A 72,089-nucleotide genomic window follows, 5' to 3' on the forward strand; every position below is an offset into this window, starting at 1 on the left:
GAGGATGGGCACCAGAAAGTTGCATGTCAGACACTCCAAGCCCATAAATCACATATGAAGAAACCAACTAGTAAAGATATTCAACAAGTAAATCCACGATAAGGAGATGACCCATTCACTCCGTTTAGTAAGAGATGGTTTTACTAGGTATAGTCGCTTGTCATGGCCAAAGTTTGTAAATCATGTGTTGTAAATAATTATAAAATTGATGATGTGTTTTCCATCGCTTATTAAAGCAACAACGATGTTTTTGTCCTTTTCATTAGTAGCTGGGGTATTGATTTCTACGATGTAAAACTTTACCAAAGAGTGTGTTTTATAAAATCTTGGAAAGTATGGGGTTATTTGAGTCATTTGTGGCTTTGTATGTGATTGCCTTGAAAATAGATCAAAAATTAAAGTCATCAGATGGAAGTGAAACTGGGACCAAATCACAGTTCTTGTTTCCTTGATTCCAACAGTGCAAATGACACTCAAATCGGAGTTCGTATGCTCAAGTTATAGCTCGTCAAATTTTGGGTTAAACTAGGCCAAATGGAAGTCTTAACGAGGCAACAAATTGGCAGTGACTCAGCACATAGAATTCAACCACCTGAATAGGTGAATTTGTCTCCTACCTAATTTGATAGTGACCCTTATTTTTTGGTTGAAAATTTTCAATTCCTGTGGCTCAAAAAATAAAAAATAGGGGCGGTGGGCTGCCATGCCCAACAACATTAATATTATATTAAAATTATGACAAACCAGGTTGGCGGGTGGTCAAAGCCCTCAAACTAATAAGGATAATCGCAAAAATTAAAAGGGGTGGACTAACCATAAAGTGCATACTAACCAAAATTGCTAATGGTCTGTAATATATATATATATATATATATATATATATATATATATATATATATATATATATATATATATATATGGGTGGTGGGGGCTACCCTAGTGGACCCACGGCAAACCCTAACCAAAACTTATCGCATATAGCCAAACAATGAACAATATGAGATTCAAAATGGGAACCATTTCATGTTAGGAAACTCTTCCACCAATGAGCCATGACTCATTCCTTAGTGTCTCCACTGCATGAATACATTTAAACTCAAACAATTCAATCAACCAGACCAGCCGAAGCAGACCTATGGAGGAGCAGTGGAACCCTGCTTGTCCCTGGGGTGCGAAACCCTGAGCGAGGGTATCATTCATATGATAAAAATATTCCGTTAGAGGGCCAGAGGTGACAATGTTATAATTGGGCATGTTTATAGTCGATTTTTCACGTTTTCATAGCAAGAATCAATTTGTGCAGTCTATTTCTCTTACTGAGCTCTCCATTTTCAGGTCGTCGTCTAGATTGGAGTTATAAGGGTAATTTTTGTAAAGTTGTTTCTAACTGGTTTCCTTGATTCTAGTTAATAAAAGAAGTGCTCCCCACTTTTGAGAAAGTCCTAGAGATGTATCCCAAATTGGGTGAAATCCGTAATCAAATCGTTGTGTCCTTGATCTCATGTTTTATTATATTTTTTGTTTCTTTTCATGTTGTTTAAGTTACTTGGTTATTATACTCCTTTATATGCAATTCTCAATGAATCCTTGAAGTTAAAAGAATTGGATCTCCACCGGAGGGTGGATGTATTTCCCCAATGAATTCTAACCCCACTGTTTGAAAAGTTCTTCAATAAAAACATGGATTAAAGGAAAATGTGCTAATTTCTTCTTTTCGGTAAACATTTGACACTTCTCATTGGCCCGAACATATGCATGTACCTCACCAAACAATTTGGGCCAATAGAAACCTACTTTGATAATTTTATGGGTTGTATCTCTCCAACTATAATGCCCCCCACACACAATTATGGAACTCATCCATCACTTTATGGATATCTTCTTCAACTAGGCATAAAAGAAAAATCCTCACTGGGTCTTTCCAATACAGTTGGCCATTTGAAATGACAAACTTCTGGGATTGTAGCCTCAAAGCCCTGTATTTAACTTTATCAAATTGACTAGAGTCAAAAAAAATTAAATAATGGATTATATGTTTATAGCAGTGAGACATGAGGTACTTCATTTTTATTTTCTGTGTTTTGGTATTGACCTTATTCTTCTCCTATTTCATTTTTCTTTCTCCTTCCTCTGTTAGAAAATTTATACTCAAATCTTGGTAGTTTTATTAGAAAAATATTTTAGCTAATCCCTGCCCTTGATCAGCTTCGTGGGTTTGACCTCTAGGTCATATTCTTGTATTTTAGAAATCCATTTACCTATTTTTCCCTCACTGTCCCCTTGTACCAGAATGTCTTTCAAAACATCTATAGGAACATAAGTTATTATGCTTGATTACAGGACATATTTTCTGAAGGTCTTCAGGGCCTTAACCAAGGCATAAACTTGCTTCTCCAGAAGGTTATACTTTAGCTCAACATCCAGTAGCACCTCGCTAAAAAATGTTACTGGTTTCTCATGTCCATCCTTTTTCTCTGCAATAAGACAATGACCACCGTATGAGGAGATGAAAAAGAGAAAATGAAAAATGGTTTTAGATAGTTGGGGATGACTAATACAAAGGATTATACAAAGGCCCTTTTCATCCTTGAGAATGAATCCCAAGCTTCTTCATTCCATTTTACCTCCCTATATTTCTTCAACATCTCTATAATTTCATTAATTATCTCAACATAATTTGGTATGAACCTCCTCAAAAATTTTATTATGCCCAAGAAAGTTTGTATTTAGTCCTTATTTCTTAGTAATGGGATATTGTTGAGGCCTTCCACCCTATTGGGATCTGTGTTCACCCTTTGTTTTTTTACAATGTGTCCTAGTAGCTTTCCCTCACTTAGAGAAAATTGAGACTTCTTAGGATTTAAAAACATGCCATCTTTTTGCATTTCTCAAAAGTGAGTGGTAAATTTTCAATATGATCCTAATATATATATATATATATATATATATATATATATATATATATCTATATCTATATCTATATCTATATCTATATATATATATATATATATATATATATATATATATATATATATATATATATATATTAAGATAGTGACTTCATCTAGGTAAATTACCACAAAATTATCTTTTTCTCCCACAAATTCTATATCCATTGCTCTATGAAAAGTGGCTCCTACATTAATGAGGCCAAAGGGAATTTTAGCATACATAAACATTCCCCAAGGCCTGGTGAAAAAAGTTTTATTTTGGTCCTCAGGATACACAACTACTTGATTGTATCTAGAAAAATCTTCCATCATAGAGATACGAGAAAATCCCACCACCTTCTGTAGAATGTAGTCCATTTTGGAGAGAGGGTAATTATCCTTTAGTGAGGCCTTGTTCAGATCCCTATATTCAATACACAACCTTATTTCCTTGTTCTTCTTCCTGAGAGGAACTAGATTTTCCACCAAATTTGAATACCTTAAAGGTACGATAATTTTTTCTTGGAGCAACTTTTTCACCTCTTTCTCAATTGATGGAAGTAACAAAGGGTTAATCTGCCTAAGATTTTTCTTGTATGGTTTCACCCCACTCTTCAAAGGAATTTTATGTTGGATGATATTAGTATCAAATGTTTTTAAATCATTATAAGGCAAAGGAAACACATCCATATACTACTTAAAAAGGTCCACGTACCTTTGTTTGTATTCCTTAGTAACTCCTTTGGCCAACATAATTATCTAGGGACCTTGATATGAACCAATATTGCAGTCTTCCATGTGTTCTTTAAATTATTTCTCAGTTGGCTTAGCAACCGTATCATTTTATTTGAACAATATTTCCAGGGGAACCAAACCTCTGGGGATAGTATTACCTTTCAATTGTAAAAGCTTGTACCCTATAATGGTTTCTTCCCACTTGTTCTATTTTTCATCTATCACTTTCTCTTCGTCCTAATTAATCTTCGAGCTAGAGAATTCTCCAACGACCTCCCTGAAGCATTTGATATGTTCCTCTTCTTCAAAAACCTACCAATACTTAACATTGTCTGGTATTGAAGGCCTATATCTAACTTCAATTTCGTATCATAGAATGTTGGAAATAATACTGAGAGGGGGGGGGGTGAATCAGTATTATCACATTAATAAAGCTTTTTCATTTCCATATTCAGATTCATATATGCTACTTCCACAACTTCTTATGATTCAGTTAGTTGATCCTTAATGAGTGCATTAGAACATTATCAACCATATTAACAGTAAACTGGTGCAGTAAAATAGAACAGATCATCACACATAAGTCACACACATGAACACCATGATATAAGGTGGAAACCCAATGTGGGAGAAAACCACCTGCTGCAAGTCATCTCAATCTTCTTCTTAATAAGAAAATCCTTTTACAATATTAGTACTGGTGCAGTCTTATACCAGTACGGGAGCTACAACCCCCTTTGCTCTTGTACTAGCTTAGATACTAGTACGTAGGCGCCAGCCTACAATCTTCTCTCCTCCAGGTACCACGTTTCATACATTTTCAGACTGGATACACCTGAAGCACAATACATAATCTGAAAGGCCACGTTTCATCCAATTTTCATACTGGACCCTTTAATATCATTGAAGCACATAATTCTTTTGAATCACCCAATCACCAGATCAATACACTTTACAAGGATAGTATGTATGATCGCAATCAGATCTAGTTACCCAAGCATCAGATCCATATACATGACAGTTATCATCCGATTTAGTCAAAAGAGGCTGATATTAAGACCCAAACAGAGGATTTACATATTGCTGCACACCCGGAGGCTAAACAAGAAAAAACTTAATATTGCGCACTTAGAACCCTTTAGTAAACAGCAGAAGCGGCTAGAGCATATATAAGAAATGATTGCAGCTTTGTTAAAAAGAACCTGTGGGTGACCGCTCCCACATCACCTCCTGAATAGCGATTCTCCACACCCGAAGAGACTTCTATCCTTGGCTACACAGTTTCCTTAAGATCTTCAATTCATAATCGATAATTTTCCACCGGATCCCCTTTTTCTTTATATAGTCATGCTTTTGATAATACCATGAATCGAAACCAGAGGATCCGAAACTTGAGGCACAACTGTTTTTACCAATTCTCTTAAGAGAAGGCTTAAGCGGGAAAACTATGACAGCGGTCCAAAACCACAAAAGGCGGGATTTTAACTTAATGCATCCAAACTAATAATATATCGGGTCCAATCCTTATTACTATCGGTGCCTGCCCATCTCATGGTTTATTCCTGATGTCTGATCCGATGGATCGGATGTGACATGCCCCATTAACCAGCCTTTATTTATATATCGGGTCCACTCCTCATCACTAACAATACATGCCCGGCGTCTGATCCGATGGATCGGATGCGATATGCCCCATTAACCAGCCTTTATTTATATATTGGGTCTGCTCCTTTCATCACTATCGGCAATTTGAAGTGTGAGGCTATTATAAGATGGGCGAACACCGCAGATGCGATTTAATATGAAATGCTTTTAATTCCTTCATCAGGTCCGACCCCTCTTATTGCAATCGGAGGATTAGGGTGGGCGACCCTTTATGTATTCCGATATACTGTGGATGCGATATTTTTATAAACCATGTTTTGATGCCTTCATCGGGTCCACTCCCAATCTGAGGTTTCAACGAAGTCACTTAGCCGGACCCCCGACGCGCATGGATGCGATATTAATATAAACCAATTTTTAATGACAGCATCGGGTCTGTTGCGATATGCCATCGGGTCCATCTGAGCCGAAACATATTTAACTTGTGTTGTTTCCGCCAAAAAGGAAAAAGGCCTTTGATTATTGTAAAAGCATATATATATGGGTTTTACGGACCCAACCAACTCCCGATAAATGCATGCATATATGGGTTTTAGGCGCCCAAATGCCTCCGATAACATTAATACATGCGTATATGACCTTTCTTCACTAATACATGAGTATATGGCCTTTCTTCTCTCCTCTTGGCTCTTCTTGTCCCCATCATGGTGTATATAAGAGAAATGACCGTCTAAGAGAGGGTTGCCATCAAGTTCAACATATGTTCATAATGCCATAATTCCAACAGAGAAAGCGATTTTGTCGAGGCTTGAATTGATCTAGATCTCTTTAGATATTGGAATTAACCAAGATCTTTTACTTCTGTGATGTTAACAGAATTACATGTCAAAGAGTATGAAAAGCCACATGTGCATGCTTTAAACAAAATGAATCATAATGACAACCATCAAATCAAAAATTAGAAACACATTGATAATGAATTTCACCCAATGTGGGTTATGTCTCTTGGACCGATATCAGGAGTGGCGAGGCCACTTCATTAAATGTTGTAATATGATGATGAGTACATGGTATATTATTTGTAATTACAAGGATAAATTCCCTCAACTAGAGTGGCATGTCTCTCCACGAGATATTCTCTTATAGGAACTCTCACTAGTATGGCTCCTCCTTCAACATGACAAGATAATAAATTCTCACATGATGGTGGCATACAAGTATCCTTCAACCTAATGCTAACAAGGATCTCACCATCATGTTCCATGTAAAATTCTAGTTTAAAGGTCTCCTTTGTATTTCCCCTTCCTCCATGGTTTTAGTTCTTTCCAAAGATATGTATTTTTATGGAGTTATGAAAATCAATGTTCTCATGCCATATGCTGTAAGGTCCCATAATGTTAAGAGCCCCCTAGTCGTGAGGAATTCTTTGTGACCTATTTATTGTCAGATGTTGATGGTGCTGGACCCACCAACATGTAAGGGGATCTCTTCGGTAATAAGTCCCACTAGACCTTAGACCATTGGGTTTAGGAGTACCAGCAGTGGGTCGTGCAATATCACCATGACCATTGTTGTGCACAAAGGCAAGTAAGATGTCCCTATTGGTGGAAAATGTGTGACATATGCAGCAAGTCAAGGAAGGTGCATGAACGGTTCTAACACACAAAGCATGAGGTGAGTGCACCCCTTGGAAACATGTGAAAACAAGAAGTTAAGAAGGGAACACATGAGCAAAGATGCATCACAAACTGGAAGGCAAGTAAGCTAGAAATCCAAAGTGATGGTTAAATCAACAACACATTTCAATAATATTCGTACATACATATATATAAAATACCCATACATGCATGTGTAAGCAAACATATACATATATAATTTAGATTAAACAAGATAGTAGAAATACAATATGACATATGCATGAAATGTGTTGACTCTATTGAGTTAAGAATTGAAATTTCCAATCATACAGTACAACAATGACCAACCACTAGTTCTGACAGTGGAACGTTACAATCATAGCCACCTGCTCCTCAAAAGAGATATATAGCTCTACACATTGGAGAAGCCAAGGCTCATTACAATGTTATCAAAGCTTTCTCTAAGATACTCCTATCAGAAGAATGGTTGACTAAAAGCCTCTACAATGAGTTCGAGGTACTGTATATAGAAAAGGGTGGGGTGACCCTTGACACTCCCCTTTGTGACTATTCCCCTACCCTCATGACTCTTCGACTACTCTATGATTGTTACATTCAACTATCGACACTTGAACTTCCACTTGACAAGATGTTACATACAATCTCCACATGTTCTCATATGAGACAAAATGGCTTGAGCAAGCCATGCAAGACACCACTAACATTGGGACCATTCTAGTGAGACTAACTCTTCGACATCCTCATGATGGTGGATGGTGGTGAACTGATTCCAAGCTTGGTCATCCGTGATGGTGTCCATGCGGTCAATGGTGACATCTTGCTAAAAGTGAACTCTTGCCTCCATTGCATCTGGGTACACTGATATGGCTCCTCTGTCCAACTCATCTGATAATGTGCGGATCACCATCTTGAGTATTGTTGGACCAGAAACATACTAATACATACTAAATGTACTCATCTCCAAGCATGTGCTAGTGGTCATGTACATCAACTTATCAGAATATATGTTCAGCTCCAATCAGACTTTCTCCTTGTCTTCACCTCGGTGAGTGTGCCAAAAGTATGGAATCACATGCATGCACACAATGACATGCATGCTTCTAAATTCCCTTGCGTGTGATCAATAATAATTCTCACCTTATCTACTCTGTTTCAGTTCCTGTGATGGTTCTATAACTTCTACTGGTGAAATTTTGTCCATCTGTGCATGTTACACCCCCTGGTGTAACTCATTCTCTCATCTGTGCAGCTCCTGTTCTTCCTTGAGTTGTTGCTTCATCACATGCAACTCCTTCTATGTTTCTCTCTCTACCTTCACGCGATCTCTATGTCACACTGTCACTTCATATCCTCAATCTCCAAAGTTTCTTTCGTCATGAGTGGATCTACTTTGAACTTGCAACTTTGCTTTGGCTCTATGTTGTCAACAACCTTCCTCTTGCATTCTTCGTGTGTAGGTGTGCTTTATTCTACTGCTACTGATGGTGCTGCTTGTTGTGATGTTGTTGCCATTCATCTTGATATCCTTCTCCATGAACAACTTGATGTCTCCGTGGAAAGGCAAGTTCATAGACACTTGATCGACTGCATCCCTACTTGTGCCCTTAACGTGCCCTTAACGTGTCTTTGACTCTTCTCTCCTAGAAGCCATTGTACTTGTGTTGCTGGGAGGCAGATGACACCTGTGATACCTAGAGACGTAGCAACACTCATGCCAAGAAATATGTCATTTGAAAACCAAAACAAACTAGAGGATCAACATGCCACATACCTGTGTGACTGTCCATGAAGATTGCACAATTTTCATCGGGAGGCTGGGAGACTGACTACCAAGACTGCGGACGACACAATTCAGGCTACTAGGAGGCTGAATGAATAGTGGAACTACACAATGGACAGTCCAGCCTGGCTTACTGAGGACTGAAACTGCGTAATGTGCAATTTCAATCAACAGTGACATGCAACAAGAAAACTTCATTACGTAGTTTCTAGGGCTAGTAGGACACTGCCTCCAAGAATTGCGCAATGTAAGCCTAGAGGTCAGTGTTGGGCCAAGCTTGCGTAATTTCTAGAGGGAAGATGGATCCTTCGCATCTGGAAATTTATAAGGCTAGCCGAGCAAGGCAAAGTCCAGGCCAAGGCAGCCCACACTGGTTGACGGGTGATTGAAAACATGAGAAGTCTGAATCCATGATGAGATGAGTGAAAACAAGAGTGAATGATTATGTATGGAAATAGTAAGTGTAGGATTCAGAAAATGGGGCGCATGCATGTGTGTGAAGTGGGTCACTGCGATGGCAATCATCGGTGCAAAAAATAGTGTCATGCATGAAACAATAATGAGATGCCAATGAAAACTGAAATGATGCTTGTACAAGCTAACATGCATGCAAAAAACAACAAGCCTTCACAAAAATCAAGAAAAAAACATTCACACAAGCCGAAACACAAAAAAGTGACAAAAACGTAGTGCAAGACATGCGAAGTAGGCTTACCCTGAAACAATTGAGTTGAATGTGATGATGACTCCTAGATGTGATGTGGGATGTTAGAGCTTCCAGATCGATGAAAGGAATGAGATTTGTAGCATCCGGTTCATAAGTTTTGATAAAATCGAGGTTATGACATGCATGCCACAAATCTAGGAAAGGAGACACTTGGCGAGAAGTTTTTTAATGATCCTTGCATGTAACCTCTAGCTACTAAAATGGATCCCTCAACCTAGGAATGCCTTTACATGTTGCCTTGGGAAAGTAGTCCATGCATGCAAATTAGTTTTTCTCAGTCCCGAAGGGAACCGGTTAACCTAAAGGCACATGCATCAGTCTGCGAGCCTGGAATGAAAATTTGCACTATTCCTTGGCTAAGAAGAGATGGATGTCCCAGGGGGATTGTGAAATTTATGGGAGGAATAGGTGATTTTCTCCTAGGATTGTGCAATTTCTAAGTTGAGCAATTGTCCTCAGTCAGATTGCACAATTTCCGCAAGGAAGCCTATCTGACTACATTGCACAATTTCTAAGCCCAATATGATGCGTCACTGGTTTGTGAAATTTTTTCTAGCTACCAAGCTAGTTGTCCAAAGGGATTGTGCAATTTCTAAGAGAAGCTTGTGATTGTAGCCCAGAATTGCGTAATTTCTAGGTTGAGCAGCTGTCTTGGGATGAATTGCACAATTTTTTAGAGGAAGAATGTAAGGAATAATTGCATGATTCTCAAGCCGAACTAGGTGTCCAGTTGGGTTTGCGCAATCTCTAGATGGAAGGTTGGTTCCCCTCCAGAATTACACATTTCCTAGAGTGAGCTACTCAACCAGCAACTGACACTATGTCTGGAAAGTAGCCTGTGAAGGGGGTGGAACAAACTTGCATGTACATGCTGACAAGACTCTAGGAAATAGCTAAAGGCTATGTGCTTGACGATGCAAGACATGATATTGAGGATGATTGGTAGGGAGGCTCGAAAATGAAGCTAAGGAAAAATTTTAGAGGGTTCTTGTAGTTGCTACAACACTTGGCGACACATTTGTAGAACTCCATCTTTCTGAATGGACCTTGTTCATGAAAAGCAAGTCTGACACATCTGGAAGTATTGTTCAGTTCTTTGTTTGTCTTGGTTTCCACACTTGCTTGATTGTAATATGTAACACTTGCCAAGCCCTTGGTCAGTTGAAACACATTCCAAGCTAATCCAACATAGTTGTTTCAATTGGGGATGAGGGGTATATTGATGCACAAGCCTAATGGTCATTAGAGTTTAATTTTTCATCTCTGATGTTGCTTCGTTGCCAACAAGACTAGACAGTACCCTTATGGAGTCACGTAGGAATACAAACATTGCTTTGCTTGTAGCGAGCCTGGTTAGTACCTCGGCGGAGTTACTTGTATCACCTCTATGCACAGGAAGCCTTTCTCTTCTTTTTCCTTATTCATTTTTCATTTTTTCAAACCTTTTCCACATTTTCATTTCTTTTTTTCTCATAACTATGCATAGCACTTATTCATTGCATAGGAAGAAGAGGGATCCCAACTTATTGGCCGCATAAGAGGTTGTTCCTTCAAAGAATTAGTTTATATATACCCCTGATGTGCTTATTAAGTTTTTCCCCCTCACCTTACTCTACTTGGTTGAGCTGACAAGGATTAACCCAAAAACAACCGATTAGAGTAGGTGATACTACTTCATGCACACACATTGTGTTTTCACCAAGGTTCACTTCGAACATTATGTATTTTCCATTGATTTATTTATCATGGAATGAAAGTAAAAACTTCTCCATGACAGAGTGGACAAAAGATAACCAAATGTTAATAGATGTACAAGTCCTCTTGTAATTTACCCAGCCTTGTTTCAAGAGTCACACATGGCCCATGCGAAACTAACCTATGAATAAAAACAATAAAACAAAACAAAATGCAAAGCAAGAAGCAAGAGAAAATGCATATGAAAAGCAGGTAAGAAAACAAACAATCAAGCAAGAAAACACATAAATAAAGAATCAAACATGCATGTAAGAAAACAACTCAAAGAAAAAGCTACTCCTACTCCTAAGCTAACAGTGCATGGGTCGTTTCACATGAAGTGATATTTCCAATGTAGCCACCAATTCATTGGTCGACCCATGTTAGTGAAGGCGTATTTTGCAAACACCGCAGTTGCACAAAGCAACAAGCATGAAAGGTATAATGATGAATGCATACACACTCTAAGATTACAAGCATCCACAGAATGAAAAGTATTGAAAGTGCTTGATATGCACTCTATGGACTTGCCATGGCGTTGTGCTACACTACGTGCACATGTTGAGTGTATGCATTCTATTGACCGTGACATGCAAGAAAACGTGAGAAAGGCAAACCACTTACATTGTCCAAATGTGCTTGCTGTGTAAAATTCCTCCAATGCAAGAGTGATGGGGTCATGTAGTTCGAATGGAGGAAGCAAAATATGGGTTTTAGATTGATATTGAATGCAAAACAAACAGTGATGATGAGCCTTTCATGTTTCAACAATTTCCTGATTCGAAGCAAAACTAACCTCAAGAAAGCGAGGGCCTAACTTAACCATCAACTTGGCAGAAGTTCCTCAACACTCTACAGATTTTCGACTTCATCAATAGATAGATCATCGTAGACTAGTGGCTTAGATGGGTTAACAACAATTGAATCAAAATTGTGATTGAATGAAGAGGTATAGATATCACGACAACCAAGATCAAAAGATTCAGGATGTTTATCGGCATCCTCATGATTTGATGAATCGTGTAGAGGGGTAGATGAGAAGAAATGATGTTCACCCTCTGTGTTTTTAGAAATGACAGATGACAGATTGGATGGATTTTTGGAGGAAGATGTGTCCTCTTAGCAATTTAATGACAAACTAACGTTTGATATGTCCTGTGAACGATCAGAAGTAGAAACATCTGGAAATGAGTTTTCACATGGGAAATTAGCAGTGGTAGAATCACAATGGATGTCAGAATAAAGCGGATGAGGTGCAACCAGATGGGAGTCATCCTTCACCACGATTTCTTCTTTAGATCCCTACACATACTCATCATGAACGATGGCACTCATTGGCTACAAAACACTAACTTTGTAACCAGCTTGATCCTCATTCACAACAGGTGAGGAGTCTGGAATGGAAGAACACAAGATAATACAATCCAGAAGATCAAAAGAACGTGGGGACAAAGGTTGAGGGAATGAATCCATGTGACAACCAACAAGCTTGAAAGCTAAATCTGTACAGATATCAAAAGCAGGTGGGGTGGGAGGATGTGACAGTTAAACAGATGTGTGTGCATAATCTCCCACATCACTCTGCAGTGGTGGAGCTGTGTGATGAGGTGAAGGCAGACAGTCACTTGTGATAGTAATTGTGCCTACCTGTGATTGTGTAGCTCCAATAATGAAGTGTGTTGAGCGTTATTTGAATGATTTCAAGAACTGAGGATTTTTGGATATGTGAAGAAGATACTCAAATCTTCCATCGAGAAATTCCCAATAAATTTCATGTTCAGGAAGTCTGTATGAAAGACTACAAAAGCACGTGCGAAACTGTTCAATGGATTCATCGGGTTCTTTTCATAATTCTAGAATTTCATTGTCGAGTGCTTTATGGTTAAATCAATTGAAAGCACAATCTTTCTCTATGACCAGATGGGAAAGAGAATGAATATATTTTTGAGGCAGTGTGGCACACTAGTGCATTGGGTGCCCTTGAAGCATGTAGATGAACAATGTGCAGGTCATGTATTCTTCAAAGATTCCATGTCATTAAGATGAGCCTACAACACCAACCGCATTCCTAAAAAAGGCTATGTAGCCTCCACCATCGTATGTTTTATGTGACAAGTTATCTGAGAGATTTTTTGGGAGAATGAAGTCATTTCCAAAAGACATACACTCTGAAAGAGAAACTCTGTAGTTATTCATGATAGATATGCAGAGATTTAAAACAGATGTGAGGACTCATCTTATCATCTAGCCCTCCTTCTAGCACCAAAATGGTGATGGTGCTAGACACGCCAACATGTCATGGGATCTCCATGGTAAGAATTCCCATCTAGACCTTACAAAATGTGTTGTAGGAGTCCCAGCAGTGGGTCATTCAGTATTGCATTGACCACGGTTTCACGTAGAGGAAAGTTATATGTCCTTGTTGGAGGCAAGGGTGTGACATATGCAGCAAGTGAAGGAAGGTACATGAAGGGTTCTAACACGCAGATGGTGAGGTGAGTGCACCCCTTGGAAACCTATGAAATCCCAGAGTTGAGAAGGGAACACACGAGTAAAGATGCATCACAAATTGGAAGGCAAGTAAGCTAGCAATCCAAAATGGTGATTAAACGAATAACATATTTTAGTAAGATTCATACATACATATCCAAAAAATAGTCGTACATGTATGCATAAGAAAATAGATACATATATCATTTATAGTAAACAATATAGCTGAGATACAATATGACATGTTCATGAAATGTGCTAACTCTATTAATTTAAGAAGTGAAAGTTCGAGTCATATAGTACAACCATGACCATCCACTAGTTCCAACAGCAGAACATTACATTCACTATCTCTTTCTCCTCCAAAGAGATATACTAGCTCTGCATAGTGGAGAAGCCAAGGCTCATTACAGTACTACCCAAGCTTTGTTTAAGATACTCCTATCAGAAGCTTGGATGACCAAAAGACTCTACAATGAGTTATGATGTACTATATATAGAAATGGGTGTGCTGACCCTTCACATTCCCCTTTGTGAGTATTAACCTACCCTCATGAATTTTCAACTACTCTATGACTGTTACATTCAACTATCGACACTTGAACTTCCACTTGACAAGACGTTACATATAGCTCGCACATGTGCCCATGTGAGACAAAATAGCTTGAGTAATCCATGCAAGACATGACTAACACTGGGACCATTTTGGTGAGACCAACTCTTCGACATCCTCATGATGGTCGATAGTGGCGAACTGATGCCAAGATTGGTAATCTATGATGGTTTCTGTGTGTTCAATGGTGACATCTTGGTGAAAGCAAACTCTTGCCTCTATTACATTCGGGTACACTGATATGGCTCCTCTGTCTAACCCATCTATTAATGTACACATCACCATCTTGAGTGAATTTGGACTAGCAACATACTAATGCATACTATTTGTGCTGATCTCCAAGCATGTTTTGATGTCCATGTGCATCAACTTGTTAGAACTCATGTTTAGCTCTACTTGGAATATCTCCTTATCCTCGCCTTGGTGAGTGTTCCAAAATGGTGGAATCACATGTGTGTGCATAATGACATGCATACCATTATTTCCCTTGCATGTGATCAACAACATTGCTCACCTTGTCTTCTCAGTGCCAACTGTTGGGATGGATCTATATCTTGTATGGGCATAGTAGCATCTGTTTGTTCATGTTGCGCCCCCTATTGTACCTGTTCTTGTTGTAACTCATTATCTCATTTGTGCAAGTCATGTTATCACTTAAGTTGTTGCTTCAACACATGTAACTCCTTCTATATTTCTCTCTCTACCTTCACACGATCTTTGTGTCACACTATCACCTCATATTCTCAATCTCCAAAGCTTATTTTGTCATGAGTGGATCTGCTTTGAGCTTACAACTTTTCTCTGCCTCTATGTTGTCAACAACCTTCCTCATACATTCATCATGTGCCGATGTGTTGCCTTTTGATGTTTCTAATGTTGTTACTTATTATGATACTGTTGCGATTCATCTTGATATCGTTTTCGATGAACAAATTAATGTCTTCCTAGAAAGGCAAGTTCAAAGACACTTGATCAACTACATCTTGAGTTACGCTCTTAACAGTGTTTTTAACTCTGCTCTCCCCAAAGCCATTGTACCTATTCTGCTACGAGGCATACAACATCTATGATACCTAGAGACATAGCAACACTCATGTCAAGAAATATGTCATTTGAAAACAAAAACAAATTGGAGGACCGACATGCAGCATACCTGTGTGATTATCCGTGAAGATTGCACAATTTTCACCAGGAGGCTAGGATAATAACTAACAAGACTGTGAATGACATAGTTAGGGTAGAGGCTGACTGACTACTATAATTGTGCAATGGGCTATCCAGCCTGTCATGCTGAGGATTGAAGTTGCACAGTGTGGAATTTTAGTTAGCAGTGACATGAAACCATCAAACTGCATTGCACAGTTTCTGGGGCCAGCAAGACACTACCTCCAAGAATTTCACAATGAAAACCTAGAGGTCAATGTTGGGTTAGACTTGCATAATTTCTGGAGGGAAGGCAGAGCCTTCGCTTCTGGAAATGTGTAGTGCTACTCGGGCAAGGCATTGTCTAGGTCAAGGTAGCCCAGACCAGCTGACGGGTGAGTGAAAACATGAGAAGTCTGAATGCATGATGAGATGAGTGCAAACAAAAGTGAATGATTATGCATTCAAACAATAAGTGCATGATTTATAAAATAATACACATGCATGTGTGTGAAGCGGGTCGTTGCAATGACGATCGTCAGTGCAAAAACATTGTCATCCATGTGACAATAGTGAGATGCGAATGAAAATTGAAACAACATTTGTATAAGCTAACATGCATGCAAACAAAAACAAGCATTCAAAAAAATAAAGCGGACAGCATTCACACAAGATGAAACACAAAAAGAGACAAAAATACAACCCAAGACATGCGAAGCGAGCTTACCCTGAAAAAACTGAGCTGAATGTGTTGATGACTCCTAGATCTGGTGTGGAATGTCAAAGTTGCAGGATCGATGCGAGGAATGAGATCTACAACATCTTGTTCATAATTTTTGATAAAATTGAAGTTATGACATGCATGCCACAAATCTAGGAAAAGTAACACTTGGTGGGAGGTTTCTGAAATGATCCTTGCATGTAACCTCCAGCTATTAAAAAAATATCCCTAGATCTAGGGATGGATTTTCATGTTTCCTTCGGAAAATATGTCCATACATGAAAATCAGTTTGGCTTGGTCCTGGAGGGAACCAGTGAACCTGAAGGTACATCCATTGGTCAATGAGCCTGGGACGAAAATCTTCATTGTTCCTAGGCTGAGCATAGCTGGATGTTCTAGGGGGATTATGAAATTTCTAGTCTGAGAAAATGTGCTTGGACGAATTGTGCATTTTTTTTAGAGGAATATTGTTAGGAAGAATTGTGTAATTCTCAATCCTAGTTGGGTGTCCAACTGGGTTTGTACAATTTTTGGAGGGAAGGATGCTTCCCCTCTAGAATTGCACAATTCCTAGAGGGATTTTCTCAACCAGCAATTGGCACTAAGTCTGGAAAGCAAGTTGTGTAGGGGGTGCATCAAACTTCAATGCACAGGCTGATAAGACTCTATGAAATAGTTGAAGCCTGTGTGCTTAATGATGCAAGACATGTTACTGAGGATGATTGCTAGTGAGGCTCCAAAATGAAGCTAAGGAAAATTTTTGGAGGGTGCTTGTAGTCGCTACAACACCAACCTAAATCAGAGCCCCTCTTCATCGTAAGTTTTTTAAAAAGTAATTAAAAAGAGTTACGATGCTTTCAATCATCTGAAAAACTGACCTCCCATATGCCTTCCTGCTAGCCTTCCCAATATCTAGCTCTGATGTGATTGGGTCCCAAATTTCGATAGTTGTTTTTATATTTCAATTTTCCCTTTGTCTTTGAGACTTAAGCTTTTGATTTTGGCCTCCTCCCTGCAATTTCTGCCTCCGATATTTGCTCTCCTCTTTGACCTTTTTGCACTTAGGCTCTCCCATTTTGGCTACCATTAGACATCATTTGACACAATTGCAAAAAGTTGTAATAGGTGACACCAAATAACATACAAACAGATTGGGTTCTAAACATAAGGATGCAATTTGTACCTTTTATGTGTGCTTCACATCATGGAGATCAAAGTATTGCTCCATCTATAGTTTTAGCACATGATAAATTTTGGCAAAGCTTATGCCCTAGACATGCTTAGTTAGGTATGCAAAGTTTCAAGCTCATTTATATGGGTCTGAAAAAATAAACAAAATTAGTTTTTATACCCAATTTTCAATTTCCCTCATCAAAGTTTTATTCAACTTTAAATTAATTTTATTTGAGATATAAAATCATTATATTTAAAGGTTATTTTGATTTTATATTTTAAATAAAATCAAATTTTATAAAATCAAATTTATCTAACATTATCCTATACTCCGCCTTATCTCTTTCCATTTCCACGTTGCCATTAAAATCACCATATCCATTAAATTCCCACTTCATAATCATTACATACGTAAAATCAAAATTCAAATCCATAAAGCCAAAGTAAATTGTGTCCCCACCCCGCACTTAACTATTAAACGACCCTAATTTTTCATGCCTCGAGATATGTGAAATATTAAGCCATGGTTATTGATATATTTTAGACCCCCATCCCCTCCAACATTTAACCAAGGGGGCCTCCGAAATGTTTTTTTCACTTAAGAATCATGTAAATGAAACGTTCCATACATTTATGAAATGAATTTACTTTTTACAAGTGAAAGTAAAATGAGATTTACATGTGTGAAATGAGGTTACATGTGAATGTAAAAGGGGAAAGTAAAAATTAATTTATCAACCATAGAAAAACAACACATGGTTTTGAAAATCTATGGGAAGGAAAAACTACACATAATTTTGAATAGTGGATGGATTTATGGATGCAATTATTTGAGGAGATATTTTCATAATTTCATTTAGTAAATTCATGAAAATAGAGAAATATAAAATTAATTTAAAAAATATTTTGAAAACATTTATAAAATATTTCCATCCAAAATATTTTATGACATTGGTGAAGAAATGTCAAAAAATGACATAAAATCATTATTCAATTCAAGCAATTAACGGATCTTGAGGGAAAAACTTCACAAACTCCGGATTTCAAGGGAATGAAGATATCAACATTCAAAGGAGACCTAGCAATAAAATATGAGTAGAATGATGATCATTTTGCAGATTTCCAGTAGTCAATAAGCCAATTCCAAATTTCAATGCATGATACTTGCCAACAGTCCAATATTTCCAACAGATAAATTGGAGATATTGTTTTACTTTTAGTTTATTTTTCATATTTTTTCAATAATTTTTTAGAGATTATTTTGTAATCAGATCCTTTTTGGAATGTTATATTCATTTAGCATAATGTCTATAAATATATTGTAATAAGGTTGTAGAAAGGGTTGGGACATGTATCAAGAAATCATACTTTAATGTAAAGTTGTTCACTGAGCTAAAAGTGATCATTTCATTAATACTGAAAATCATTCCAAGATTCATGTGTCAGGAAAATTGGTGATGTTTTTTCTCTTGTAGACTTGTTATATCTCTATTTTTCATATGTCTTTCTTATCTGTATTATTTAGAAGATAATTAGGGGATGAAATTCTTTAATTTCACTCTATCCTGGCATATATACAATATAAATGTTTTTCAAAATAAGATTAAATATAAAATTGATGTTAAAATTATCTATGTTTAATTGAATCTGAATCTTTTCCTCCCTTTCACTCCATAAAGCTTCAAAGATCCAATAGCCTAGCTACCTTGCCCTATTTCAAATTTGTTCTGATATTTCTATATTTAACCACCCTAAAACTTTAACTCCATTTCCGAATGGCCTTTCCTTGTAGTTTCAACCAAACATTTCAAAAAACCAAGCTCTGAACCTAATAACTAGCCTAAAATCCCACAACAACAAATCGAAATCCAATAGAGAGATCCCTCTTTGAGTTTAGAAGGGCTAGATTCTAAGCTTAAAAGTGGTTATGTGGTTACCTGTGGCATTCTTTCATAACCTTGAGAAATTACAGAGTGATAACATTTTGGTGACCATACTAGGGACAAGGTTTCATCATCCTCAAAAAAGAGTATCAAGTTTCATATGTAATTGTTGATGGTGGACAATGATTAGACACAGGAATACTGAATCATTCACCTAGCGACTCCAATCAAGTTTCAACTTGATCCAAATAATCCATTATCAAAGAATCCAGATTTCAGAACACCCATGACGACTCCACTTCACACTAATCAGGTTTCTTGATAAAAAATATGACAAGATGTGGAAAAACATATATCTATTGAAGGTTTCAAGGAATACTGGGATAATTTTGATGATGATCAAATTGATGAGGCTTTCTCATATTTTTTTCCTATTTACCTAGAGAAATGAAAATGTAGCTCTAAAGCCAAGACCATATTTTTAACAGAGTTTGCTGAAAAAATTGAGAAGGACCTTCAGGCCTTAGAAGTTAAAATTTATGTCCACAATTTACAATGTCAAAATCATTTCTTTGAGAACCTTTGTTAGCCAAAACAATAAGTGGTAGTGTTGCATTTTGGTATTGAGGTTGAGGATTTTTTTGAGAATAGATTTGGTGACTCAAAGCTTAAAATGTATGATGGTAAAGAAATCACGTATGAACTACCCAAACATGACTGTAAATTTGAAAAATACTTTGAAAATAAAAAAAGAATTCATGTATTTCACAATCCCATAGCTGTCTATAGGGAGGAATTGTTCACTACATAGTTCTGATTATGTTTCTATTGTGAAGATCAAGCTTATAATCAATTTCCAATACCCTTACAAGTTCTAGTTTTGATTTTTCTTACAAACAATCAAAGAGCTCAGGTAATAGATCAATTTTTTGATTGGTTATATTGGAGGTTTTACATTGCTTGAAATCAAGAATTTGGTTCTCAGCTATTAGAATAGGATTGTCTATACATAAATAATCTTACTAGGCAAGCATGTTTTCCACCATTTAGTTTAAAGTTTTTAGTATTCAGTATCATTTCAAGTTTGTACAAAGGTTTGAGTTTTAGAATAGGTCACAAGTTGCAAGTTGAGGGATGTGATGACTACTGAATGATTATGCATTGGAGCTATGGTTCTTTGATACCCCACATGGGGGCTAACATCCCCAGTTCGAGTCGATGTTAGCGCATGATAAATTCTGGAAAAATTTATGCCTTGGACATGCTTAGTAAGGTATGCAGAGTTTCAAGCTCATTTACAAGGGTCTGATAAAATAAACAAAATGGGATTTTATACCCAATTTTCAATTTCCCTCATCAAAGTTTTATTGAAGTTTAAATTAATTTTTTTGGGGATATGAAATCATTATATTTAAATATTATTTTGATTCTTTATTTTAAATAAAATGATATTTTATAAAATAAAACTTTATCTTACCCTATTCTATACTCCACCATATCTCTTTCCATTTCCACGTTGCCATTAAAATTGGCATATCCATTAAATTCCCACTTCATAATCCTATTACATATGTCAAGTCAAAAGTCAAATCCATAAAGCCAAAGTAAATTGTGTCCCCATCCCAAATTACCATATCCATTAAATTCCCACTTCATAATCCTATTACATATGTCAAGTCAAAAGTCAAATCCATAAAGCCAAAGTAAATTGTGTCCCCATCCAACACTTAAATATTAAACCACTCTAATTTTTCATGCCTAAACCACTTACTACCTACCCCCACCCGCTCCAAAAACCCATTATCCGTATTAATTCAAATTTTATTAAAATATGGCAGGAAAGGAGAATTTCATAGATTTATGAAATAAGTTATTGAATGGGAGGTTTAGAAGGCTAAGTTAAAACAAGACTTACAGGTGAAATGAATTTACAATTGCAGGTAGTAAAAGGATATTTATAGGTGTGAAATAAGGTTACATATGAAAGTAAAAGGGGAAAGTAAAAATTACTTTACCAACCATGGAAAAATGACACATGGTTTTAAAAATCCACGGGAAGAAAAAACGACACGTGGTTTTGAAAATCCATGGGAAGGAAAAAAAACACATGGTTTTGAAATTGCAAGGGAAGGAAAAAAAACAAATAATTTTGAATAGTGGATGGATTTATGGGATGAAATTATTTTCAAAATTTATTTTAGTAAATTCATGAAAATAGAGAAATATAAAATTCATTTATAGAATATTTGGAAAACATTTATAAAATATTTCCTGCCAAAATGTTTTATGACATTGCTGAAGCATTGTAAAAAGTGGCATAAAATTATTAATCAATTCAAGCAATTGAAAAATCTTCAGGGATAACGTCACAAAATTCATTGCTGAAGCATTGTAAAAAGTGGCATAAAATTATTAATCAATTCAAGCAATTGAAAAATCTTCAGGGATAACGTCACAAAATTCAAATTTCAAGGGCATGAAGATATCATCATTAAAAGGACACCTAGCAAAAAAACATAAGTAAATTGACTATCATTTTGCATATTTCCAGCAGTCAGTAAACCAATTCCAAATTTCAATGCACGATACTTGCCAATAATTCAATATTTCTAGTAGATAAATTGGAGATATTATTTGATTTTTAGTTTATTATTAGTATTATTTCCAGAAATTGTTAGATATTATTTTGTAATCAATTCCTTTTTGGAATGTGATATTAGTTTAGCAAAAAGTCTATAAATATATTGTAATAAAGCAGTACAAAGGGTTGAGACTTGTATGAAGAAAACATACTTTAATGTAAATTTGTTCACTGAGCTAAAAGTGATCATTTCATTAATACAAAAGATCGTTCTAGGATTCATGTGTCAGGAAAATTGATGACTTTTTTTCTCTTGTAAAGTTGTTATATCTTTGTTTTTCATATGTACTTCTTATCTCTATTGTTTAAAATAAGATGAAGGGATGAACTTGTTTAATTACACTTTGTCCTAGTTTATAAGCAATATATATGTTTTCAAACTGAGATTTAATATAGAATTCATGGTAAAATTCTCTATGTTTAATTGAATATGAATATTTTCTTCCCTTTCACTCCATAAAGCTTCAAAGATCCAATAGCATACCTACCTTCCCTTGTTTCAAATATGTTATGATACTTTTGTATCTGATTACCTTAAGACTTGACTCCATTTCCTAATGGCCTTTCCTTGCAGTTTAAAACAAACATTTCCAAAAACCAAACTATGAACCTAATAACTAGCCTAAAATCCCACAAAATCAAATCTAAATCCAATAGAGAGATCCCGCTCTAATTTTAAAAGGGATAGCTTCTAAGTTTAAAAGTGGTTCTATGATTATTCCTGGGTTTCTTCTACAACCTTAAGAAATTACGGAGTGATAACATGTAGTATCCATGTTACCGGATCCTTCCCATCAAACTTCCTCATATCAATATGTGGAATGTGGTGGGTCTTAAACCCAACATTGGAGCCCCTAAAATCATTATTAACATTTCTTTTATTTGATGAGTTTCATGGAATGCCCTTTCCCCATCAGGAAGCATTCCTTGTAGCGTTTTTTTCAAACCTTCCTTCAAACCTTCCATGTATACTTTTAAGCCCTTCATGTTGCCTTTTATACCATCCATGTCACCTTTTATTTCTTCTTTTAAAACAGCCATTTCCCCTTTTATTTCATCTTTGGTTTCTCTTTGTGAGAGCAAAATTTGTTGCACTTGATCCCGTAATTTTGATATATCATTTTACAATTCTTCCTCTTCATGCATCATAGTAGAGCTTTATGAGGGCTTAATGGGTGTGGATTTTTTTTTGGGGAGGAATTTTAGAGCCCAATACTAATATTTATGGTTCAATATTCCTTTAGAATCACTTCAAAGTGATTTTGCAAAGATATCTTATGCAATTTTAAAAAAATACACACCCTTTTTTTGCTTCTAGGATATTGATCTTGAAATGGTTGTAGCTCTATAATTTTAGATCTCCAAGGTATGAAATTGATTCCTGTGGTATCCCTCTAAGTCCTCTTTCAAATTCCACAAGTCAAACCAAACTCAGATTCTTCAAGATAATGTTATGCCCAATCTCCTGCAATGGCTTGATTATGGGTTGGTTCAGTAGAGCAAACTTGTAGGGAATGCCACATGTAACTGTTTTAACCTTTATCCCTAAAATTATGTAAAAAAAATAAATTCCATGCGATTTCAATAATTTTTTATGAAATTTCAATATGATGCTTGTAGCGAAAGTTATGACGATTTTTCGTAGGTCACCTGTTTGAGATTGAATTATGGAGCCTGCAAAAGCTCTAACTTCCTCATATAATATCTCTAAAAATAAAGAGAACCAAGACCTAAAATTCACACATTGGGTTCATTAATATTTTTTCTCCACATGGTTGCAATTTTAACATTTGAAGCCTTGTATAAGAAATGTTATAGTGAAAATGGAACGATGACCTGTTTGTTGAAATTGCAACAAGAAAATCCTAATTTAATTTTGTCATTGAATTCCACATCACATGAAAACTTCTATTAGTTAACTATGTTAATTTGAATTAGTTCGCTCAGTTAATTCGAGTTGAGGGTCTAACTTGAGTCATGTAGAGTGTCTCCTACATTATATGAGCCATGGTTGAGTTTATTTTGAGTTGTAATAAATTAATTCAAACTAACTGAGTTAAAGTCAACTAAAATAGTTCCAACTATTGGAGGAACTAGTGGGAGGTCTAGTAGTGTGGTGTGCCTGCAGTGATCAACTAGCTAAATGATGATTCGCTGATAAATAACTCATGCATGTCAAGTATGAGAGTTACCCAGTTGAGATTGGAGTTTAGGGACAATATACTATGAGTTATATAATCATCTAAATTATACAGGTGGTGCATGCAGTCAGAGGAAGGCCTATGAGGATTGTGCAATTCCAATTGAGGAATTTCCCTAAGTAATAAGGGCTAATTCACAAGGAAACAACGTAAGGAAATAAGGACTTGGGAAAGCAGAAAATTGGTCAAGTATTGGCCTCGTCTTGTCTAGGAAGCTACGAGATAGATAGAGATATTGTAGAGGTTGCTTGGGATTGAGGAAATCAATGTAATCTTCTCATATTTTCTGACTAATGCATTATATAGATAATATGGGTTTTTAGATGTGGCTTTCCCCATTAAATCATTGTGTAATGTGTTGATTGAATTCTTTATATTGTATGCTTTGTGATTTCGCACTCATTTAATTATTTCTGCTAATAAGTAGAGTATATTCAAGTCTATTGTTTTAGTAAATTACAGTTAGCAATTTGAATCTACAAGGAATTTCCACATGGTAGTAGAGTAGAAATCACTCTAGAAGAGGAGAATACGAGTTTTTCTTTTACAAGTGAAATCAAATTTGCAGTATCATTCTACAGAGAGAGCAGGATGTCATTCTACAAATTGAGACTCGAATATTCTGTGAGGGTATTTTGAACTATATTGCTTGGAAGGACAAGATGGAGGTAGGTTTGGAAGACAAAATGCTTAAGGAATTCATAGACAAAGATATTTCTAAGCCTTCAACAACTGATTCTCAATATCTGGTAGAATGGAGAAAATGTGTTGCAAAGGTGAGAAGGATTATCCTAGAAGGAGTTCAAGATAATATTGTTTCGAACCTCCATGGTAAGGAAAATCCATAGACCATAGGAACCTGGAATTGAAGGAAAAGCTTAGAAAAATCAAGATGGAGAAGGGTGACACAATACCAAAGTACTTGACCAAGTTCACCCAATGTCGAGATGAGCTTGGAAGTGGTGGTGTTATATTTTCTAAAGACGATTTGGTCAACCTAAAACTTCTAGGCCTTCCCAAGAGCTAGATCGACTACTAGGATTCGGTAAATGGGAGGGAGAATCTACAAGAGTGGGAGAATTTATGGTCCAATTTGGTCCGAGAGGAGATTCAATAGAATACCAGACATGGATCCTCATCAAAGCATGATGATGAGAATAATTTTTCCTTAGCTAGAAGGAAAAGAAAGGAAATGAAATTCATCCCATTCCAAATCCGATTCCAGTCAGGGTGGTAAGTAGAAGGACTTGCCGAAGATTAATTTTTTTCACTTTGATGAGTTGGGACACTATGCCACGAAGTGTCCACACAAGAAGGCTAGCAAGAAGCCCTTAAGAAGAGTAGCAGTTGAAGCTCTGCTTCAAAATTCGAGTTGGATTTCACCTTCATCACTTGCATGGTGACATCGGTGATGGGTAGTGTGTGATATCTGGATAGTGGAGCCCCATTCCATGTGATCGACAACAAATAATTCTTCAATGAATTTGAGGAAAAGGACCTCCATATGCACATCGAAATGGGATATGATGAGAGTTATAGTGCGCCCAACATCGGTACTGTTACTTTTCAGAGGAAGTCTAGTTCTCCTTTAATATTAAAAGATGTCATGTATGTTTTGGGTTTGAAGAAGAATTTAGTTTTAATTTATGTTGGAGGATCGTGGCTACAATGTAATATTTAGCAAATGAAAGGATTTCCTTCATCACATATCCTCAAGACAAGTAATGCAGAGCAGGGTTCAAGTGAAGAGCCTCTACAAATTAGATGTAGAAGGTTTCACTACTTAGAGCACAAAATCAAACAAGGTGTAGAGACGAGACATCGATGAGTTTTGGGATAGAAGATAGGGTCACTTGCACCATGGAGCATTGAAGATCATGCAACATATTTTTTATAGGACTTCCCAAGCGTGCACTAGAGTAGAGAGAAACATGCAAAGGGTGTACATTAGGGAAGTACACCAAAGGCACCTTCCATGATAAGCACAATCGAGCACAGGAAATCATTGAAAGAGTTAACTTAGATGTGTGTGGATGGTTCTCAACAGCCTCCTCAACCAAGAATATGTATTATGTAATATTTGTAGATGATTTCTCACGCTAGTTCTATATTTTTTTATCTAGAAGAAAGATCATACATTATATAAATTTAGTAAATTTAAGGCACTTGTTGAGAAAGACACTAGCATGAAATTGAAGGTTATTTGTTGTGGGGAAAAATGCCTATTTAGGACGATCCTATCCACCTAAGGTGTGACAGCGCCTTAGCAACAAACGAATACAGCTATCATGATTTCTTCCTTTATGAAATATGAAAGGGAGGAGATCGGCAGGCTTACCGTTGTCTTGCGGTTTTCCCTCGAACTAGATCCTCTCCTCTTTGCGTATCCACAGCTACTTGCCTCCTCGCTTGATCAAGAGAACATCTACTTGAATCCCACGAGATCACAAGAGAATAGCTACCTGTGACAAGAAAACAGCTACTTGCGACAAGAGAAGAACACAATACAAAGGCAAATATACATATTCATAAATGATTCAGGATTAGAAGTAAATCAAATATACTAATGCAATCATACGAAATACACTAGCATATAAGAAAGAATCAAGATAGCTTTATTGAAAGTAACAGGATTCAGGAAGAGATACAACCCATAGGGCTCCAACCCAGCATCTCCTTCCCAGCAGAATGGAATTCCTTCTTCAGCTCCTTTCAAAGCATAACACACCCAATGTTTCTAGCCACAAACCAACAGCAATTCTTTGCAAATACCAAATTCCAGCCTCCCTTGACCTCATGGAGAGAGATCTATATATAGGAGTTTTGAAGAGAGGATGAGTCAGCTTTAGGCTGGTATAAAACTGACTAGTGTCCTCTCCCACTTCAGTTCTTGAGTCCACTTGGAGGTTCTTGCTTCCACTTGGAGATTTGGAACCTCTTACTCATCACTAGTCGAATTCCCTGATCCAAGTGTCATTTTGGAAGCTTCCTAGGCATTGACACCTTGAGGAATGACTCTGCCACTTGTCCAAACTCGCTCAACGCAGGTAGCCTTCTTTGCAGTTGACATTCAACACAGGTAGACAGTGGAGCAGTTGACATTCAGCGCAGATGCTCAGTGGAGCAGTTGACATGATCTAGAATTGCCTTGTTTTGAGTGTTTTCAGGTGGAGAACGTTTGTGAATTGCTGTGGTTACTTGGCCTAGTTCCTCTAGGGGTAGGAACAACATGTTTAGCGACTTTGGATCCCTTGATTATTGACATTTCATGCTCAGTGATGTCAGGCACAAAAATGTCTATAACAGTTGCCCCCTAAAGTATGAGGTCGTTTATCGGGTGAAATGCTTTATCCAGGAGGGTCCGAAGTTCATCCATCTGCTGGGAGGAGACCTGTAATAAAATACAATACAATACATTATGATTCATACTGCTTTCATGATCTAGCTGAGGCAGGCATTCCCATGCTCAGCTTTATAAATTCATTTTTGTACATAGAACAGACGATCGTCTGATGGTAGACTGATAATTTTGGTGAAAATTATCATCCTTTAAGTAGGATGATCATCTGCTGCAATGATGTAAATGTCAAATGTCTTTATATTTTTCCTGAATATATATCGCAGCCCGGATGGATGAAACTAGATCCAGGGTCTTCAAACTCGTTCGATCTTCACTCTAAGTACAAGTCGATCCATGTGAGAATTGCGCTGAAGTCAAACATGGAAAGACATCGCTTGATTACCGGTCAATGATGTAAACCGTTAACAAGCGCGAGAGGAATCACCGATAATGATAATGACCCTCAAGGTACTTTAGTACAATTCATGTGGTGTGAATAAAGGACTTGGCGTCGAACACCACGCAAAATCTTCCGGTCGAAGGTCATTGATGTATACCTGTCGCCGGAAGTGAGAAACTTGCCATTGAGGCATGCAAGCTTCAAAGTACTGAAGGGGTTGTTCCTAGATCAACTCCTTGGATAATGAGCTGATGTCGACAAGGAGCGATCCGTCAAAGGAGGGCCTTAATGAATCCCACATCAATGACACGGAACGGAGCTAATGATTTTAATGGAGGTGAAAACAATCTGTGACATATGATTCAGGGTGGCGGTCATGAATGGATGAAGGATAATGTATGGCAGTGGATGGGACCCGGTTGACTCTTTCTGAATGACTTCTCTTGAACATATGGCGACACTGATGCGATGGATTGGTAGCATTACCCCAAATATGGATGGTATGGCAAGACCATGGTGATGTGACCGGTGAATGAAACAACCCAACCCGATTGTGGTACGGAGGAAAAGTGTCATGTTCAAGAGCGACCTGCTACCATCAAAGTTTTCTTGATTTTTCCCAATTTTTCCCCAGTCATTGCTGACCAGTACCTCTTTATTTTTGTCAAGCTTGAGGAGGATAACATATGCTTGTTCTATAACCTGCCCTTCGGGCAAGCCCATCGCTATGTTTTAACGAGCCTAGCGATAGGGAAACTCGTTCTCGTCTAAAGACAAGTTTGTCGCTATTTAATAATTTTAATGAGTCTAACGACAAGGATAACTCGGTCCTTTTCATTTTTAGAGAGTCTGAAAAGGTACATAAAGTTAACTCCAAAATTCCTTTTTCGTCATCTAATCCCTTAAGTCCGAAAAAGTATAAAACAATACAAAAGGGATGAGTTTTCGATATCTTTAACGAGCCAAACAAAACAAGCGCTCGATATTTTTGTGCAATAATCCCTTAGGTACAAAAAGATTAAAATCTAGAGGAGGGATAGCTCTTCCTGTCCTTTTGACGAGCTGGAAGGCCAAAACTCGGCAATATTTTCATATTTTACGAGTTAGTTGAAAAGAGCTTAAAGAAGACTCGTCTTTTGAGGAACGAGTGATAAACAGGGATAGCAACTGATTCCAGGTACAGGTTGGAATTTTCCAATCATGGCAGTGTCACAAGGATGGCTAGGTGAAATCACTCTTCGCAGCTGTTCCTCAAAATGGGTAAACAATCATATGGGGGTGAACGATCGGCCAAATGAAAGATGGAGGTGGTAGGTGCAAACACGACCAAGGTTTTTATGGTTGATAAATTTACGATCACAGTGGTTATTTACCAGGATAGGTTCATTTTTTAGTTAAAAATGAGCTTAAACATTGGAGGAAACTCTGCTCACTGCTTATATTTATTTCTTAACGAGCATGAAGACCGCGTTAAAACTGCTCGGATCTTACATTTATTTTTTAACGAGCATGAACTTTATGCTAAAACTGCTCGAATACCCAGTCATAAGATAAGAGTGTCTCATGAAAGATCCCATTTTTTATAGAGCTTGCGCCTTACCAAAGCTATGCTCACTCTCCTTTCTTTATGCAAGTTAGGAAACGACTAATCCCAAAAAACAGATAAATAACCGCTCTTTGCTTGCACTCCAAAAGGTTTGCATGCCCCCAGGTATAAAATAGAGTTTCAAGGTTACCTCTACTTACCCTCCGCCAAAACATTCATTTTAATCGAAAGAGGCTTACCTCTTTCAGGCTACCCAAATATTGTTCTGTTATTCTTTCAACAGAACACTTCCTCGACAATGTCTACCGAAATAAACAAGGGTGAATGACCTTTGCCAAACACGCAACTTTGACAAAAGAATCTTATTCTAGAACAACCCCTCTTCCACCCACGGACAGGGTACGGACTAGTCATATTCTCCCGCGGAAACCTACCCTATACCCAAAGTTTCCCTGCCGAAGCAGGCCAGGATGCATGCCCCCTGGGTTCCGATCATATCCTCTCGGATTACTCGCGCTCATCAGGAGGACGGACCGTGGGTTGAGACACTTCTTGCATGAATAGACCATTTAGGGATGGCACATGACTATTTGCGATGTGTGATCCGGGAAACGAAAGTTGGTCCACGAGCTTGACCATTCTTCCTTCATGCGGAAAACACATTACTCTAAACAGTGAGGAGACTACAGCTCCCATGCAATATATATAGTCTCGTCCAAGGAGTAGGTTATAATCCAAGGGTCCTTGAATGACCATCACGTTCATTTGAACAGTCTTCCCTTTCAATGTTATAGGCACATTGGGGAGGATCCCTAAAGGTCGACTGGTTCCTTTATCAAAACCTGATAGACTTCTCATCTCAGGTAAAAGCGCTGGCGAACCAAGCGCTTTCCAAGCAATAGAGGAAAGGATACTCAAAGATGCCCCCTCATCAATGATAGTGCCAGCCATTACCATTTTGTATATTTGACAAATAATTCTGAATGGTACACTGGCTGGCAACCGGGGTCTGCTTAGTTGGTTCCAATCAAAGGATGCAACCAGGTTGCTTGGTGGTGGGACCGAATATACGACCGGATAGCGCTCTAATGAACTTCCTTCCTGCGACAAAGGAATGGCGGCATTGCCCCCTTGATCATCAGAGTCAGTGCTGATGAAGAGAACCTGGACGGTGTCGTCTGTATTCTCCTCAGTGATGGTGTCATTCGAATATGGAGCCTCTGAAGGAAAAACCGGGTCAACTGCCGTATCAACCTTTTGACTTTCGTCAGGCATGGATCCAGACGGTTCTTCTTCAATGACAGGTGCTTCGGCTGACCATCTAAGTGGCTCAGCTGGATTCTCAACTAGTGAGGGACTTGGCAGGAGTCTTTGATATCCAGGAGGAAGATTCGCTCGTAAAATCGGGCGATCTTCCAGAACTCTTTTTGCCTCGTCTAAGAAGGGACAACGGTGGATGGCATGATTGCCTTCACACAGTCTGCAGGGAAATTTAACTCTCCCATTCTGTCCTGGAGCTTCACTCCCACTAGTTGACGGTGAGCAGTCGACATGGCTATCAGAGGTCGATGCTCCCGAATTGTGAAAACGGGGGGACCAGTCTCTTAGTATCCGTGGGATATAGGGAAAATATCTATGGAAATGGTCTCCCCTACATATGATGCATGGCGATTTAGGCCTTACGAGTGCGGTGTGTGGATTTTTGTTAGATGACACTTGTTTGCCCCCAGTCGCCTTAGGCTCCTTCTTCTTCCTTTCTTTCTTCTTCTTCTCCTTCTTCTCCTTAGGAACCTGATTTTTTGATCGACCAGTTCCGTCAAGCGAAGAGGAAGGAGGGGAGGAAGATGAAGTGGAAGGCTGGGAGGCAACTCTTGTTTGATCTAACTGTTGACTCGACTGTTCAGGAGTGGTGGTATTTTGAACGACATTGGTCGAAAAGAGCCAAACTGGTAGGCCAATTGTCAGTCCTGGAAGCGACAATGTGGCCATGTGGGGCGCACCAACATCTCCCCAAGAGGAGAAGGGACTAGGATTTCCACCCAAGGGAACTCCTTGGTTAGTGTGCTCCATCTTTTCAACCTAAAGATCAACGCAGGATTAAAGGGTGATTGTTCCGTTTAAAATAAATTGTTAACGACACTTTTTAGACACAACTTGATTTTTCAGTTTTAAAGAGTCGAGAAAAAGCTAAAGATGACTCTAGTCTCCTTCGATGTTTTAACGAGCCCGAAGTGACAAATGCTCGGATGGACTTTTTCTGTTATAGAGTCTGAAAAAGGCCAAAAGAAACTGCTCTGGAGATCTAGGAAGAGGGTGTGCCAAACTTTTCGCAAAACCACAGAATACGTTTTACGGTACGGGTGGTCGATCTTCGTGAATGTTGTGTTCACTGCATTGCGATCAGTAGGGCGGCCGACACGGTTTCCTAAGGATAATAGATATATGCCTATAGGGGTCTCCCCATATATACGCGACGGTACGTGGGAGCACAAATCCGTACTAGTGCTACCGTCTCTCAGGAGGAATCACCCACCTTCTTAGAGATCGACAGTCACTAGGCTTAACGACGCCGGAACACGTCTCTAGCCTAGACCTCTATGTTGTGTGTTATGTTACAAAGCGTTGTTAGGTTCATTCAGTTTATTTTAGGTTGATCTTTTTAAAGTTTGCCTTTCAAGGTTCACCACGAGATGTATGATACAAATTCCTAAATGCAGTCTAAGATGATAAGCAAGCTTTACAATCTTTCAACTTTGAAAATCCTAGCTACTAAGGGAAAAGAGAGCGACTATCTTTTCTCAAAGAGCAATCAGCACACTCTAATGCACTTTCCCTAAATCCAACATGCAAACTATCAAATGCAAAATGCACAATGCAGGTGTTTGTTTTCACTTTCTTAGTATAAATGCTTACAAAGAAAGCTTTTTGCACAACTTTGAATTTGCTTTTACAATGATCAAAATAAACAAGTTCACTTTCTTCGAAATCAACAAGGGTAGAAGAGATTACAATCACTTTGCGATTTTCGAAATAAAGACTTGTTTTGATACTTTGAAAGAGACAAATTCAAACCAATAAGAAAAAGTAAAACTATAATCAATCTGAACAAACAGCCAATGAACTCTCTTCTAAGATCACTCTCAATCAGATCTGAATCAAAGGCTACAGAAAGACTACTTTACTCATGCAAAGGAAGACTGTAAATGACACCACAAACACATAAAAACATTCACAATCTTTTTGTACAAAAATTGGGGCGGAATTCAGGCAAAGAAAAGGGTTATCGGGCTAGTACCTATGCTGGTTAAAGGCTGCAAAAAACAGAGATCAAAACAGGGCAACAAAGGACAAAGAACCCCAGCTGCTCAAGGCCACACTGGTTCAACGTAGGTCCAACACTGTCAGTTTGACATTCAGCGCAGGTAGCCCCTTCGGGACCTGCGTTGAAATGCAGACTGCCTTCACAGTGCCTGCGCTGAAGAGAGAAACTCTCGTTTCTCTTGGTTTCTGGGTCACAAAATGCTCAAAAATCAACTGTTTCAGGCCAAATCAGAAACACAAGCAAGGTATAAATAGAGGGATGCTTTGATAGGGTACTAAAGACTATCACAAGGATCAATCAAATCATTTGTGGATCTAGTTTAGATCATAGACATGTCCAACATACTGGATCAAAGCAACAACTTTTACTTTGCATCCGCGAAAGATGCAGTTCAAGAATTGCTGTCAAGTCTATGAAGTAAACAAATGACGGAAACACAAATGAAATGAATAAAAAATTTATTCCCCAGTGGAGTCACCAATTTGTTGTGGGGAAAAATGCCTATTTAGGACGATCCTATCCACCTAAGGTGTGACAGCGCCTTAACAACAAACGAATACAGCTATCATGATTTCTTCCTTTATGAAATATGAAAGAGAGGAGATCAGCAGACTTATCGTTGTCTTGTGGTTGTCCCTCGAACTAGATCCTCTCCTCTTTGTGTATCCATAGCTACTTGCCTCCTCGCTTGATCAAGAGAACAACTACTTGAATCCCACGAGATCACAAGAGAACAGCTACCTGTGACAAGAAAACAGCTACTTGCGACAAGAGAAGAACACAATACAAAGGCAAATATACATATTCATAAATGATTCAGGATTAGAAGTAAATCAAATATACTAATGCAATCATACAAAATACACCAGCATATAGGAAAGAATCAAGATAGCTTTATTGAAAGTAACAGGATTCAGGAAGAGATACAACCCATAGGGCTCCAACCCAGCATCTCCTTCCCAGCAGAATGGAATTCCTTCTTCAGCTCCTTTCAAAGCATAACACACCCAATGTTTCTAGCCACAAACCAACAGCAATTCTTTGCAAATACCAAATTCCAGCCTCCCTTGACCTCATGGAGAGAGATCTATATATAGGAGTTTTGGAGAGAGGATGAGTCAGCTTTAGGCTGGTATAAAACTGACTAGTGTCCTCTCCCACTTCAGTTCTTGAGTCCACTTGGAGGTTCTTGCTTCCACTTGGAGATTTGGAACCTCTTACTCATCACTAGTCGAATTCCCTGATCCAAGTGTCATTTTGGAAGCTTCTTGGGCATTGACACCTTGAGGAATGACTTTGCCACTTGTCCAAACTCGCTCAGCACAGGTAGCCTTCTTTGCAGTTGACATTCAACGCAGGTAGACAGTGGAGCAGTTGACATTCAGCGCAGATGCTCAGTGGAGCAGTTGACATGATCTAGAATTGCCTTGTTTTGAGTGTTTTCAGGTGGAGAACTTTTGTGAATTGCTGTGGTTACTTGGCCTTGTTCCTCTAGGGGTAGCAACAACATGTTTAGGGACTTTGGATCCCTTGATTATTGACATTTCATGCTCAGTGATGTCAAGCACAAAAATGTCTATAACATTATTAGGAGAAATAACGATGGAGAATATGTGTTGAATTAATTCAAGAAATTATGTACTTCATAAGGCATTCAACGAGAGTTAATAACACCCCATAACACATGAAAAAATGGGGTGGCATGATGAGGGCCTACCATTGCACTTGTGGGTTGAAGCATTCAACACAATTGGTTATGTGCAGAATAGGGGTCCTCATCAAATTCTTGGGATGAGTACATGAGAAGAAGTTTTTTCAGGTAAGAAATGAGATGTGGCACACTTCAGGATATTTAATTCATCAATTTACTGTCATGTTACCAAGGATGAAAGGAAAATGATTGAACCAATCATTGAGTCAGGCATATTTGTGGGCTACACTAATATGCCTCACAACTATCGGGTGTACCTGCCATGTCATAGGATGTCAATGGTTCATAGAGAGGTGAAGTATGATGAAGAGAAGGCCATGAGATGTTCCCTTGATAGGGATATTCAGTTGCATGTAGATGGAGAACATTTAGATCCAAAGGAAGGACCTCAGGACAATGTGGAGTAACCACATGCAAAGGAGCAGAGAGTTGAATCACCCACTCATGCATAGGCTCCCATAGATGGAAGGAAGAACACTAAAGAGTTTGATAGATTTATGCATGATTCTAGAGAGAATGTGGGGGCACCCATGTCATAGCGTAGGAAGAGGAGGTCATCCAATTGGCACACTCTCTACATGGATCTAATGAGCAAGAGTGTAGAGATTGAGCCATCCTCATTCAAGGAAGAAGTGCAACAACTAGTATGGGTTGATGCCATGGTTGACGAGTAGAACTCCATTATCAAAAATAGTGTTTGGGAAGCGATCCCAAGATGAGTGGAAAAGTCAGTGCTAAGTTCTAGATGGCTTTACAAGGTAAATCAAGCAACATATGAGAGTGTGGAGAAACATAAGGTCATATTTTTGTCTAGAGGGTTTTCTCAGGTGGAGGGAATTGAATACAAGGATACCTTTACTTTAGTATAAAGGTACTCTTCAATTACATCTATTATAGCACTTTCAGTGAAAATGTGATGGAAGATACACCAGATGCATGTGAAGACAACATTCCTCAACGAATTGATTGAGGAGGAGGTGTACATTGAGTACCCGGAAGGCTTTGAGACCTTCAAAAGAGAGTTGCATCAATGCAAACTCAAGTAAGCATTGTATGGATTGAAACAAGCACCCCACACTTGGTACACCAAGATTGACAACTATTTCACCAGGTTTGGCTTCACCAAAATTGAAGTAGATGAGAAACTTTACCATATTGTGGTTGAAGAAAGATTGTTGATTATAGTATTATATGTTGATGATTTAATTCTAATAGGTGATGTGAAGCTAGTAAGATATTGCAAAGAGGATATTTCAAGAGAACTCAAGGTGAAGGACGTGGGTCTCATGCATTATTTCCTTGGTATGAAAGTATGGCAAGGAGATGAGGAAATTTTTGTCTCTCAGGGCAAGTATGCCAGTGATATACTGAAGAAGTTCCACATGGAGAGCAAAAAACCCATGGATACTCCTCTATGAGGAAATTTAAGGAAGTAATATTCTAATTTAAGAGAAGTAGTGGAGGCTACTATTTACAAGAAGCTTGTGGGTTCACTTATGTATTTGGTGAACACATGACCGGACATATGTTTTGCACTTAACCAACTTAGCAAAGAAATGGTTAAGCCAACTGAACCATACCTTAGAGGCACCACTAAGTTTGTTCTTTGTTACAAACAGATAGAGGGAGTGAAGTTGCAAGGCTTCAAAGATGCAGATTCGGTAGGTAGTCCATCCCACCAAAAGAGCACATCAGGGGGAATCTTTAGTATTGGTTTGACAATAGTTTCTTAGTACAAAAAGAAGTAGAGATTAGTTGCACTTAGTTTAGCATAAGCAGAGTACATGACTGCTAGTCAAGAAACTTGTGAGGCCATCTAGATGAGGAATATCCTTGTTGGGTTATTTGTTTAGTAGATGGAACCTACAATGATTTGTGAAAATGATAGTTTTATCAAACTCTCAGAGAATATGGTTTCTCATTATCGGCCTAAGCATATTGACATCCAGTATCAGCATCTACGAGATTGTGTGTAGAGGAGAATCATGTTGCTGGAGTACATTCCTACAAAGGAATAAGATGCCTATATTTTGACAAAGGGATTGCCAAGATGCAAATTCTAGTTTCATAGAGGAAGTATCAAGGCAACATGTAATCCCTTTCTTGTTGAGAGGGTGTGTTGAAAATGTAACAATAAAATCATAATTTAATTTTGTCCTTGAAGTAAATTAGGAATAAAATTGTAATTCCACATCACATGACAACTTGTATTAGTTAACTAAGTTAATTTGACTTAGTTGGCTTAGTTAGTTCAAGTTGACGGTCTAACTTGAGTCATGTAGAGTGTCACCTACATTATAGGAGCCCTGGTTGAGTTGATTTTGATTTGTAATTAATTAATTTAGTTTAACTGAGTTAAAGTTAGTTAAACTAGTTCCAACTGTTGGAGGAACTAGTTGGAGGTCTAGTAGTGTGGTGTGCATGTAGTGATCAACCAATTAACTGATGATTCACTTATAAATAGCTCATGCATGTCAGATATGAGAGTTACCCAGTTGAGATTGGAGTTTAGGGACAATGTACTATCATTTGTATAAACATTTGAATTGTATAGGTGGTGCATGTAGTTGGAGGAAGGCCTATGAGGATTGCGCAATTAAAATTGAGGAATTTCCCTAATTAATAGGGGCTAATTCTAAAGGAAATAGTGCAAGGAAGTAGGGACTTGTGAAAGAAGAAAATTGGTTAAGTATTGGCCTCGACTTGTCTAGGAAGTTGTGATACAAATTAAGATAGTGCAAAGGTTTCTCAGGCTTGAGCAAAGCATTGTAATCTTCTCGTATTTTTTGACTAATGCAATATACATATAGTATGGTTTTTTTACCTGTGGCTTTCCCCATGAAATAATTGTGGAATGTGTGATTGAATTCTTTCTCTTGTATGCTTCACAATTTCACGATCGTTTAATTGTTTCAAGTAATGAGTAGAGTATATTAAAGTCTATTATTTTAGTAGATTACAATTATCAATTTTAATCTACAAGGAATTTCTAGATTGTTTGAAGAAGCAAAACCCTAGAATCAAAAGCTCTAATACAAAATGCTATGAAACTAGCTCAGAAAACAATAGAAATTATAGATCAACGACTTAAAAGTTATCCTCTTAGAGGGCGAAACCTCCTTTACATTATAAAAATGAAAAATTCTTGGATGATACAAATGAAAAGACCTCCTTTGTATATATAGGAACCTAAGGGGTCATAATATAATGAGAGCCTACATAAAAATAATAATGTAAGGGCATAACAATAACAATAGTGAGCTTCTATGGGGTATGAAAATAACAATATGAGGACTACATGGGCACAACAATAATAATAAGGGGAATACACTAACAATAAGGGGGCTACATGGGCATGACAATAACAATAAGGGAGCTATACTAACAATAATAATAAGGGGGTTACACTAGTATTATAGGGACCTAACAAATACTACTTGGTGTTGTAATATAAGGGGTTACATTGTAATTTAATTATTAATTGTGCAACATAAGTAAATAACAATTACAGTCTAGCGATCTACTTACATACATACACACATAGATGAAGAGAAAATGAGTGATCATGGGGAAATCAATATGTAATATTTATTATATTTGAGAACCTCTTAATATAAAATGAAAATTAATGCATATATATACTCGATTATAGATGAAAGGTAGTTATAATTATTGTAACTAGCTTGATTAGTTTATTGACCAACTTGAATGTCAATCAACTCCTGCATGAAATAAAATTAGTCGATCTCTACTTAGTCAATTTGTTAACTAAGGATCCTATAACATCTCCCCCAACCTCTAAATATTCTTCATCCCAAAGAAAGGAAGAGATGGAAGACAAATCTCAAAAAATTAATGCATCAAAATTTCCTCAACTTCATTAGTTTAAATGGATGTTTTCTTTGTTCTATTAGTTCTAAAAAAAAATTTGATTGGTTAAATAATGGATTTGGATGGAAGAATGGATTTCATGGGGATTCTTATTGTAGCCTTGGATGCTCTAGTTGTATTTCTTATGCCTTTCTTGCAACAACTACATAATTCTAGTCTCTAAAGTCTCCCTATTATTCCAAATCCTATTATGAAACTATGTTTCTACACTTCATATCAATGAAGTTGCTAATATTGTTTCCTCCATTTATAGAACCTGTTAATATGTCTCCTAGATTTGTGTGATTACCTTGTCTATTTTTTTGTGCAAGATTAACCTCTTAGAACCATTCTCTCTTTTCTACTTCTAGCCTTTATATTGTTTCTTTCTCTTCTTTTAGTTCTCTATTCATTACATATATGCTTTTGAGAAACTATGCTTATGACTTTTGTCTTTTATTTTTCTTATGAAAGATTTCTAATCTTCAATTTAGATATAAATTTTGTCATAATATTATTCCCATGTGTCTAACACAATGTCGATTGATTTAGCCATGGCCTTAGTATCCTTCAATTTTTATTGTAGTTAATCACAAATACCATATTCTATTTTCGAGTTGTAGTTGTTTGGTCCTTCTTTACAACAATATTTTCTTCTAGTACTTCATATCAAGTAATGAGGTGTATTATGATGTTTCGTTGGAAACCAAGATAATTCTTGGAGGAGGGGGTTGGGTGGGTTAATCGGAAATATATATATTGTTAAAAATTATTTGTCCAATCAAACAAATTTAATCATAAAACTAGTTCACCAAAAGCATAGAGCTTAAACATAGGATATTTACGTGGAAATCTATATGGGATAAAACCACAATGTTTCATTTGATTAAAATGTAAATGAAAGAACCAAGTTCTCTTTACATTTAATTTTATAGGCACAAACTTATAGGAGGCACCAATCACCTTTTCTTTACAAGCACCCACTTGCTAGAATAACCAAATCCCATTAATTTGTAGGCACCAACCCCCTGATCTTTATAGGCATAGAGCTGAAGGAGACTCTAGTCCCCTGATCCAATTTAGTTTTCAACCAATTTGATCTTCTCAATCTCTGCAAAACTCTAATTTCAAACTTGGAACTCATATCTATACCAAGCAACATACAACATCTCCACCAATCCTTTACTACGTTTCTCTCTATTTTTCTTGATTTTAACAGTTCTATCTACACATGCACACCAAGCTCCTACTATTTGATTTATATTTATAGTTTTACTATGTTTGTCACTAAGCGTTTTAATATATGGATATCACGCACCGTATCATGGGCTGAACTGAACATTGCCTTAGTAGTTCCATTGTTAATTTGAATGGGATAACTACTACTCTTACCTTACTTTTTGACATTTCATTTATAGCCACCAAGCCCACTTACTTTTTCTTATTCTTTCTCTTCTTTAAATTTTGGTGCTCGGGACCTCAAATTTTTGACCTTGTCCCTCGGAATTTGTTTCTCACATGAGGCTTCCAACATGAAGTCTTGAGTGGTTGTATGCTTCCCTTAGTTTCTATTAATAATACATTATGTATTTTCTTTCCATAAGTGTGTAAATCATTACTCATTTAGTGTGATACTGCTTGATTTGTCACATAATTTATGTTAGAATGAATTATGTTATGTATGCTTTTGTTATCTCTATTTTATCTTCCTTGCAGGTATTCATCCACAACAATATAGAGAGGATTTAACTTAGAAGTGAGGAGATCGAGGACGACATCAACGGGTGTTAGCATCAAAGTGAGGTAGGTCATCTATCCTCCTTTGTCTTTTCTGATATAAACTAGGAAAGGTTTGCACATATTTATTTATTTTGTTGTTGGATCCTCCAATCAGACTAGAGGGATAGTTTGTGTTCATAGAAAGGATTTCCTTCACAACAAAATGGTGACTCCGTTGGGGAGCTTATAGCCCTTCAAACCTCCTTTTTATCTTTCTTATTTTTGATTAGTTTGGAAAACATCCTAGAGATTTGTAATTTAGAATAATTATGGGTTTTCGTTATGAGTAGTTTATTCTTTATAGTGTCAAGTTTGGATCTCTCTTTGAAATTATTTTTTATTTTTTGAAGTCTTTCTCACCTAGCACACTTTATCCAGGAACAATCACACTACCAGTGTGGGCTTTTCAATTATAGTCGCACTGAAAGCCTGTTAGAATATATTTTGACTGTTATAGTCACATTGATCCTTAAAACTTGATAATTTTTAGGGTTTCTCCCAAAATGGTCTAGTGTGTCTTGATCTCTGAAGTATCCTCTTGCTCTATGTGCTTTGCATTTTTTAGTGTTTTAGTTGATTTCTTTTTTATTTTGAAAATTCCATCCCATTGTTTGAAGTAGTGAAAGTGAATTATGGTTGAGTCTTTATCTTTTTAGGTCAATTGGATTTACTGTTTTTTGCTTGTGTGTGTGGAAGAAATACTGATTTGATGTTGATTAAAGCATTATTAGTTCTTTTGGAAATCATAAAAGAAACGACATTTACATTTTCGTAGCTTTCATCTCAAAGTTTACTTTTTGAATTGCATTACATTACATTGGATTGAAAAGTTGTTTTTGGGATTATAATTGAGCATAGATGATATATCTTAGTTCTAAAAGTTGAAAGTGCACTTTAATCCATTGAATAAAAAGTGAAAAATTTCATGTAGGTGCATTTGAATTGAATTTCAATTTAATTTTGGTGAGTGCACTGAAGAAAAAGTGAACAATTCATGTAGCTCATGTTAGTGATTTGAATCTCATTTTTTCATTTAGTGGATGCATTAGAATAGTGAAAGTGAAAGATCTAGTTAGGAAGCTTTGTTTGTTGCATACCTGGCTATTGTATCAATGTCTGAACCTCTTTCCTATGCTAGATATCTTTCGTTGAATTGAAAATAATAATTTTTTCATACTAGTTGCATCATAGATGTGTTCAGGTGACATCGATCTCTAAGCCTTAAACCAAAACTTAATTAAAGATCAACTTAAAATTTACCTCAATTAACTGAAGGAGGAATTGTCACTTGTTTTCACTCATTACATTGTTGGTTTCATCTGGTCAAGGTTACCCAAGAGTAGTGAAGTTTGGAGCCACTTTCCCATGCCACAGAAGAACTCAGAACTTGACCAGACCGCTCTAGTGCCTAGTGCTTAGAAAGAGCTTTTTAGTGGTAAATAGAAGTCCAAAAAAGATATCCTTGATGAGAAGTTAGAGCTTGTTGAAGATTTCCTTAAAGCCTTGAAAAACTAGAAAATGGCTAAGTATGAGGGAAATCCTGCATCCTGTATGTCGGTGACCCTATAGTCCCGCAGTCACAGCAAACTCCAAAGACTGTGCGAGGGCCGATTTGCGATATAGGGTTGCATCGTGGGGAAAGGGCTGAAAAGAGTTAACAAAGAAAAGGATGGAAGATAAAATGTCATGCCAAGCCCCTTCTCTCTCCTCCTCATGGTGCAACCTCACAGTCCCACAACTCCGCAGTCCCATGGCTTAGCATATCAGCGGATTAGCGGGTTCTAAACTTAAAAGACCTTGCGGGGGCCGATTTTGCGGTGTAATGTAAGATCATCGGTGGAGGTATAATTTTATTAACAAAGGGAACATGGAAAAAAATGATATCGGGCCTCCCTCCTTTTCTCTCCTCCACTTGACACAACCCCTTATTCTCGCAACCCCGCATCCCAGTGACTCCTCAATCCCACAGTAACAGCAAACTCCAAAGACCATGCGGGCACCAATTTGTGATATAATGTTGCATCGTTGGGGAAGGGATGAAAATAGTTAACAAAGGAAAACATGTCAAAACAAAGGTCAAGTTGCTCCCATTCTCTCTCGTCCATGTGGCACAATCCCGCACTACCACCATCCTGCATACTGCAATAACGTTGGATCGGTGGGATTCTCATTCCAAGACCATGCAGGGGTTGATTTACAGTATATTATAAAAGTTACGGGAAAGGAAGAAATTCATTAACCAAGGAAATTCCTGCGAAACCAAGGTGAACAACCCCCTTTCTCTCTCCTCCATGTGGCAGTATGAAGGGTGACGTGGGCATACGGGAGACATGAATCACTTAGTTTCAACATTTTCAGGGGTGAAATGGGGGCATTCCTAGGTTCCACGTGTCACCACTCATAGGGTGACACATGGCAGTAATGACATCACCTCACATATCAACGATCATAGATTTTAAGGGGAAAAGCTAAAGGTAAAAGGCCATCAAGTGTCGAGATACATGATTCCAAGTAATAAAGGGAAAAGGCTTTCCTAGATGTGATAAGTTATTATGACATGATCTATAAGGATCTCACATTCATACTGTCAACCAATGCTAAGGAAAAAGGTAAAGGGTACCCCTCTCTTACATTGTGATTGTGATGTCTTAGGTGGGTCCAATCCCGCAGAGCAACAATTTCAAGTGTTTGAGGAAGAAGCTTAAGGAAAAATCACAGTAAAGTGCTAATATGCGGGATTTTTCTATACAAAATAAAAGCCTCGCATACACATATCTAAAGGCCTTAGCGCCTGAGGGCTAAGGCCCTAGTTCCAGTCCCTGTTCATATGAGGAAAGTGACATGAGGGACTATAATAAAGGTGGGCTAAGGTGGAAATAAAAAATGCCTGTTTCGCTTATTTTAGAGGAAAAAATCCCACGCCTGTGAGACTGCGTTGTTACATTGGAATACAAATCCCCCACTAAATCAAGGCATCGATAATGCAATATAGAGGTTTAATATGATAGCTAGAAGACTTAAATGGAGCATGGCACAACATTGGATAAGTACACAGGACTCAAGAAGATTAATGGCTCAGCATGGAGCCCCATCCTTCTACACAACAAAACACAACCAAGATGGGCACATACAGTTGACCCAACTCCCACTTCACAGAACAAGGCATCCTACTAGCAGTAAAGGTAGAAGTGATGGTGTCAATTGAGCAGCATAGGATGCCATAACGTGAACAAATTACAGCCTAAGGTAGAGGCAATCACGGGATTGAAAAAGAGACTTTCATTTACTTTTACGTCTGGTTATTTACTTATTTTTTTCTTGTAACATGCCTTCCTTCCAAGGAGGCATTTCATTCAGTAATATTTTTGGTCGATAGAGCCATTCATGACTGATACAACTAGTTAGTCTAACAACTGAATCTAGACCATAGATGTTTTTGTTGTAATGTATGTTCTTGCTCCCCTCTCTAGATAAATTGGGAAGTAAGACTTAGAAAAGGTTAAGAAGTTCTATAGAAAATACTTCATGCTATTTTCAGAATGTAACTCTTTGTAATACAAATATTTTTAAGAATATCAAGGAAGCAGTGGTGATTCCCCCTTCAAGTATTACAATATGTGTTCTCTTTGTCAAAATCATTTTTATGTTCATGATTCTTCCCTAAATTCATGCAATTATAGTTTCTAGAAATATTCCAAGGTCCCTCACAAATTCATTAATATATACATGTTAATGCAAATTCTTGTAACTGTTTCATAGATTCATTTGTCTCAACATTGTTTATGAATATGCATGTGTGTACTATTGAAATTATATCTTTAGTATGCAACACATGAATCATAGCTTTAAGCTCTGCCTTCATTCATCATTTTGGTTTGTAACTCAGATAAGTATATAGATACTTAATGCCTTAAGCTCTATGTGTTAAGTGTAGAACATTGGAAGCCTTATGCTCTATGTGAAGATTTTCTCCTTCTCTTTGTCCTTTCTCATATTCTCTGCAAAACCTTATTAAGCTATAAGACCTTCAAACACTCGGCCTCCACTATTTTTATGCTTATTTCTGAGATATAAACCTGTGAAGAAGTACTTGATATCCATTTCTTATTTCTTTGGATGAATCAACCAAACCATCTCCTATATGTGTGTGTGTGTGTGTCTATAAAACATAAGTGATGTCTCTAGTTTCCTATAAATCACTTGAGACACACCAATCTAGAGGTGCCTAGTTACTGGTCTTGTAAGCAATCCAAGGCTGTCTCTGGGAGCTACAACATTTTTTTGAACCGTTGTCAGGGAACATATTGAAGTATTTTTCCCCTGGGATATGACAAGTTGAACACTCTTTTTTTATGTGAGTGAATTCTATTTTGATTGCATTCACATAACATTGGCGACTCCACACCCCCCTCATTATCATTCATAACCTTGGATTTTATAAGGCTTGATACTTGCTCAGATACGTCCCAAAAGAACGCCCCATTTGTATTTGATACAGAAAATTTGATCTTCAAGAAAGTATGGAAAGAGAAAACTCCCCCTAACTGTGCTACCATCTCACCAACCTTTGAAGTTCCCTCATCTAGTTTTCAACCAATTTTTGCTCATTATTCAAGACTTTCTCCTAAGTCCTTGAAATACTCTCTTTCCCTTCCAAACATTGTGGTCTTGACCCCAGTCCCTCAAGAAAATTTTAATCCCCCTCCGCTAGTCAATATGGCTCTTTCAGGCTTTCTGCTAAATAAGTATGCACCTCTTGATCTACCTCAGCCCTTGAGTGCAATGCCTCAGGGTTACTTAAAGAATCTTCTTAGGTTCAATTGGGAAGATGATAACATGACACGGAGTCGCATTGAAACCTTCAGTGCTTTTTCCAAGAACATAAATGTGGAATAAATGGATGTGGCCATGAGACTTCTTATACAATCCCTCGATGGAGAGGCTAGAAAATTGATCAAATCATTATGCAATGCCTCCTTCACTACATGGGAGCCTTGAAATCTATTTCACCCAGAAGTGGGGAGAAAAGAGGAATCATGAGTACCTCCTCACTAAGTTTAATTCCATAAGAAAAAATTGAAAGGATGATACTTTATAACTTATCAAAGGATTCAATAAGCAGTTCAATAACCTCCTAGCCGACATAAAGCCTCCCACAGCTACAACTCATGTGGTTTTCTTGGGAACCTTCAACTCCAATGTTGGCTTTACCCTGAGATAAATGAAGTCTACCACTCTAGACCAACTTCAGATTGATGCTCTCGAAGTGGAAGCAAATTTGGCCTCAGTAAGGAAGTCGAGGGAAAAGAAAGAATGTATTGAACCCAAAAGAGGAAAAGAAGAGGTAGCCTCCTCTGGTCGAGATGAAGAATCATTAGACCTGAAGTGGGATGATCTGGAAAAGCTCATCAAGACTTTATCACAAAAGGTTGGAAAGCTCAAAATCAAGAAGAAGAACCTCTCTAGGAGAAATTCTCAAGTCAAAAACTAGGACTACAACCCACAATATAGAAGGCCTCCACTGCAACTAATTCCAAGGGAAAGAAAGGAGCAACTTGATCAGATTCCTCATCCCTTATACTTGGAATATGGTGTCAATGAAAAATCGTCGAATACACAGGAGACACAGGGAAATATATATGTTGGTTTTGCTGAAGAAGAACATGAGAATATGGCTCACCAAGAGGCAAGTCATCATAGAGAAGCAACAAACAAGGAGGAAAATATTGATTATTATTGCAAACAATTTGCATATTTCATGAAAACACAACCACAACGTAAGTATAATCTAAGATTTTCAAAGAAGAGGACGAGAGAACTAGAACAACAAGAGGAAGTTTCTCCCCAAGTGGTTCCTCTAGTACTAGACAAAGGGAAAGGTAAGCTCCATCTTGATCCACCCAAGACAAGAGTCTCTACAAATAAGAAGAGCAATGGTCCTAAGGAGCACACAAAAAAGGAGGCACCTATTCTGCTGACAGCTACCAGTGGGAAGGGAGAAAGAATAGATCCATGAAATACCATTAGGGGACTTTTGAGGTCCAAAATGGGCTTCCTAAGAGAAATGTAGAATAAAAATAAACTTTATAAGAACGAGTAGGATTCAAGATGATGATGTCAACCATGGGGGATGATTCACCATTTTTGGAATAAAAAATTAAAAGTAATAATCAATAATAAAATAATAAAACTACTTTTTCAACTCATATTTTAAACTTATCTCCATAAGGTTTTAATCAAATTTCAAGCAGGAGTACTCATTGGATGAAAAAATTATTTTCTCGTCCAAGGAGTACCCATGTTGCATACTTTCGATGGACCCTCCTACACAAAAAATGAGAAATACATGAAAACACGTGATTTCAATCATGTTTGTCATGTATTTCTCATTTTTCATGTAGTAGGGTCCATTGAAAGTATGCATCATGGGTACTCCTTGGATGAGGAATCAAATTTTGCATCCAATGAGTTCTTCTACTCAAAATTTAACTAAACCCATAGAGAGATAAGTTGAAAATACGAGTTGAAAATAGTTTTTTATTTTTTTTCCCTCTAAAATTTGAATATTTAATGATGTAGTATAATCTTATTTTATTATTCCCATTATTATTTTATAATTTCCTTAGGAAGCCCATTTTAGACCTCAAAATTACCCTAATGCAAAAAAGGCCCAACATACATTCAATCTCCAAAAGGAGCTGGAAAAGGTTAACATTCATGTTCCTTTGACTGAGCTTCTAAAGAAACCTCATTACAAAGGTCAAGTCTCTAAATTCATGCACCCAACCACCTCTAAACCATCCCATGATAGCTTGAACCTTCAAGAGGAGAGGCCCATGGTTGTTTTTGGGCTGCGTGTGGAAGAGTTGGATTCTTTTACTGCACCTTTCTATGTGACTTTGGTGATCCATGACCCTTTGTTGCATAATTGCATGTTGGATTTCAAGTCCTCACACAACCTCATGCCATTATTAGTAATGGAACAAATGGGTTTAGAGATCACCAGACCATACAAGGACTTGTACTCCTTTTACTCCAAGAGAGTAAAGTTCTTAGGCATGATAAATGATCTGGTGGTAAACCTGGCTCAGATCCTAATGAAGAGTATCGTAATGAATATAGTGGTGGATGATATACCTCCTCACTTTGGAATTCTCTTATCCAGATCTTGGGGTTTGAAGGTGGGTGGCTCTATCAAGCTAGATCTAACTTATGCCACCATCCCCACTTTTGGAGGTGAGCAAAGGGGGCTATACAGAGAATCACAGATTGTGAAAATTGTGACCCTACCTAAGGGCTCAGAAAATTCCCCAGTGCATTGGAACAATAGAGACATCTCCGATCCATTCCTAGAAGGGGATGAGGCCTTCCTAGAGGAAAAATCAATACACATGACAAGGAAGTCAGAGCAGTTGTGAGCAAATTAAAACGAAGTATGGAAATTATATTTCGATGGAGAAAACTCAAAAGATGAGAATGGAGATGGAATATTGTTGGTATCTATAGAAGTTAGGATGATACCCTTCTCATTCAAGCTTGAATTTGAGGCAACCAAAAATGTGGCAGAGTATGAAGCATTTCTCATGGGGTTACAAACAATAAGAAATATGAACATTGAATTCCTATCAGTCTATGGAAACACTGAGCTAGTCAAAAGGTAGATCCAAGACCAATGGCAAGCCAACCACCCCAGGCTGAGGACGTACCCAAACGAAGTGTGGGACTTAATCAAAAATTTCTTCCTGGCCTTTAAAATCCAGTTTATGACCAAGGAATAAAACAGGATGGCTGACTCTCTTGCGGTAGCTACAAACACTTTTAGCCCCCCACATAATCCACTCCTTAGATATGAGATAGAAGTTAGCCATAGGCCTTCAATACCTAATAATGTCAAACACTGACAGGCATTGAAAGATGATGAGTAGGTGAAAATATTCATAGAAGTTGTCGGGTATTTTTCCCACTCCACCATCAATCAAGAAGAAGAAGAAGCAGAACAAGAAGCCACTTTGTTGATATGCATAGTGGTTGGGAAAAAAAAATTTGCAACTAAAAGGGAACATCATCCCTCATGGACTTGTTCCACTAGAAAGACTTTTCAATAATGATGACATAGCTTCTAAACAAATGGCCCCAGAGAAGGATGAGCAAGTTGAAGACTGCAACATCGGATCAGAACAAGAACACCAGATGATTAGGTTGTCCAAAGGAATCCCGTGGAAATACGAACAAAGGTATTTAGATCTATTAGAAATTTACAAATATGTATTTTCTTTGTCTTATGAGGATTTGAAATAATTTGATAATAATATCATTCAACATAAGATTCCTCTGAAGAGTTGAATAAATCCATGCAATTAGAAACTTACATAAATAAATCCAATTTTACTCCCCTGCATTGAAAAAGAGGTAAGGAAGTTGTTGCAGGTCAAGGACATAGTACCTTTAAGATATTCCGAGTGGGTGGCTAATTTGGTCCCGGTCTGGAAAACGAATGAAGAGATAAGCCTATGTGTGGACTTTTGGAATTTAAACAGGGCATCTCTAAAAGATAACTACCCTCTACCCAAGATGGATAACATATTGTAGAAGGTGGTGGGTGCATCTAGAATGTCTATGATGGATAGATTCTCCAGATATAACCAAGTGGCAGTCCACCCTAAGGACCAGAAAAATATTGCTTTCACAACCCCGTGGGGAACATTCATGTACTCCCACATGCCATTCGGGTTGATAAATGCAGGGACCATACTTCATAGAGCTATGCACATAGATTTCATATGAGAGCAAGATAAATTCATGGTAGTCTACTTAGACAACATCATAGTCTTTTCTAAGGCTGATGAAGAGCATCTCCTCCATTTAAAGCTCACCTTTGAGAAGTGTAGGAGGTATGGCCTCTCTTTGAATCCTAATAAATCTCAATTCTCCCTGAGTGAGGGGAAGGTGCTTGGACACATAGTAGCGTAGGAAGGAGTAAACATTGGTCCTAAATGAGTCAAGGCCATCTGCTTTATTCCCTTTCCTAGAAATAAGAAAGAAGTCCAAGCCTTTTTGGGGAGGATAAATTTCTTAAGGTGATTCATACACAAATATGTTGAAATAGTCAAAGGTATCACATACATTCTTAAGAAGGAGAATGAAGTTAAGTGGAGCTCTTTTCCACGTGATTCTTTCACTAGCATCAAATAATCTTTGGCTAAGGCCGTAATGCTAGTCATCCATGACTATTTTGTGCCTTTCTACAACTTTTCTTTCACCTCTCTACATACCATTGTTGTTGTGCTATTACAAAAAAATAAAGAAGGTTACGAGCAACCCAATGCTTCTTTTAGAAAATTTCGAGGGGATGCTAAGTTGAAGTATAATATATTGGATAAGCAGGCCTATGCACCGTCTAGTCAATTTAACGTCTTAAATTGCTCTACATAAATTATCAATCCGGGTATCGTAAAACGATGAAGTGTGGTGCACCATATGTGCTTAGTTAACCTTTTTCTTACTTCATTGTTTTATATTTTATGTTGTTTTTGGGGTTTTTTCTTATTGGTCTCCTAAAGTGTTTAATGCAAATGGAAATCCTATTCTAAGGTCTTAAGAATACTTTTAAAGGTCAAGTATGGATGTAGATTTCAAGACAAGGTTTATGTCCCTTAGAGTAACTTCCAAAAATTAGCACTTCAAAAGATCTCAAAACATGCTATTGATAAAATTAATACTTGAACATGAATGTAAATATGCAGCTACTTAAATCAAACAAAAGATGAAATATTGATCAAGAAATCGCTGTCTCTGCTACCCATCTAATTACAGAAATAAAATCTAAACTATTGCACTCAAACAAACCAAAAATGTAGACTAACGAAAGCAAGATCAATTTACTTCACTTATAATCTGATAGCTCGCCAAGTAGCTTTTCCAGGTTAAGCCATGGCTCTGGAGATAATGTCAATAACATGAAGAATTGATATCTAAATTACCTACTTGCAAATGAAAGTAAAATCAAGTCACTTCACTTATAATCCGATAGCTCACCAAGTAGCTTTTCGGGGTTAAGCCATGGCTCTGGAGATAACATCAATAACATGAAGAACCTGATATCTAAATTACCTACCTGCAAATGAAAGTAAAAACAAGTCACTTCACTTATAATATGATAGCTCACCAAGTAGCTTTTTGGGGTTAAGCCATGGCTCTGGAGATAACGTCAATAACATGAATAACCTGATATCTAATTGCAGAGATGAAAGTAAAATCAATTCACTTCACTCATAATCCGATAGCTCACCAAGTGGCTTTTCGGGGTTAAGCCATGGCTCTAGAGATAATGTCAAATGACATGAATAATTTGATATCTAAACTAACTAATAACAACAAATAAATAAGACTGAAATCAAAGCATAACTGAAATTGAAAAGATTAAAAAAAGGTTCAGTAGAGAGGCAAATCTCATGTCACTATTTGATGTAAAAACATGTAAAGAAAAACTAATCTACAATCAACTGGTTGAACACACTTGCATGAATTAAAATTGCATGAATGGAAAATGTAAACTATCAAAGTTCAAAGCAATAAATTGACATACATGAATGAAATCAAAGCATAATTAAAAAATAAAATCTACTCTACCTTACATTCTAATATGCTCCATGACATCTACTTCACATCTCCTTCCATGTTGAGAACATCAAAGCTTTATTCAAATTCTTCAAAATTACAAAGTACAACAAAGCTCTCCAAAGCTTTCCAAAGCCATCAAGGAAGAACTACAAAGCCAAGCTAAGCTAAGACTAATAAGCTAACAACCTGAAGAACTAACAAGCTAACAAATGAATGATATAGACTTCCTATTTATATAAAAAGATGAGAGTCCATGAATCTCTCCCTCTTCCGCTAGAGTCCTAGTCAAAATAGGAACTGATAAGACACATGTCTTCTTAGAGTTTCAATACAATTAGGAGATGTGACACATATCTTCATGATCCCATGATTCTTTCCACTCAAATTCGAATTTGGCCTTAGAATGCCACATAACGGTCTTCTAGAAGCCTTCTTTTGACCTACACATGTCAACAATCTCAACCCACTTGTTAGGTATAAGCATATGCACATTATCTCCTAATTTTTAACCACAAATTCACTTAAAAAGGCTAAGAATTAATAAAGTTTGGAAAAACATAAATGTGGCCCAATGATAATGAAAGTAGGATGAATGTAGTGACATAGTAGTGAAATGGAGGTGAAATAAAGGTGATATAATGGACATAATAGTGAAAGTGTAATGGAAATGAATGACATTTTCAAGACCCAACATACCCCCCAACTGAAGTTATTGCATGTCCTCAAGCAATATATATTACATTAACTCTTTCGATCCTTCAGCTTTGGCTTAACTTTGCATGATATCATTTGATAACTTCATATTTTTGCAAAGTGTTTTACTTGAATTGCAACATGGTTGGTTCTTGTGTTACAACCAATTTTTTTGTTGTTGTATTTTATTTTGATATTTGAACTTTACATAATGATATTTTGATTATTGTTTTCAAAGTATATATTTATTGGATTGCATGATGGTTGGTTTTTGTGTGACAACCATGATTTTGTTTGTATCCAATTTATCCTTTAAGCACTTTTTGAAAAGCGATTGTATGCTCATAATAACAATGTAATAGTTAATATATGTTGTAAGTATGTGGGATCCTGAGTATGATATGGACATTGAAAGATATGAAGATAAATGTATTCCCCCCCCCCAACTGATGGTATTGGAAATTTTATGAAACGAGGAAGAGAAATGTTTTTCCAACAATTATCATTCTAACTTTTTATCGAATTCTATGGTCAAAAGTTAGAAAATGACGTACCTTAACTTACCCTTTGGAATGGATGAGTTGTATGTGTGGTGGCTGCAAAACTCTAATCATATTCTTCTTCAAGTGGTTGGACAAGAGGAGTCATGGATAAATAGTTAAGATGACTTTCTATTGCTTCTACTAAAACTTGTTGAATCTGCTCCAAAATGCTAAAAATTATAGTCTTCATGTCTTCAAAACTCATTGGCACAATTCCTACTATGTGAAAAGATGTTTTAATGTTGAACATAGCAAGAAATTGTTGACTTAGTGGCCATTGATGGATTCCACTAATCAACACGAAAACTCTCACCATTGATGACAATGAGAGTCAAGATGCCCAAACACATCTTACTAGGTACGAATAGTTTTGTCAATGTCAAGTCACTTAGAAGATCTGATGAACAAGGGACATTAATGTATTCCCATTGTTTATCAGCATGAGAACTTGCCATTAAGGCATGCAAGCCTCAAGGTGTCTTTACAAAGAACTTAGACTCAAAGGACTATGGACTCAATAATTTGCATTGAAGCAGGGCTTATTTGCGAAATGGAAATAACAAGAAATGAAAGATGGCAATGGATAGTAGAAATGGAAATGGACAATAAGCATGTGAATGAGCCTCTTGCTTTTATTTGTGGGTTATGAATGAACAAGAAAATATGGAAAGTGTATATGAATGTAAATGGAAAATATGAAGTGAAATGAGGTGAATGGTTTATTATGAGGTATGGATGTGATGGAGACAATAGTATCTAAAAGTTTTTCAAGTGTTTGGATCTGATTTTGCATCAAAAAATTTCCTCTTTGTTGCTAATCATCCTCTTATGAAACAAATTGGTCTCTTAGAGATACACCATTCTCTTGTAGCCATTTGTCCTTCCTCCTGAAACCTACAAAAAAAACTAATACTTATTTGCAATGGAATTTAAGATTATCAAAGGAGAGAGCTGATCAATCTCTCTAGTTATGATATTTACACACAAAACTAAGAATTTTTATTAATGAAACAAGTTCTCAAAGGAAAAATCAAAATAATTTATACCTGATTTGGAATTAGTGCCTCAAGTTGATGTTGCTTCTTTTCAAAAATTTATTTCATTATTTACCATTTCAAACTCTAATGATGGATTTCTCATTATGTAAATCTTGTTGAGATCTTTCTAATGATACTTGAATCATCAAAATCTGATTTTGTATGAGAAAGATAGGCTGATTTGAATAATGAGGTTTTTCAGCTGCGGAATTGGAGAACAGCTGCGGAATTGGACTTTAGCTGCGGAATATGCACAATTTCTGTAGCTAAAAATCTTGAATAAAAATTTACACATTCGTCTTTCATCATCAGTCCAAAATTAATCAATACCTTAAGAAAAGTGAACAAATAAATTATTCATTTCATTGATTCAATTTTTTTTTCTTAACATGCGGCAACTTAGTGTGGTGACTTGGTGTGACGACTTGGTGATAACACACACCTTGACTTCCCTTTGACTGGGGTCTTTTTCATCGACTTGGATCAATTGAATAGGAAACCATCCATGTACTGACATTTTCCCAGCTATCCATGTGGTTTGTTTCGTCTCTTGACACCTATAACCTATAGAAGTATGAAAATGGTTGTCGAGTTGCAGAATCAAGCTGTATTCCGTAGCTAAAAGACAGTCAACCATTAGTTTTGAAATTCAGCACGAAATCATCCAATTTCTGTATGATCAGTAGCAAGATCAATTGGTACCAAGGCATAGTTCTCAAGGCCACTGATTAAAGGAATTCTAAAAATTGGATTCGGCTGTATTCTAATTGTTGATTTACTCAAATTGCTTAAAACCAAAGCATATAATCCAACTTCGCTATAAGCGCAGTTAGATAAAGATAAAGTGGAAAATAGTCATGAGCTTGATTAGTGCTTTTTATGGGATTACAGGTTGACAGAGGTCATTTCATTGTAGAGTTTTTGGCTGAAAGTATGGTTAGACTACCAAGCACATCATAATAAAGTAAAATATATACACAGAACTTGTCAATGAAGACAAGATCCATTAGTACCCACACATGTGCCAATATTTTAGCAATTAAAACACCGAGCATAGGAATAGTTGTTAGATGGGTGCTTGGAGAAGTGTCGTATTTGATCATCTTACTGTCAAACACGAAGTAGCGGAATAGGATTAGACGGGTGGCGGAAGACGTGTTTCCTCAAACAACCAAAGCGTGTCGTGTTTAGACTGTTCTTTATTCCTTTAATAGAAATCCTTTTTTGTCTCACACATTCAGTGACACGGTGGATGACCTGGCAGCCAAGGAAATCGGATCTGGGCGGATTTCTCAAAGAAATCGAAATATGGCCACAACTGTTCAAAAAGAACTATTTTTCCTCACGCGGCATGCAAAAAGAGGCTTCAGAGAACTGAGAAATTCTCTCAAACCACCATGGATTTCTTAAAACCATTTCTGGGTTATCTAATTGACCCTATTTTCGAAAAAGCCCATGTCTTATTTTTTGCAAATCCACCTCCATTTGGCAAAATAGTGCATTCAAAGTTTGGAATTTTTCTTTGTTCTACGTTTTTCCTGAGTTGTTGCTTCTAGCTGTGAAATTGATTTCAGAGAGAAAAATTATTTTCAAACATACTGACAGCATATGAATCAGTCAATTTTGATGATATAGTCTCCAGCAGTAAATCTCTCGTGAATGGTGATCTGAATACCTGCGTTTATTGGTGAATGAGTGAATTGTCAATAACCAAGAACTCAAAGAAGTTTGTGAGGCCTACAATAGAGATCATGAGCTCAGCATTTTCTCTAAGAGTATTGGTGACTGCAACATGCCTTAAGCCTCTATTTTCAATCTATTTGCACAGTTTATGTAGGCCATCCATAGGTTTCAGATTCTGTTATCATCGAGAAATTTCCTATGTTGGATTTCCAAAAAAAATCCAAAACCAAAAGATTCTTATAGGAGTAAGATACACAGTCCAAATGAATGCAAATGGATTGCTTACAAAGGGTTGAGGATACACTGAAACACAATCACGAAGAGGTCAAAACATCAAATCAATGTGTATGCAGATTTCAGATTTTGACATTGGAAAGTCTCAAAAAATTTCCACATAAATTGGATGCCGCATACACTCTTTTGAAAGCCACACAAGAGGTTTTTTATTTCAATTGGCCTCATATTATTTTCTTTACAACAACCCATGCAATTCGATATGTTGAATTTGCACCTTTTATTTTTATTTTTTTACATGTTCTTGTAGGTTTGTTTGAAGGCCAAAGCTCAAATATGAATGCAGATTTTTTATTGAGACCACAATGGAAACTAGAATTGGAGATAGCCATTGTTTGATCTTATTTTATTTTGTTTTATTTTATTTTATTTTATTTTATTTTTTCTGAAATTGTGAAATTTTATAAGAATGATTAATGATTTTCAATTTTAGGCAGCAAAGACTTCAAGGTAAAATATACTAGAAACAAGACTCTGACTGAGGTCTTAAGCTGATTTTTTATCAATCTAGGCTGGGTGACTAGGATAGGATCCATGTCAGGACAATTCTAGAGATTCCCATGTGGTTGGTTTCTTCATTGGATGCCTGTAACCTGCTAAACCTTGAAACTACTTTTGGAATTCACAATTAGCTACGGACTCAGGTTACATTCCGCAGCTAAGTTGCAAAATCTTATTAAAACAGGATACAGTGTTTTGAGGACCACTACAAACCATAACCAGCCAATTCTGGACAGTTGAACCTATTAAAGTAGTTGAGTTTCATTTATTTATTTATTTTTTATTTATTTTTTTATTATTGAATCAATTGAAATGATGAAGTTTATTTTGTCTCAATTTTTTTTAATATAACATTTCTTTTTCTGGTCCTCTAGATCACACAAAGTGTAGGGGGAGAGCATACTCAAGAATTATTAAATTTCTCTTTTTTTTAATATAACAATTCGTTTTCTGATCCTCCAAATCACACAAAGTGTAGGAGGAGAGCATACTCAAGAATTATTAAATTTCTTTTTAGATGTAAGAAATAAGGTTTCCTAATTACACTTCCCTGACAACAGTGCCAAAATGTCTAGTCAATTCAACGTCTTAAATTGCTCTATATAAATTATCAATCTAGGTATCATAAACTAATGAAGTGTGATGCACCATATGTGCTTAGTTAACCTTTTTCTTACTTCGTTTTTTTATATTTTATGTTGTTTTTGGGGTTTTGTTCTTGTTGGTCTCCTAAAGTGTTTAATGCAAATGGAAATCCTATTCTAAGGTCTTAAGAATACTTTTAAAGGTCAAATATGGATATAGATTTCAAGACAAGGTTTATGTCCCTTATAGTAACTTCCAAAACTTAGCACTTCAAAAGATCTCAAAACATTCTATTGATAAAATTAATACTTGAACATGAATTTAAATATGCAGCTACTTAAATCAAACAAAAGATGAAATACTAATCATGAAATCACTATCTCTGCTGCCTATCTAATTACAGAAATAAAATCTAAACTATTGCACTTAAACAAACCAAAAATTGCAGACTAATGAAAGCAAGATCAATTTACTTCACATATAATCCTATAGCTCACCAAGTAGATTTTCCGAGTTAATCCATGGCTTCGGAGATAACGTCAATAACATGAAAAATTGATATCTAAATTACCTACTTGCAAATGAAAGTAAAATCAAGTCACTTCACTTATAATCCGATAGCTCGCCAAGTACCTTTTCAGGGTTAAGCCATGGCTCTGGAGATAACGTCAATAACATGAAGAACCTGATATCTAAATTACCTACTTGAAAATGAAAGTAAAATCAAGTCACTTCACTTATAATCCAATAGCTCAGCAAGTAGCTTTTCAGGTTTAAGCCATGGCTCTAGAGATAACGTCAATAACATGAAAAGCCTAATATCTAATTGCAGAGATCAAAGTAAAATCAAATCACTTCGCTCATAATCCGATAGCTCACCAAGTAGCTTTTCGGGGTTAAGCCATGGCTCTGGAGATAACATCAAATAACATGAAGAATTTGATATCTAAACTAACTAACAACAACAAATAAATAAGACTAAAATCAAAGCATAACTAAAATTGAAAAGCTTACAAAAAAGTTCAGCAGAAAGGAAAATCTCATGTCACTATTTGATGCAAAAACATATAAAGAAAAACTAATCTACAATCAACTGATTGAACACACTTGCATGAATTAAAATTACATGAATGGAAAATTAAACTATCAAACTTGAAAGCAATAAATTGACATACATGAATGAAATCAAAGCATAGTTACAAAAATCTACTCTACCTTACATTCTAATATACTCCATGACATCTACTTCACATTTCCTTCCATGTTGAGAACATCAAAGCTTTATTCAAATTATTCAAAATTACAAAGTACAAAAAATCTCTCCAAATCTTTCCAAAGCCATCAAGGAAGAACTACAAAGCCAAGCTAAGCTAAGACTAACAAGCTAACAAGCTTAAGAACTAACAAGCTAACAAATGAAGGAGAGAGACTCCTATTTATACAAAAAAATGAGAAGCCATCTCATTAATGAGAGTCCATGAATCTCTCCCTCTACCTCTATAGTCCTAATCAAAATAGGAACTGATAAGACAGGTCTTCTTAGAGTTTCAATACAATTAGGAGATGTGACACATATCCTCATGATCCCATTATTCTTTCCACTCAAATTCGAATTTGGCCTTAAAGTGCCACATAAGGGTCTTCTAGAAGCCTCCTTTTTACCTACACATGCAACAATCTCAACCCACTTGTTAGGTATAAGCATATGCACGTTATTTCCTAATTTTTAACCACAAATTCACTTAAAAAGTCTAAGAATTAATAAAGTTTGGAAAAACATAAATGTGGCCCAATGATAATGAAAGTGAGATGAATGTAGTGACATAGTAGTGAAATGGAGGTGAAATGGAGGTGATATAATGGACATAATAGTGAAAGTGTAATGGAAATGAATGACATTTTCAAGACCCAGCATGCACTGGTCAAGATGTTGAAGTCCTTTCGTATGTATGTTTTGCAATCAGGAATCACAACATTCATCCAATGACCGTAGTCAAAAACATTCTGGTGTAGGGAGATAGTGAAGGAAAGAGGGGCAGGTGGATAGCTAAAATACAAGAATATGAGCTAGAAATAAAGCCTACCAAGCTCATCAAAGATCAGGGGTTGGCCAAGATTTATCTGAATGCAACTGTCGAGCTCTAGAGATAAGCCTGATCATAGAGGAAGGTAAACTAGAAGATCACTAGAGTGGAATTAAAACAAATGAGGAGAAGATCTATGCCAAATATGAAGGATCACTTAGGTATAAGAACATTGTTCATTACCTATTATTCCTAATATGACCATTGGGATTGGATAGATATAAATACCGGAGTCTGAGATTGCGGGAACGTAAATACATTATATCCAACTAACTTCTCTACTGGAAGGACCTAGTGGGGGTACTAATGCTATTCTTAGTTGAGGGAGAAACCCATGAAGTTATCGAGGATTTCCATGGGAGGGTCTATGGAGGACAATACAGTTGGAAGGAAACAACACATAAAATCCTCAAGGAAGGATTTTACTAGCCATGCTGTTTGGAGATGTTATTCTAAGGTCAAGTCATGCAAGAAATGCCAATTGTTTGCTAAAATACAAAAAATTGCTCCTCTCCTCCTGATTCTTGTGCACGCGGAGGAGCCTTTTAGACAGTGGGGATTTCACTTCTTTAGATAAATAAGCCCACCATCTAGTGGCCAACACAAATGGATTTTAATAACTACTGACTATTTCACTAAGTGAGTAGAGGCTATCCCAACTAGAAATTCTACTAACTCAGTGGTGGTAAAATTCATGGAAGAGAACAAACTATCCCACTTTCGGTGTCCTTTTAAAATCATCACTAATAATTTATATGTCTTCAAATGTACCAAGTTCACCAACTTCTTCCATAAATTCAATAACATTATTGTACAATCCACTACATACTACCTCAAGGCAATGGCTTGGCTAAATTTTCTAATAAAACTGTGGTGAGGGTTCTAAAGAAGACCATCACTAAAAAATCAAAGGAACTAGGACTCCCAACTGAAGTTTTCTCTGTGGGCTAACTGTGTAATTTTGAAACGATCCACTGGGAAATCACCTTTTCAGCTAGTATATGTTAAGGTTGTCTTCTTCCCAATCCAATTAGTAATGTGAGTAGCTATGTTTCTACAAGAAGATGAGGAAGAGCTAAGCGCCTTGACCATAAGTATAAATAAGCTGGTAAAGCTCCATGAGTCCAGAGAGCAGGTGGTGACCAAATTGTCAAAATACTAGCAAAGGATGAAATCTTTGTTTGACAAGAAGGCTAAGGACAGACCTCCTCAACAAGGATAATTAGTTCTCGGGTGGAATGTCTGATGAGAATACAAAGGAATGCATGGGAAATTTGATCAGCTATGGTTCAGCCCCTTCAAGATTACAGAAGAAAGGGGAAACAACACTTACATTCTTAAAAACCTGGATGGTGAACTGCTAGAACTGCCTGTAAAAGGTTAGTTCCTAAAATTTCATTTTCAAAATTAGAGATATTTGTCTCTTGCTCATTGTAAATATCAGGTGTGTGTGTTGAGATTCTTATTTGAATTTTTTAATTTATTATTAAAAACAAGGTCCTTTTCACATAATTATATTTTGTTTAAGAATAACTCCATGCCCAATGGAAGGAAAGGCTACTAGTATGTAGGTCCCTAGCACCTTTCTAGCAAGGCACCGTCCCCAGTTGGAGCCAATGTTCTCACTCACAGCATTCTAGGTTTCATTTAGTGAATGTTTCCCAAGAGCAGTGAAGTTTGGAGCCACTTTCCCAAGCCACAAAAGATCTCAAAGCTTGATCACACCCCTCAAGTGCCTAATGCTCAGAAAGACCTTTTCAATGTTATATAGAAGTCCTAAATACGAATCCTGGATCAGAAGTTAGAGCCTATTAAAGATTTCCTTGGAAAGCCTCAAAAACCTAGAAAATGGCTATGTATGAGGGAAGTACTATAATACCGCATCCCTCATCCTGACGACCTCGTAGTCCCTCAATCATAGAAAACTCCAAAGACCTTGCAGGCGCCGATTTGCGATATAGTGTTGCATTGCTAGGGAAGGGCTAAAAATAGTTAACAATGGAAAGCATGGAAAAATAAAGGTTTGGTTCCCCCCTTCTCTCTCCTCCACGTGGCATAACCCCATAGTCTCCTAACCCTGCATCCCGACGACCCCGCAGTCTCGCAGCTTGGCATATTGGCAAATCGGCAAGGTATAAATTTAAAAGACCTTGCGAGGGCTGATTATGCAGTATAATGTAACATCGCTAGGGGAGGTAGAAAAAGTCTAACAAAGGGACCATAGAAAAAAAAAATATAGGGATAACCCACTTCTCTCTCCTCCACATGGCATAACCCTGCATCCCAGCAACCTCTCAGTCCCGCAGTCATAGAAAAATCCAAAGACCATGCAGGGGCCGATTTGTGATACTGTTTTGCATCATCAGGGAATGGTTGAAAAGAGTTAACAAATAAAAGCATGGAAAAAGAAAGGTCAGGTGTTGTTGGGAAAAGTATCTATTCAGAACGCCCCTATCCCACTCTAAGGTGTGATAGTGCCTTAGCAACAAACAAGGAAAACTACTTGAGTATTCTTCTTTATGAGATGTAAATGAGGAGAAAGGATGTAACTAACATGTGTCTTTCGCTAGTTTGTCGATCCAATCGCTCCTCTCTTCAATAGCTCCCTGCTCCCTTACCGGCCCACCTTCACCAAATTCCTGCAAGATCGTAAGAGAGAGAAACTACACGAAGATATAGATATACATTCATAAAAATCTCAGGATCAGATTAAGCTAAACATGCAAACATAACAAAACATCATTGATACACAGCATGTAGGAGAAACTCAAATAATTTTATTGATATGATAAGAAAGTCCAAGAGGAGATACAGCCAAGTGAGTCTCGATCCAGCATCTACCTCCCAGCAAAGGAATCCCTTCCTCTCCTCCAACAAAGCATAAATCACCCAATGTACTAATCTCAATCTCAAACCAGCAGCAATTCTCTGCAAAGTACAAAATTCCAGCCTCTGGATCTCTGGGATGAGGGATCCATATATAGATGTAAGCAGAGAGGATGAGTCAGCTTATGTTTTGACTTGTGGCTTCTCTCTGCCAGTTCTTGCTTCCACTTGGAGACTGAGAGCCTCTTACTCATCACTTGGTCGAATTCAGTGAGGCAAGTGTCATTGGAGAAGATTCTGGAAGCTTCCATGGTCTTTCCACCTCGTTGAATGACTCTGCCACTTGTCATTTCCCGCTCAACGCACCTAGGTAGTGCATTCAAGTGCATTGCAACACACCTAGACAATGTACTGGGGTGCTTTGCAACGCAGGCAGCTAGTGGAGCACTTGAATTGATCCTGAATTAACTGTTTCTGAGTGGTTTTTGGTGGAGAACTTCTGGGAGGAGCTGTCATTGGTTGACCTTGTTCTTTTAGGAGCTGTAACAACATCTTTAGGGACTTTGGATCCCTTGGATTATGGAAATTTCATGCTCAAAGATGTAAGGCACAAAAATGTCTATAACAGTTGCCCCCTAAAGTATGAGGCCGTTTATCGGGTGAAATGCTTTATTAGGAGGATCCGAAGTTCTTTCAATGCTGGGAGGAGACCTGTAATAAGATACAATACAATACATTATTTTTCATACTGTTTTCATGATCTAGCTGAGGCGGGCATTCCCATGCTCAGCTTTATAAATTCATTTTTATGTACATAGGACAAACAATTGTCTGATGGTAGACTGATGATTCTGATGAAATCATCATCCTTTTGGTAGGATGATCATCTGTTCTGCAGTGATGTACATGTCAATGTCTTTATTTTTCCTGAATATATATCGCAGCCCGGATGGATGAAACTAGATCCGGGGTCTTCAATCTCATCCGATCTTCACTCTAAGTACAAGTCGATCCATGCGAGAAATGTTTTGAAGTCGAACATGCAAAGACATCGCTTGATTACCAGTTAATGATGTAAACTGTTAACAAGCGCGAGAGGAATCACCGATAATGATAATGACCCTCAAGGTACTGCAGTACAATTCACGTGGTGTGAATTAAGGACTTGGCGTCGAACACCACGCAAAATCTTTCGGTCGAAGTTCATTGATGTATACCTGTCGCCGGAAGTGAGAAACTTGCCATTGAGGCATGCAAGCTTCAAAGTACTGAAGGGGGTGTTCCTAGATCAACTTCTTGGATAATGAGCTGATGTCAACAAGAAGCGATCCGTCAAAGGAGGGCCTTAATGAATCCCACATCAATGACACAGAACGGAGCAAATGATTTTGATGGAGGTGAAAATGATCTGATGATATATGGTTCAGGGTGGCGGTCATGAAAGAATGAAGTATAATGTATGGTAGTGGATGGGACACGGTTGACTTCTCTGGATGACTTCTCTTGAACATATCAGCGACACTTATATGATGGATTTGTAGCATTTACACCAAAGGTGGATGGTATGGCGAGACCATGGTGATGTGACCGGTGAATGAAACAACCCAACCCGACTCAGGCATGGAGTGGAAGTGTCATGTTCAAGAGCGACTTGCTACCAATAAAGGTTCTTTGAGTTTCTTCCCAATTTTTCCCCAGTCATTCCTGACCAGTACCTCTTTATTTTTGTCAAGCTTGAGGAGGATAACATATGCTTGTTCTATAATTTTCCCTTCGGGAAAACCCATCGCTATGTTTTAACGAGCCTAGCGATAGTGAAACTCGTTCTCATCTAAAGACAAGTTTGTCGCTATTAATATTTTTAACGAGTCTAATGACAAAGATAACTCGTTCCTTTTCATTTTTAGAGAGTCTGAAAAGGTACGTAAAGTTAACTCCGAAAGTCCTTTTTCGTCATCTAATCCCTTAGGTCTGAAAAAGTATAAAACAATACAGAAGGGATGAATTTTCGATAGTTTTAACGAGCTGAACAAAACAAGCGCTCGATCTTTTTGTGCAATAATCCCTCAGGTCCAAAAAGATTAAAATCTAGAGGAGGGATAGCTCTTCCTGTCGCTTTAACAAGCTGGAAGGCCAAAACTCGGCAATCTTTTCATATTTTACGAGTCAAATGAAAAGAGCTTAAAGAAGACTCGTCTTTTGAGGAAGGAGTGATAAAATGGGTAGCAGCTGATTTCAGGTAAGGGTTGGAATTTTCCAAGCACGGCAGTGTCACAAGGATGGCTAGTGAAATCACTCTTCGCAGTTGTTCCTCAAAATGGGTAAACAATCAAATGGAGGTGAATGATCGGCCAATGGAAAAGTGCAGGTGACGGTGCAAACACGACCAAGGCTTTAATGGCTGATAATGTTACATTCACGGTGGTTATTTACCGGAGGATAGTTCATTTTTTAATGAGCTTAAAAGCGGGTGGAAACATTTGCTCGATCTTATGTTTATTTTTTAACGAGCATGAACTATGTGCTAAAACTGCTCGATTAATCCAATCATATGATAAGAATGTCTCATGTAAGATGCCATTTTTTATGGAGCTTGCGCCTTACAAAGCTATGCCCCGCATCCTTTCGTTATGCAAGTTCGGAAATGACTAATCCTACGAGTTTAAAGGGTTAGACCTACGGGTTTAAAGGGAGGACCTAAAAATTTAAAAAATAAATAGCCGCCCCTTGCTTGCACTCCAAAAGGCTTGCATGCCCCCAGGTATAAAGTACGATTTCAAGGTTACCTCTACTTCACTTCCGCCAAAACAATTGTTTTACCGAGAGAGGCCTACCTCTTTCAGGTTACCCAAAGATTGTTCTGTTAATCTTTCAAACAAAACACTTCTTCGGCGATGTCTACCGAGATAAACAAAGGTGAGCGACGAGGCCTGCCAACTCACATAAATTTGACAAAAGAATCTTATTCTAGAACAACCCCTCTTCCAATCACGGACGGGGTACGGACTAGTCATATTCTCCCGCGGAAACCTACCCTATACCCAAAGTTTTCTTGCCGAAGCAGACCAGGATGCATGCCCCCTGGGTTCCAGTCATATCCCTCCGAATTACTCGCGCTCATCGGGAGGACGGACCGTGGGTTGAGACATTTCTTACATGAAGAGACCATTTAGGGATGGTATATGACTATTTGCGATGCGTGATCCGGGAAATGAAAGCTGGTCCACGAGCTTGACCACTCTTCCTTCGTGCGGAAAACACATTACTCTAAAGAGTGAGGAGACAATGGCTCCCATGCAATATATATAGTCTCGTCCAAGGAGTAGGTTATAATCCCAGGGTCCTTGAATGACCATCACGTTCATTTGAACGGTCTTCCCTTTCAATGTTATGGGCACATTGGGGAGGATCCCTAAAGGTCGACTGGTTCCTTTATCAAAGCCTGTCAAATTTCTCATTTCAGGCAAAAGCGATGGCGAACCAAGCGCTTCCCAAGCAATAGAGGAAAGGATACTCACAGATGCCCCCTCATCAATGATGGTGCCAGCCATGACCATTCTGTATATTTGGACGATAATTCTGAATGGTATGCTTGCTGGCAAACGGGGTATGCCTAGTTGGTTCCAGTCGAAGGAGACAACTAGGTTGCTTGGTGGTGGGACCGAGTAGACAACCGGATATCGCTCTGACGAACTTCCTTCCTGCGATAAAGGAATGGGTGGATTGCCCCCGTGCTCGTCGGAGTCTGTGTTGATGAAGAGAATTTGGATGGTGTCATCTTTATCCTCTTCAGTGACTGTATCATTCGAAGATAAAACCTCTGAAGGCAAGACCAGGTCAACTGCCACCTCGACCTTTTGACTTTCGTCGGGTATGGATTCAGCTGGTTCATCTTCAATGACCAGCGCTTCAGCTGACCACTTGAGCGGTCCAGCTGGATTCTCAACTAACGAAGGACTTGGCAAGAGTTTCTTATATCCAGGAGGGAGTCGTAATGGTGAAACCGGACGATCATCCAAAACTCTTTTAGCTTCGTCTAAGAAGGGACAACGGTGGATGGCGCGATTTCCTTCGCACAGTTTACAGGGAGATCTAGCTCTCCCTTTTTGTCCTGGGACTTCACTTTCGCTAGTTGACGGTGTGCTTTCAACATGGCTATCAGAGGTTGACGCCACCGGATTGTGCAAACGGGGAGACCAGTCCCTTAGTATCCGAGGGATGCAGGGACAATCTCTGTGAAAGTGGTCTCCCTTGCAAATGACACATGGCGATTTAGGCCTGGTTAGTGCAGTGTGTGGATTTTTGTTAAACGACACTCATTTGCCCCCAGTCGCTTTTGGCTCCTTCTTCTTCTTCTCTTTCTTCTTCTTTTCCTTCTTCTCCTTAGGAACTTGGTTTTTAGCTTTACCAGTCCCGTGAAGCGAAGAGGAAGGAGGAGAGGAAGAATTAGAAGAAGTAGAAGGCTAGTGGGTAACTCTGGACTGGTCTAACTACTGATTCGACTGTTCAGGAATAGTGGTGTTCTGAACGACATTGGTTGAGAAGAGCCAGACCGGCAAGCCAATTGTCAGTCCTGGAAGCGACAATGTGGCCATATAGGGCGCACCAACATCTCCCCAAGAGGAGAAGGGACTAGGATTTCCACCAAGGGGAATTCCTTGGTTGGTAGGCTCCATTTTCTCAACCGAAAGATCAACGCAGGAAAAAGGGTATGAATATTCCGTTTAAAATAAATTTTAAGGACGCTTGGACACAACTTTCTTTTTCAATTTTAAAGAGTCGAGAAAAAGCAAAAGATGACTCTAGTCTCCTTCGATTTTTAATGAGCCTGAAGTGACAAGTGCTCAGATGGAACTTTTCCATTAAAGATTCTGAAAAGGAACGAAAGGGACTGCTCTCGAGTTCTAGGTAGAGGGTGTGCCAAACCTTTTGCAAAACCACAAAATACTTTTTAAGGTACAGGCAGTCAATCTTCCCGAATGCTGTGTTCAGTGCATTGCGATCAGTAGGGCGGCTGACACGGCTTCCTATGGATAAAGGTTTTATGCCTATAGGGGTCTCCCAATATATACTCGACGGTACGTGGGAGCACCATCCATACTGGTACTTATCGTCTCTCAGGAGGAATCACCCAACCATCAGTGAGGCCGACAGTAACCAGGTTTTACGACGCCGGAACACGTCTCTAGCCTAGACCTCTATGTTGTGCGTTAAGTTCCAATGCGTTGTTAAGTTCATTCAATTTATTTTAGGTTGATCTTTCTTAGAAGTTTGCCTTTTTGGATCACCGCGAGATGTACATACAATTCCTAAATGCAGTCTAAAGATGATAAGCAAGCATTTATCTCTTTTCAACAATGAAAATCCTAGCTACGAGGGGAAAAGAAAGACACAAACTTTTCTCAAAGAGCATAGAGCACACTATAAATGCACTTTTCCTAAATCAAACCATACAAACTATCAATATGCAAATGCACAAATGCATGTATTTGTTTTCACTTTCTTAATATTGATGCCTAAAAAGAAAGTTGTTGTACAAATTTGAATTCGATTTCAAGTGAAAAACACAAACAAGTTTCTTTTTGAAATCAAAAAGACGATTACGACACTTTATGATTTTGAAGTAAACACTTGTTTCGACACTAGAAATTCACAAATTCAAACCAAAAGACAAAAGTAAAAGCGCAATCAACTGTCAACAGCAACAAACTTTCTCCTAAGATCGAAATGACACTTACGACAGGTCTAGATCTAGGAGCGACAGTATGACTAGTTTACTTTTGTAATGGGAAACTGCAAATGGTATAACAAATACACAAAAACAAATACAGTTTCTTTTATACAACTGAGGTGGAATTAAGGCAGAGAAAAGGGGTTTTCAGATAGGTACACACACTGATAACAGGCTGCAAAAAACAGAGATAAAATTGAACACAAGGATGCAAAGAACCACAGCTGCACAAGGAAAAGGCTGATCAACGCACTTGTTGCACAAGAAACTGAATTGCAGCGCAGGTAGCCCTCTCGGGACCTGCGTTGAAATGCAGAGTCTCTTCACAGAGCCTGCGCTGAAGCAGAAACGAGAATTGTCTCTGGGTTCTGGGTCACGGTTTGCAGTTTGATCTGAGGTTTTTGGCCGGATAAAAGCTATCAATAAGGTACAATTAGAAGGATGATTTAAAGGAGGACTAAGAGCTATCACAAAGGGTAGTTAGAGCATTTATGGATCAGCTTTTTCATGTCATAAACAGGCCCAGTGAGTGGACTAGAGTGGCAGATCTCTACTTTGCATTTGTAAATGGCAAATGCAGTTCGATTCGCCACTCCTAAGTTTATGAGAAGAACAACAATAGAAACACAAATAAACTAACTAGATACGATCCCCAATGGAGTCGCCAATTTGTTGTTGGGAAAAGTATCTATTCAGAATGCCCCTATCCCACTCTAAGGTGTGATAGTGCCTTAGCAACAAACAAGGAAAACTACTTGAGTATTCTTCTTTATGAGATGTAAATGAGGAGAAAGGATGTAACTGACCTGTGTCTTTCGCTAGTTTGTCGATCCAATCGGTCCTCTCTTCAATAGCTCCCAGCTCCCTGCTCCCTTACCAGCCCAGCTTCACCGAATTCCTGCAAGATCATAAGAGAGAGAAACTACACGAAGATATAGATATACATTCATAAAAAGCTCAGGATCAGATTAAGCTAAACATGCAAACATAACAAAACATCATTGATACACAGCATGTAGGAGAAACTCAAATAATTTTATTGATATGATAAGAAAGTCCAAGAGGAGATACAACCAAGTGAGTCCCGATCCAGCATCTACCTCCCAACAAAGGAATCCCTTCCTCTCCTCCAACAAAGCATAAATCACCCAATGTACTAATCTCAATCTAAAACCAACAGCAATTCTCTGCAAAGTACAAAATTCCAGCCTCTGGATCTCTAGGATGAGGGATCCATATATAGATGTAAGCAGAGAGGATGAGTCAGCTTATGTTTTGACTTGTGGCTTCTCTCTGTCAGTTCTTGCTTCCACTTGGAGACTGAGAGCCTCTTACTCATCACTTGGTCGAATTCAGTGAGGCAAGTGTCATTGGAGAAGATTCTGGATGCTTCCATGGTCTTTCCACCTCATTGAATGACTCTGCCACTTGTCATTTCCCGCTCAACGCACCTGGGTAGTGCATTCAAGTGCATTGCAATGCACCTAGACAGTGTACTGGGGTGCTTTGCAACGCAGGCAACTAGTGGAGCACTTGAATTGATCCTGAATTGACTGTTTCTGAGTGGTCTTTGGTGGAGAACTTCTGGGAGGAGCTATCATTGGTTGACCTTGTTCTTTTAGGAGCTGTAACAACATCTTTAGGGACTTTGGATCCCTTGGATTATGGACATTTCATGCTCAAAGCTGTAAGGCACAAAATGTCTATAACATCAGGATGCCCCCTTCTCTCTCCTCCATAAGGCGCAATCCCGCACTCTTGCCATCCCGCATCCTGCAATATCGGTGGATCGATGAGGTTTCATTCCAAGATCATGTGTGGGCTGATTCTGCAGTATAGTGTAAAAGTTATGAGAAAGGTTGAAATTCATTTACAAAGGAAATGCCTACCAAACTAAGGCAAGTGATCCTCTTTCTCTCTCCTCCACATGGCAGTACAGAGGGTGACATGGCCGTACATGAGACACATGTCACTCATTTTCAACATTTTCACCGATGAAATGGGGCCATTCCTTGGTACCACGTGGTAGTTATGATGTCACCGAGTAGATCAGTGATCACAATTATTAAGGGGAAAAGCTAAAGGTAAAATGCCATCAAGCACTGGGATGTGGGATTCCAAGTAACATAGGGAAAAGGCCCCCTGGATGTGATAAGTTATTACAAAATTATCTATAAGGATCTCACATCCGGACTGTCGGCCCGAGCTATGGAAAAAGGTAAAGGGCCCTCCTCTCCTGTAATGCGATTGCGATGTCTTAGGTGGGCTCGATCGTATAGATCAGCTATCACAAATGTCTGGGGAAGAAGCTTAAGGAAAAATCATGGTAAATCACCGATATGCAAGGTTTTGTGTACAAAGGAAAAGGATACTAGATACGGGTCTGAAGGGATTAGTACCTAAGGGCTAAGCCCCTGGTTCCAGCCTTCATTCATATGAGGAAAGCCACACAAGGAGCTAAGGGGGAAATACAAAATTCTCGTTTAACCTATTTTATAGGAAAAAATCCTGTGCCTACAAGATTGCGATGTTATATTGGAATTCGTATCACCCACTACATCAAGGCACCAATTGTGTAGTACAGAGGTTTAATGGGTAGATGGGTCGATAGCTAGAAGACTTAAATGGAGCATGGCACAACATTGGATCAATACATAGGACTCAGGAAGATTAATGGTTCAACATGGATCCCCATCCCTATACACAACAAAATACCACCAAGACAGGCACTTACAGTTGATCCAACCCCTGCTTCATAGAACAAGGCATCGTAGTAGTAAAGGCAGAAGCAATAGGACTGGTTGAGCAGCATAGGAGGCCATACCATGAACAAATTACAGTGTGAGGCAGAGGCGATCACAATATGGACACAGAGGCTTTCATTTAATTTTATGTCTTGTTATTTACTTATTTTATTCCTATAACATGCCTTCCTTCCAAGGAGGCATTTAATTCTGTAGTATTTTTGGGCCATAGAGTCATTCATGACTGATACATCTAGTTGACCCGACAGCTGAATCTAGACCATAGATATTTTTGTTGTAATGTATGTTCTTGCTCCCCTCTCTATATAAATAGGGGAAAGTAAGAATTAGAAAAGGTTCAGAAGTTCTATAGAAAAAACTGCACACTATTTTCAGATTCTATCTCTTTGTAATACAAATCTTTTTTAGAATACCAAGGAAATGGTGGTGATTACCCATTCAAGTATTACAGTATGTGTTCTCTTTGTCAAACTCATTTTTATGTTGATGCTTCTTCCCTAAATTCATGCAATTATAGTTGCTAGAAATGTTTCAAGCTCCCTCAAAGATTCATCAGTATCTACATGTTAATGCAAATGTCTCTAACTATTTCATAGATTCATTTTCTCAACATTGTTTATGAATATGTCTGTGTGTACTATGAAATTATATATTTAATATGAAAAACATGAATCATAGCTTTCAACTCCTCCTCCATTCATTATTTTCTCTTGTAACTCGAGTAAGTATAGAAATCCTTAATGCCTCAAGATTTATGTTTTAAGTGTAGAACATTTGAAGCCTTATACTCTATGTGATGAGTTGCTACTTCTCTTTGTCCTCTCTCATATTCTCTACAAAATCTTATTAATATGTAAGACCTTGAAATAGTCAGCCTCCACTATTTTTATGCTTATTTATGAGATCTGAACCTGTGAAGAAGTACCCGAAATCCATTTCTTATTTCTTTGGATAAATGAACCAATCCATATCCTATATATATATATATATATATATATATATATATATATATATATATATAACATAATTGATATCTCCAGGTATATATATATATATAGAACATAATTGATATCTCCAACTTCCTGTAAATCATTTGAGACACACCAATCTAGATGTTCCCATGCACTGGTATTGTAGGAAATCCAAGACTGTCTCTGGGAGCTACAACATCATTAGCAAAAAGGTTTGGAGGTCTAGGCTAGAGTTGTGTTCTGACGTTGTTAAACATAGGAGTTTTCGTTATTTTCCAGCATTGTATCCCTGGGGTGAAATCCCGTTCCATGTACATATGTGTATAGGACTGTTCTAGAGTACTTTCAAGTATATTGGAGGTGCTCCGTGCATGGAAAGTATATGGGAATGCTCTCATCAAGTACTTTCCTATTAGACAACACTAATACAGACTACATTCCCTTGTATCGTCATGTATATTTTTGGAGTCCCCAATAGGTTGCTATCCATCCACAGGTAATCGAGTCTTTCACCTTGTATACCAGGATACCTTGAACACAACCTTCATAGAGATTGGTTGTCCTATGTTAAGTCCTTGGTTCACCATGGCATATATTGTATTTCATGGTTTCTTGGTAAACCCTCATGCCTAGTTTATCCCTTTTTGATTTATTTCTTTTTGTTAATTTCTAAAATCATTCGACCATGAAGTAACATCATACCCATGAAACAAAACCTACTCTTGTCCTCAAAATTAATGGTGAATTTTAAAATTGTAATTAAGCCCAAAGGATTCACCAACACACATTAGTGATTGATCTTTTGAAAGAATCATGGCAGAACCACAAGGAGTCCAAAATGAGACCCCGGATATCTATGGAGATGCTAATGTACCTAATTCACCTAGAGTTGTAGTTTTTGATAGTGTTGAGCCTAAATCCCTTGAAAACCAAGGTGTTGAACTTGGTCTTGTCCTAAGTTTCCAACCCTTTGCTTCCCGACCACTAACAGAGTTGGTAGGCTCATCCTAGGACTCTCCTCTGGCTATTCCTCAACCTACATCAGAGTTCTTGATTTTTCCTCGTAATCCACTCATTTAATCAAATCTTCTGAATTATCACCTCTGCATCCATATAGTCCTTTTGATACTCCCAACATACCTTTGAGTCCTTCTCCCAGAGCGACTCGGGTTCCCAACTGAGAACTATTCCCAACCATGGAAATATAAGGTGATAAGCCACCTATAGGACCAACACCATATGATGTTCTTGTAAAAATTTCTAGAAATCATATTCCAAGTAGAAATATTGATCCTATAGTACTTCTTCCTCTTGAAAACTTCCCTTACTTTTCCTCTCCCTGCTACCCGACGAGTGGGCCAAGTACACCTTTAGCTTATAGTGCACCCTTGGTTCCATTGGGTTATAATTATCTTGGAGATGCTTTTTTCTGACAATTCTGGTGCAACTTCATTATTTCATAATCCTATTTGGTCATTTGGTGTCACTACTACTAACATCTAGTTTGTTCCAAACATGTCAGTAACTACACAGACTCCTACCCAACCTACAATGTCGGTAAGTGAAACACATGTCCCTCTTAATCTTTCTTCTCCTACTATATCCATAGTAAATGTGGTCCCAATGTGAGTGGATAGCCTACAAATTCATTTGTTCCACTATCTGGGGATAAACTACCTTTGCCTTACGTACCTCCTGCTTCTAGTGGAAACTATGTACCCCTCCTCTCACATCGGGGAAAGTCAACCTATTGG

This window comes from Pinus tabuliformis, chromosome 2_2, assembly GCF_031772625.1.
Source record: "Pinus tabuliformis cultivar Carrire ecotype Pingquan chromosome 2_2, CPIR1, whole genome shotgun sequence".
In the NCBI taxonomy this organism is placed as follows: domain Eukaryota; kingdom Viridiplantae; phylum Streptophyta; class Pinopsida; order Pinales; family Pinaceae; genus Pinus; species Pinus tabuliformis.